Source organism: Patiria miniata, unplaced genomic scaffold (genome assembly GCF_015706575.1).
Source record: "Patiria miniata isolate m_02_andy unplaced genomic scaffold, ASM1570657v1 HiC_scaffold_7, whole genome shotgun sequence".
Classification (NCBI taxonomy): domain Eukaryota; kingdom Metazoa; phylum Echinodermata; class Asteroidea; order Valvatida; family Asterinidae; genus Patiria; species Patiria miniata.
The window spans coordinates 5,123,786-5,195,874 of record NW_024037074.1 but is presented as its reverse complement, the minus strand read 5'-3'; the positions used below and the strand labels follow the sequence as shown (position 1 = coordinate 5,195,874).

Sequence of the window (72,089 nt, the reverse complement as noted above, 5' to 3'; positions counted from 1 at the left end):
TGCCATAATTTTACAGGATGCTTTAGAATGTTATTTACCAACATCCTAGTAAGGTATTTCGTAACAACTTGGTAGTTTTATTTTCGATGTTTGCAAATGTTGTTTTTTCCCTTTAATAGTTTATTCTCGTTTTGAAACACAATGGCTATCATTAAGAAATGGTGCGAATATACGGGATACGTACGCGGCTCGGAAAAGGTTGCTTGTTTAATCACCGTTTGTGTGGTTATTTCATCAGGCGCACCATGTCCAAAGTACATTTCATACCAAAATGTTATGATGTAGGCCCATGTGGGTTTGGTGACATAACCACACAAATAGATAACATATACCTAGCTCGTTTTTGTGAGTCCGTTTCAACCTGGAATGTTAGTTTTGGATAAACGTAGCCAGATTAGATAGTCAGTTGCTCAGAAAGAAAACCGTCCTGGTTATTAAATTTGCTCACAATTAACGATAAGCTATCGCGAATATACGTTGACACAACATTTATAAAACGACAGTCATATACGCGGTAGGTTACTTTAACCGCGGCGTCTAAGCAAACTTCATAACTGATGTACGTCTAACATGACGAAATAAATTTCTTACTCTCTGTCTTTTTCTCCTTCTTTTTCCAAATTAGCAAGAATGAAGGTTTACATGTGCTTGGTTCTTCTGATGGTCGTTGGATGTGCCTTGAGTTTCGCACCAAGAGACGGTAAGTTAGTTGGTTCAAAAGTTTCGTCACCCACTGTAAACGTATTTTATCAAATCCCTTTGCTGAATTTCTCATGATGCCATCTAATTTGATGTAGAGTAATGAATTTTAGGTTACATAACAACCAGTTGCTTACACACTGTCTTAAAGAAAGACAATCACTTTTGGCTGTTGTAGAATTTGTCCCCAAATTGTACAAAACGTCTATACCTGTATGAAGATTGTATCGTTGTTACCTTTAAGTGCACTTCGTGAATTCACCAGTAAAACAAATCTTGTTTTATGTCATGCAGAATCTCTTCAGCGCGACTTTGTGAAAAGAGTCCTTACCGAAGGCGAAGCTCAAGAGATGGTGGAGAGGGCGGGTAAGTTCAGTGGTATTAGTAATTATGCATAATACATTTTATTATAAGGAGATACAGGTTGAAAGTTTGACGTAATAGGCCTACCACATAAAACAAGGTTTGGAACAGAGGGACGTTTCAATGGAGAGTTTCAGTTGATTGTCTTTCTTTCAAACTTCAGGGACGTTTTATGCATTTTCACACATAACATTTCACATCAAGCAGTTTTCCTACCTTAATCAAGAGGGTGTCCTAATAATAATGCATTCAATTTCGTTTTGTGCTGACAGCATTTCGCTTTTAGTTAATCTATTTTCTTTGAAATGCATTCAAGAGGACATTTTTCACCCATCTCTTGAATTTTCATCATCTGCTTTCAATCAAGTATCGGACAATCATCAAACCATATGAGATTTTGAAATTGTCTACAATCGATTGTTGCAGTCTAGAATTCATTCTATAATTTCAATTCATCAAAATTGCTCATTCAATTCTCCATTGCACCAGCCGTGTATCTCTGCATTTGCCTTTAATGAAATCGATTTTATGATTTTTTTTCCGTTTTATTATAAATGCTTTAAACCCTTTTTCGAATCGGAAGAAAATCAAAGACAACTCTAAAAATAAAACAAAGTGAATCTAATAATTCCAAAACCAGAAATGAAAACAAGAGGTTAGTTTGTTCTTATTGCCTTCTTCTTCTCGGAATACAATCAAGACAACTCTGAAAATAAATCAAAGTGAATCTTATGATTCAGAAACAAGAAATGAAAACAAGAGGCTTGTTTGTTCTTATTGCCTTTTTATTCTTGGAACATGTCTTTCTTGATTCAGGTGAGCCTTGCGAATTTGGTTACCAATGCCCAAACCCCGAAGCCTGGTGTGTTTACCCGCATGGTGCAAGCCAGGGACATTGCTCAGTCTAATGCAAGTTCAGAACCACTGAAACACTGGCAATCTACATGAATGAATACAAACCATGGTAAGCCAATCTTTATCGATTTACCGAATTTTCCCTCATCTTCTCTAAAGTAGGCTTTGTTTCGAAAAACCAATATCTTTACAGGCTTTAAATTCTTGCATAACAATAGAATGTTAGTGTACATAGTGAGTAAAAATAAAGACACCCAAATGATGGGACCGTTGTTTTAGGCCAAAAAGAGTCTCCGGTTTCTGGTATGCGCGCGCGTCGCCGTAGCCATGCGCGTCGGCAAGATTAAAAAGTGTTGTTTGTTTTTTCAATGTGAGATGATGTCTCAAAACCGCCAAACTCACTGGTTTGACTGGAATCCTGCTGCTGCACAATTCTAACGTGTTTTTAGATGGGGTTACGATCGCGTATAAGCTTTATGTGGCCTCTCTGGGCTCCAACACATTTTGCACTTAATTTAGTCGGGCACCATTTGCTGTCATCAGCCGACATTTGAAGGGAAAAAAAGCAAAAAGAAAAAAACCAAAAAAAAAGCCGCGTCGCCGCACCACTTTTGGGGCAAGCTCCACACCAGAAGCCGGAGACTTTTTTGGTCTTAGTGAAGTTCTGCATGTAGCACTTTCAAATTCGAGGATACTATATAGTAAATCCCATTCCTAAGCTTTCTTTTGGCACAGTTATCACTCATGTAATTTTCAAGTTACGGAATTTTAAACACAACCACCGTTTAAGATTCTGTCCAGGAATGACAAAAAGGTGTTCTTTCAGCAAAACGAAAACAAATCACATTGGGATGTGTGTCAACTGTTTCGTTTTGCTGAAAGAACGCACGCCTTTTTTGTGATCCGTGGACAAAACTTTAAAACGGTGGTTGTGTTTGAAATTCCGTAACTTTTAAAGTACATGAGTGATTTGAATGATACTTCAACTAAAAGAAGGCTTATGAATTGAGCTTTTAATCCTAGAGTTTGAAAGTGCTACATGCAGAACCTCACTAAAACGGTAGTCCCGACATTTGGGTTTCGTTTTTTTTCTCGCCCTGAAAAGGGCCATCTTTAGTCCTTGAAGAAATCATGGTATTTTTGTTTTTCTTTGATTATCTCCACAGATTGACAGTGGTTATCTAACAGCAGGGCTGTATTTTGATTAAACTTAAAGGTTAGATTTGACATTTAATTCAATTGTCTTATTTCCTGATACAATATTTTCTTTCTGATTTTTACAATACTGGGTCCGTGTTCCAATCATTTTTTTTCGCCATTGACGCCTGGAAAATGCTGGTCACTTATGTTTAGAAAGATATAGCCATGCCCAACGAGTCGTTCTGTCAAGCAATACGAATTGCTTCCTGCTGATGTTGGGCATACATCTGGTAATAAACTCTCCAAGGGGATTACAGCATAAGATAAGAGAGGACAGTTATAAGCCTGGTACAAAAACCCGAATATAACTGGCCAACCACGGTTTTCTGTTAAAAGAGGGTTCACAGCATGGATATTGAAATCGAAGTGAAACCAGAAAACTATAATCTAGCCCTGAAAAGTGACACATTTAGCGCATGGCACAGTTTTATTATTCAGAGGACGAATAGAAACCCTCAAGACCAGTTATTTACAAACATGAATGCTGTTTATGACATGAGCCTGGACCCAACGTGTTGGAATAAATATATTTACGGGTTTGTTTCTGGCTTAATTTTTTTTTTTTAATTTAGGAAATTAAGGAAATTAACGGCAAAATCCACTACTATACAATATCCAATAATTTCCTTCCGTGAGATATAGAAAGGTTTACATCCAAGAATTTGATTTTGAAAGGGGGGGACAAAAGTCCCAGACAAAATCTTTAAAAAAGTTACTTTCTACGTTTGCACGCTCATATATACCTGTATCCTGTTTGGTATTGTACTGCAGTATAATAAGAGGTTACTTTGAAGTCCCTGTTTATCGTAGAACCCGTTGGAGGGGAAAATGTATTTATTCGAGGGTCCCCCTCCCATAAGTTAACCGTATTTAGAACCTGCGATATATTGCAATCAAGAGCGATCGTTAATATTTTGTAACAGCAACCTTATACAGTACAACAAACAGGTATGATGTTACGCCCAACTGTCGTATCGTCCCATCTGTCCCAACTATATGGATCTGACCAGTTAAGTCTGTCCAAACTATATTTGGGGTATTGCGATGAGGCTTAACGGTTATAATATTATGTTTGCATCCGAGAATTGCATTCCACAATATATACTAACAGTAACCTTATACAATACAACAAACAGGCATATTATGTTACGCGCAGACTATCGTATCGTCCCATCTGTCCCAACCATGGCTTTGACCATGCAGTTAAGTCTGTCCAAACTATAATTATTTGGGGCATTGCAATGCGGCTTAACGGACATATATTATGTTTGCATCCGATAATTGCATTCCACAATATATAGTAACAGCAACCTTATACAATACAACAAACTGGCATATTATATTTCGCGCAAACTATCGTATCGTCCCATCTGTCCCAACTATGGTTGGGACCAGTTAAGTCTGTCCAAACTATATTTGGGGTATTGCAATGAGGCTTAACGGACATATAATGTTTGCATCCGAGAATTGCATTCCACAATATATAGTAACAGCAACCTTATACAATACAACAAACAGGCATATGATGTTACGCCCAAACTGTCGTATCGTCCCATCTGTCCCAACTTTATGGATCTGACCAGTTAAGTCTGTCCAAACTATATTTGGGGTATTGCAATGAGGCTTTACGGACATATATTATGTTTGCATCCGATAATTGCATTCCACAATATATAGTAACAGCAACCTTATACAATACAACAAACTGGCATATTATATTTCGCGCAAACTATCGTATCGTCCCATCTGTCCCAACTATGGTTGGGACCAGTTAAGTCTGTCCAAACTATATTTGGGGTATTGCAATGAGGCTTAACGGACATATAATGTTTGCATCCGAGAATTGCATTCCACAATATATAGTAACAGCAACCTTATACAATACAACAAACAGGCATATGATGTTACGCCCAAACTGTCGTATTGTCCCATCTGTCCCAACTTTATGGATCTGACCAGTTAAGTCTGTCCAAACTATATTTGGGGTATTGCAATGAGGCTTTACGGACATATATTATGTTTGCATCCGATAATTGCATTCCACAATATATAGTAACAGCAACCTTATACAATACAACAAACTGGCATATTATATTTCGCGCAAACTATCGTATCGTCCCATCTGTCCCAACTATGGTTGGGACCAGTTAAGTCTGTCCAAACTATATTTGGGGTATTGCAATGAGGCTTAACGGACATATAATGTTTGCATCCGAGAATTGCATTCCACAATATATAGTAACAGCAACCTTATACAATACAACAAACAGGCATATGATGTTACGCGCAAACTATCGTATCGTCCCATCTGTCCCAACTATGGGTGGGACCAGTTAAGACGGTCCAAACTATATTTGATTTTTTTTTTTGGAATAGCCGAGGCGTAACGGACATATGGTTCTAAGACGATTGTGTCTTTGTCTCCTAGGATGTATTCCGATTGTGTACTGTTCGTTTGCTAATATAGGAAACATACTTTAGTTAAATGAAATACTCAGTCACGTGCAATGCATTGTTAAAAAAATAACCACTCGGATATAGCCTTTTCTTTATTGAACATGTTAGTCTTCAGTCCATTAAATTGCGGTTTCTGTGAAAGATCCAATCCTTCAAAAAGGACATTGAAATAATTCGTTATATAGTAACTGAACGTAGGCTACTTGTTATTTCTTTTTCATTATTCAATTCTTCCTCTTTCGTAAACACACTGTGAATGATATAGCCATGTGATAAAATAAAGGGATTCTGACTCGCACAATAATGTATCAGTGCCCGTGAATTCATTCATGTCGTCTGTTTCTGTAATAGTCATCAATGTTCCTTGATTGCGTTTTCAAAACCTTCATCACCTCATTACTGCATACTTGAACATTATCAACAAACCAAAAAAGAAATGAGAAGGTAAATGGATTACATGTACTTCTTTTGAGGCCTGTGCAGTTTTGTTTCTAGTAAAGAAGTGCGTTTGAAAGATGTGCAAGCTTAATCAGAAGATGGAAAACGGATGTCGTTTGAGAAAAAAAAGATTCGCAGGCGGGATGCCGATCCCTCTCCCTCCGGGAATCGAGCCTGTAGGCCTATTTACCGGTGTGCACCCAGAGGGATGGAATACAAAAGGTGACAGGCCGTTATCGAATTGCTGGCTCTATCTCATAGTTTGCGAACACAGGAGTGTTCAATATACAGCTTGTAAAGAGCGCCCTCACTGTGGACAGGTTTTGATTACCCATGCTTTTCACAACGGAACAAATACCTATCCGCTGTGAACGAACGTGTCTGAGCTGGTATAGTGCCCTCTCGTGACAATGATTCTAGAAAATTCCATCGTGATTCTCGTTCTGTTCATGTGTTCCAAAAATTCCGATATTGTCGCAATTTCGTTTTTTATTCAATCTTAAAAACCCAGGTTTGTAAAATCCTAGAGTAGAAATTAACTGCCAGGGGCGGATCCAGGAATTTTTGCGGGGGGGGGGGGTTGTTTTATCAGCAACAAAATCTGAAATGTAGACACGTTTTTTTCCTCCGAACACTTGGCCTCCTTAAAATGAACAACTGGGGCGGGGGGGGGGGGGGGGATGGTACCATATATCAATAGGGGGCGCTGTTCAAATGCAACGATTATTAACACTAGCTTACGGAATGGTGTACAAATACCCATATTTAAGCTGCCTTTGTCCGTATTTTTAACAGGCGCACATTATATGTACCAGTATCATTATTTTTGGGAGCGTCAGAGCAGTATGGTTGGGTGGCATTATTTTTTAAGGAATTTCTATGAAAAAAACCCGTTTTTTGACAGAAATTTTTTTTTTAACCACCCCCCCCCCCCCGTATCCGCGCCTGTATGCAACTCAACGTTTTTCATGGCTATTGCGACTTAATATGTCCACTTTGGCCCATATTCTAGATGTGGGGCGCCTTAGGTAACACATTTACCGTAATAAATACAACATCCCTTCCGCCATGGATACAATCTATGCACATATAAAAATGGAATTTAACAACTTTTAAACTGCCTGCCTGCTACACTGGGTGCGTGGAGCTTAGAGAATTATCTCAGCAAGCAGCAGGCAGGTGACCGTTAGGTCATGGCCAAATTCTGCTAAATGAACTTCAAAAATCTGTCAGATTCATCAAAAATCTGCCAAATTCGCAAGAACTACTCGAAATACACTATAAACACTTAAAATCATTTGCAAATGTTGTTGTATTGCCTTTACTAAGGTTCAAATTACATTATCAACAATCTATAGTCACAAAGAGATGCTATTAAATTGCGTAAATTTCAGGCAAAACGCGGTTGCGTCACGACAAACTCCTGTTCCCAGTAAACCTCAGCACCTAGACCAGCCAACCTGTCCCATTATTCAGGGGTTCGTTTGAAAAGATTAAAGCTTTTACAAATAGAACTGTCCATAAAAGATTTGTAAGGATTGCACGAAGAAGTTATCAACAACAGAAAGTTAAAGTAGCACCATGTCATACATTGTTATTTAATGATCGTTAACTTGGTTATCGTTAAGATCGGAGTAAACCTAAAGTTTACACAACCTAGATATACCTCACGGTATACCAAACGTTAAATCTGACACCGTGGTAGCAAGGAGGTTTCGACCTCTCAGAGAATATGCCTTTGAATGAGCATGACGACTATTTATAAAAGATATAGACATATATCATACTCAGCTATAGGGATAGTCAGTGAAGGAACTTGGGTTAATAAGTACACAGGTGCGTACAAAGTCACTCCAAAAAAACTTTTTTTATTTTTAGTTATTCCATTTATTGATTGTATTTATTCATTTATTATTTATTTTATTTTATTTTTTATTTATTTATGTATTTTTAACAGAGAAAACAACCATATTGCCAAGGAGTACATTCTTATGACGGCGGAGAATATTAAAAAAAAAAAAAAAAAAAAAAAATTATGGCGGAAACGAACCATCTAGGCTATGAAGATATTTTTTAAACGAGTTATGGAGAAGACGAACCATCTGGGCTGGGAGAGACTATAACCATCTTGGCTTGGAGAATATCTTAGAAGGGAATAACGGAAGAGACTAACCATCTTGGCTAGAAGGATATTTTTAGAAGGGAATTATGGAGGAGACTAACCATCTTGGCTAGGAGGGTATTTTTAGAAGGGAATTACGGAGGAGACTAACCATCTTGGCAAGGAGGATATTTTTTAGAAGGGAATTACGGAGGTGACTAACCATCTTGGCAAGGAGGATATTCTTTAAAAGGGAATTACGGAGAAGACTAACCATCATGGCTAGGAGGATATTTTTTAGAAGGGAATTACGGAGGAAACTAACCATCTTGGCTTGGAGGATATTTTTTGAGGAGGGAATTACGGAGGAGACTAACCATCTTGGCTTGAAGGATATTTTTTGAAGGGAATTATGGTGGTGACTAACCATCTTGGCTAGGAGTAGGAGGATATTTTTTTTAGGAGGGAATTACGGAGGAGACTAACCATCTTGGCTTGGAGGATATTTTTTGAAGGGAATTATGGAAGTGACTAACCATCTTGGCTAGGAGTAGGAGGATATTTTTTAGAAGGGAATTACGGAGGTGACTAACCATCTTGGCCAAGAGTATATTGTTAGAAGGGAATTACGGAGGTGACTAACCATCTTGGCAAGGAGGATATTTTTTAGAAGGGAATTACGGAGTAGACTAACCATCTTGGCTAGGGGATATTTTTTTAGAAGGGAATTACGGAGGAGACTAACCATCTTGGCTTGGAGGATATTTTTAGAAGGGAATTATGGAGGTGACTAACCATCTTGGCTTGGAGGATATTTTTAGAAGGGAATTACCGAGGAGACTAACCATTTTGCCTAGGTGGATATTTTTGGAAAGGAATTACGGGGATACGGACCATCTTGGCTAGGAGGATCGTTTTTTTTTTTTTTTTTTTTTGTTCCATGGCCGGGAACTAGGGCCTATGGCGGTTCTCGGGGCAATCGAGTTAAAACAACGAACGGCAATGGGCGTTCTACTTTCTTCCCAAATAGAACTGTCCATAAAAAATTTGAAGGATTGCACGATGAAGTTAGCAACAACAGAAAGTTTGTGAGGTTCCGAAAGAACCGGTGAAAGTTCAACGTTTCGGAGAGTAAAGGCCTACACTGTCCGACACAGAGTGCTACCGGTACCTTTACTTTATATTAAGGAAATCATTATGGCATCAATTTGGAACATGGGCGGACCTAGCGTTCAGGAATCGGGAGGGGGTTGAGTGAACGGCAGACCCTGCCAGAGGGTTGCGGGCCATGCCCCCTTTAAAAAAAATTAAAATAAAAGCACATGTAGCATTGAATACAAATATTCCAACCCATTTGATGATTTTTCCCGCCATAATTGATCACAGTCTACCTCACCATATTGTAATGCAGAAAAGTAAACGTAGCCACGAACCAATCTTTCCTTAGCTCGGAGCAGAATTTTATTATACCATGCAAAACAGAAAAACCAATAAAATAAAATATTTTTGGATAAGCACATGTTGCATAAACTCCATCGACGCTATTGATGTCGACATTGATATCTACTGAGTGGCTGCAAGTGCAGCGCAGTAAATACGTTGACTGCCTTTTCTGTGGAAGCAGGTTATCTAGGTAATTAATATTCATGAGAATAAAGCTGGAAAAAAACAAATCATTGAAATCATTTTCAGAAAGGATTTGTCAGTGGAAAATTCACCCTGTTATTTATAACATACCTCCCGATGCTGCAAAAAGTCTGTCGTGATCCTGACGAGAACAAAAATATTTTACGTACTTGTATCGAGGAGTACAATGATAAATTAATACAACTTGGAAAAAATAGAAATATTTTACAATAATCAAAATATTATTATTCAAAACATCAGTGGATGAAGCTTAATACCAAGTTCATGATGACATCGTCACTCGAGTGGCAGCTCTTAGCGTCACGTTTAAAATTAAAAATTAAAAAAGAAAATGACAACCATTTTTCAAATTTTCGGTCGGTTTACCCACAGACATACTTTGGACAGTAACAAAATACAATCCGCAAGGTGTGTAGATGATGACATCATCAGACGCAGAGTTAGTCTAGGGAGAATTTGAAACTGTTCATCTTTTACTTGTTTGATAGAAATCTATATTCAATGCCCGGCAAAACCATTGCTTTTGTCTTCAAGCAAACTTATATCCTCGATCCTGATTGGTCGATCCATGGCAACAACAGTGTGATATTATACTGTATCGTACGGTCCATATTGCACCCTGCGTTTTGCTCTATTCTAAGATGCGAGTGACATTCCAGCTGCATGCGCTAAACCACTTAAAGATTAATGTAAAGCGAGCTAGTTCCAACTTTAATGTGCGTCAAGTTTGCTTAAAGTTTGCTTAAAGATAACACTCGGTCGTTGTTGTATTACAAAAACAATGCATCCAAATCGACCAATCACAGTCTTAGTCCAGATTTGGGAATGAAATGACGTCACGATTAATTAAAGTCGACTCCGATTGGCTGGCGCGTGTGGTCGCACAAATTTGCATTTTTTTTCAACTGGAGATAGGGCTCTGCGGACAACGGGTGATACTCAGACTAACTTTTGGGTGATCGGGTAAAAAGCCGGGCACCGTTTTAGAATTGTTCGAGTTTTCTTCCTTTCTAATAATTCTCCCCTTCTTTTCCTCATAACTTCCAACGTCCGCAAGAACTTAAAACTTGGCATAAACATCAACTCTAATGCAGAGGTGTGCATATTACCATAACTCGCGATGACGACATCAGTATCCCATCCGAATTTAGTTCAAAGAAAAAAAACTGACCATATTCTTTCACTTAGAACTATGGAAAATTGACAATCACGTTCATTCGAGAATCCTTTAAATAAAAAAACCCAGCAGTTCCTTCGAAACGCGTCAAGGGATGAAGATGAAAACTATGTGGTATGACTGGAATTTTGTCACGTGTGAATATCTATGTATTGAATGAAATCTATTAAATCAAACAGGATAATATTTCTTTTACATTCAAAATCGAGCTGTTTAGTGCTAGTAATTATCCAGCTGCACAGTGGTTCGCACTCTGCGGACGTGTTAGAAACAACATTGTTGTGTGTGTATTATGTACCACACGCATAAGGTGTACGATACGCTGCATTGAATAGACACGGCTTGAAATACGTAAGGGTATATGCCACAAATGCCGTCGCGTCCGATGTAAACAACAGGCGTTTTTCGCCTTTTCTAGAGGAACGGGATCCGGAAGACATTAGGTTTGTTTTCTTTCAACCAGACCGTTGAAATAGAATTAGTAAACAATCCAAAACATGACATTTTTGGGGATCTCAGGCCGTAACACCCCTTTAATAGTTTTATTCGTGTTTTACAACACTATATAGTTACCATATGAAATGGTGCGAATACGGGATACGTACGCGGCTCGGAAAAAGTTATAATTACTTTTTAAATCACCCATTTGTGTGGTTCTTTAATCAGGCGCACCATGGGTAATGTATATGATGTAGGGTTTGTGAAATGACCACCTAATCAGAGACCAATTTCATAGAGCTGCTTAAGCACAAAATTTGCTTCAGCACAAAATTTGCTCAATAAAATCAGGCTACCGGCCAAAACTCCATGCGATTGTTATGCTAAGTAAACAACAGCTAAATTCCAGTCACAAGCAATGTACATCGCATGGAGTTTGGGTCGGTAACCTGATTTTACTAAGCAATGTTTTTTCGTGCTTAAGCAAATTTTGTGCTCAGGCAGATCTATGAAATTAGCCCCAGATGTTATGTGTGAGCTGCATATATATTCGTTCGTTATTACTATAGAGATTTACTTCTTGTCACCGATAATCACATATGCGCATGCGTGTATTAATTATAACTTATGAGTAATGGTCCTCGGGCGAACATCTGGTATAGTTTCACGGTTTTTTTTGGGGGGGGGTGTTTGTTATTTTTTTTATTTTTTTGCCCAAAGATTCAGATGTGTTGCAACAAAACTGGCAATGGATAACTGGTCCTCTGACACTTGAACCCAGCAACTACAAAGAAGTGTACTCGGCGCTGTTGTAGCGCATTCGTTCAGTAGACATCAAGTTGAAAGCAGCCAGTGCATTTCCGCCTCCTGACTTCGCTTTGGTTTTCAAGCCTGTTTCAACCTGAAATGTAAGCTTTGGATAAACGCGGCTAGATTTGTTATGTCAGTTACTATGAAAGAAAAACGTCCCGTTTATTAAATTTGCTTATGATTAACGATAAGCTGTCACGGATATACGTTGACAATACATTTATAAAACGGCAATGATATATGCGGTAGGTTACTTTTACCGCGGCTTCTAAGCAAACTTCATAACTGATGTACGTCTTAAACGACGAAACAACCATATCGTTGCAAATTTCTTACTCTCTGTCTTTTTCTCCCTCGTTTTCCAAATTAGCAAGAATGAAGGTTTACATGTGCCTGGTTCTCTTGATGGTCGTTGGAGGTGCCTTGAGTTTCGCACCAAGAGACGGTAAGTTAGTTGGTTCAAAAGTTTCGTCATAATCCCCGGGCAACGGATTCTGCAAGTGTTTTTTGTAGCCACATTCGCGCAGCCCCGTGGGCCTATCGTATAATGTCATGCTTGAAAAAAAAAAGTATCATTATAATTCGATTGGATAATTATTAACTTTCATCGAAGAGAAAAGAACACCCACTGTCAAATTTTTTCAAATCTCTTTGCTGAATTTCTGATGATGCCATCTAATTTGATATAGAAAAATAAAATTTAGGTTATATACCGACCAATTGCTTACACACTGTCTTTTTAGGTAGATGATCACTTTTGGCTGTTTTGGAATTTGTCCCCAAAAATTACCAAAATTATATAACTATACGAAGATTGTTCAAAAAATGAAGCAGAATTGCGCAGCACTGTAGATAAGTAGTGCAAGTTCAAGCAGTGCTCACCGGGAATTTTCTACCTACAAACATTCAGCTACACAATTCCCGGTGAGCACTTTTTGAACTTATGTTCATCATATATATATTTGAAGATTGTATCGTTGTTATCTTGAAGTGCAATTTGTGAATTCACCATAGAAATGTTTGTTTAATGTCATGCAGACTTTCTTCATGACAACTTTGGGAAAAGAGTCTTTACTGAAGGGGAAGCTCGCGAGATGGCAGAGAGGCATGGTAAGTTCAGTGGTATTAGTAATTATACATATATACATTTTATTATTAGGAGATACAGGTTGACAGTTAGACATTAGGCGTACCACACACAAAAAAGGTTTGGAAGGAACAGATGGCCAGACGTGTTTCAGTTGATTGTGTTTCATGCAAACTTCAAGGACGTTTTATACATTAGCACACACAGCCTTTCACATTCAAGCAGTTTTCCCTACATAAATCAAAAGGGCTTCCTGATAAGATTGCATTCAATTTTGTTTGTGTGCACACAGTATTTCGCTTTAGTTACTCAATTATCTTTGAAATGTATTCAAGAGGACATTTTCATCCATAGGTTGAATTTCTACCATCTACTTTCAATCAAATATCTGACAATTATCGAACCACGTTATTTTGAATTTGTTTACAATCAATTCGGGCGTTTCACAATGCAGTGCGCCACCAAGAGTTCAACCACGGAGAGTTCATTTAACCAGTGCATTGTGGGAGATATTCGACAAATTCGCAGCGCGCAGTACAATTGAAATTGTTAGTTTTGCCGTGCAGTAGTTTTGTGAGCGTATATTCGAGGATCTGTTTGCCCTTTTCTTTTCTTTTTATCGATATGGTGGGTTTTTTTTTAGTAAGGCGGCAGAACGCTTTATGCCCCAATCATGCATAGGTTTAACTTTTCCCATCTACTTTTAATGAAATTTCTAAAAGAAATATCGAAGCACATGTTTTAAAAAAATTACACAATCAATTGTATGTGCCACGTTATAAAAACTGCTTGTTCGTTGGAGAATTAAATGTATCAAATTAAACAAGATTGAAAAGGCTGGTTATTAAACAAAACCATTTTCTACGGGGGCTAAAATTGGCCGGAAACCCATATTCCAGGGTTACGTCTTTCCAAGGACATTACTCCTCATTGGAGCCTCTCAACCCAGGTTGAACTCAACCCTGGGAGAACCCAGTGCCGTGCGCTCCAGACTGAATTTTGGATATTTCAATCCTGCGTTCAACCCGCATCGTTTGAACACTTGTTTCACGCAAATCAAGCTTATCATGCTCAGTTACTACTGTTTTGAACCCTAGCAAGACTTTCAACATAGGTTGAAAATCTCAACCCTGGTCTGGAGCAGGGTTGAGTTCAAACCGGGGCGAAATCAATCTCAGGGTTGACGCAGGGTTGACGCAGGGTTGATGCAGGGTTGACGCAGTTTTCAACCCTGCGTCAACCCAGAAATTGGTCTATAGTGTGAAAAGGGCTGTAGTATAATACGAAACAAAACAATACCGGAAATTTGGAGTAAGTCCAACCCCTTGTCTTTGTTGAATTAAAAACAAACCAGTTATCCTCGGTACATTTAAAGATGAATAGTCTCTATTTTCAATCAACATTATAGGCTATTGTCAACACAAATATTGATATACGGGTCACTCACTTTCTGATGGTTTGTGTTTCAGCGGGCTATTGCTTAAAACACGAAGATTGCCCCTGGGAACGGTACCACTGTGATATTGACGTTGGTTGGCCTTATGGCGTGTGCTATCCTGGCCCTCCGCATTCACCAATTGAACAATGGTAAGCCCGCCATTTTGAGCCACCCCGTCTGAAGGGTGCACACCGGTAAATAGGCCAAAACCAATCCGCCGAGCTCATGAATAAAAGTTACACCGGCCCTCAAATTTGTTCTATATTAGAGAATTCTGAGAGCCATAAAGTTGGGAAATTGAAGAGACATGGCAATGAACCTCTGGCCCGGACTTGGGGCTTCCAATTTTGAGCATTTTTTTGGATGCAATTGGGCTCGAAAGTGGCGTTATTTTGCCATGTTGTGGAGGGATAGTTTTTCAAGATGGCTACTTTTCCGCTTTTTGGGAAAATGGGGGTCGTCTTCTTTGGGTGAGAATATCTCGAAAAGTCAATGGTCAACCCACCAAAAACTGGAAAGAAAATGAATGATGACATGTTGATCATCAGTGTTACAACTGATCATGTAGTGACCAACGGATAATGTATCACCAACCAATAATGCAACATAAATTGACCGATACTGTATCCGATAATGTAACACAAAATTGACTGATATTGTAGTAAAATATGCTACACTATCAGTCAATTATTGTTGAATGATCGGTCCTAACTAATAATGTTACTAATAATGTAACACAAATTGACTCACAATGTATACATTTACTATACCCGTCATTTGTTTGTTACATTATCGATTAGTGATACAATATCGGTCAATTTGTGTGACATTATTGGTTGTTGACACGTTATCAGTTGGTAACTACATTATCAGTTGCATGCAACAAGTAGTCTTTATTTCCTTGTGGCTCGAGAAAGAAATGTATTGAACTATCCTTCCCATCTTTTCTCATTGTAAACCTTGTGTTGGAAAATTACTTCCTTCACGAGCTTTACATTCGTGCATAGAAAAAAAAATATTTAGAATAATTGGTGTCTAAACGTTTGGTGCCCTGAAAGGTTTCATTCGTTACTGTATTTGATGACAACATGGTATTTTTATATTCCCTTATCTCCATACAGATTGACAGGGTTTATCCAACAGCAAGGCCTCATCTTGAATAAATTTAAAGGGTTAGATTTGGCCTTTTTTATTTCAATTTCTTTTCCTGATAAGACTTCTTTTTTAACAATACTGGTATCGTATAGCAGCCAGTTATTGGCGACGCATGGGCGTCGCCAGTATTTTTTCGGGGGGGGGGGGGGTAAAAGCACACTTTCTCCCTTAAATCCTTGTAGTTTCTCTGGCATATTCTCAATTTATTATTTTTTTCGAGGGTGTGTGGGGGACACTTACCAACCCCACCCCTATTGACACCCCTGCATACATGTTGACGTTACATACCTAGTATGGTCCAATTAGTAAAAATACCGAATTTCGTGGAAAAAGGATAAGGTAAACTTGGGTTAGGTGACAGTTTAGGTTTGTGCACAAGTCTATGGAAAAGTCGCCCTAGTGTAGCAAAAGGAGTCATTATTCATTAAAACTACAAATATTACTACTATTACTGTTATAGGGCGACAGGTTTTGCGAACTCCGTCCACTACAATAGGGCGATACACCTTATTGAGGCACAAAATAACTGTCGCCCTTTTATGAAAACGACCCTTAGGACAAGGAATGTTGCTGTCGCTAACCATCTAGATCGATTCCTCATGGTCCAATTAGTATAAATACTAAATTTCGTGGAAAAAACATAAGGTAAACTTGGGTTATGTGACAGTTTAGGTTTGTGCACAAGTCTATGGGAAAGTCACCCTATTGGGGCGAAAAGAGTAATTATTATTATCATTATTATTATTATTTTTATTATTCCACTAAATGTACCATTAAGGAGACATGTTATCGTAAGTTCTGGGAGACATCAGTCATTAGGGAGACATTTTCATGTCTCCCTAATGTCACAGCCCCCCTTTATAGGCAAACTTGTGTTGTCGCAATTAGGTTATATTTGTTGCTTGTGGTCTAATTAGTAAACATACCGAAATTCGTGGGAAAAGGACAAGGGAATATTGGGTTAGGGCACATTTAAGTTTGAAAAATGTTGTGCACAAGTCTATGGGGATGTCTACCAAATGTCCAATCCAGGGTAACTTATTATTATTACATGTATTATTTTATTATTACTATTATTATAATCATGCATTTATCGTATAAGCAGCGCTGGGATAAGGAAACCTTTGCATCCGAGGATTTTGTTTTTGGAAAGGGCAGAACACAATTAAGCCCCTGATAAAGCATTGTGTATTTGAGCCTGAGTATTAATGGAGTTTCTCCTCCATATTTATTTAAGGTTAGATCAACGCCCCTGTTCTAAAAGCTGATATACATAACACTGCATTTTGAGAGCGATCGACGAATGTTGCATTCAAGAACATGTAGTAATGCGACAACATAGCAATACCATCATAAAACGTGACACTTCGATGTTACGCCCCGTCGATCTCACTAAACTGTAACAACTATAGCTGGGGCCATTGGTTGGAGCGTAACAGCTAAAATAATTATATAATACAGAACGACTGGTTATTGTATTTTTTTCTCGTCCAGGGCGAATTTATTTGAATACTGTTTGTTTGAAAATGATAATCGACCTCAATTAAGAAATAGAATTTTGGTAGTGTTTTATGTAGACATCATAATTACAAACTGTCTTCATTTTTACAAAAGCTCAGATTGTTAATCGTCATCATGGAGTTTATCAAGTTTGTGTTTGCTGTAAATGAAGATTCAATCTTTAAAAAAATCCTTGAAATCATTGGTTATTAATTGAACGTAGGCTATTTCACATTCCTTCAAGTTTTTCTTCCTCTTTCGTAAACTGACTTTGACTGATATAGCTATGAAGCAAATTAAAGGGACTCTTGCAAAATAATTAATCAGTGCACATGAATTTATTAAAAAACGCCTGTGTCTGTAATTTTTTTTTTAGGGGGGTTCTGATTTGTTTTCTTTCTTCGTCCTCTACTTCTTCTTGTTCCATCCCAAAATCCCATGTACTTTGTACACGATGTTTGTACCAGTCGCTTTGGGCATTGGCGCAACAGTGGCGCACCCAGAATGTGGATGGGGGGGGGGGGACTCACAAAGATTTTGTAATTTTGTTTTAAAGTTTGAATTTCATGTTAAAAAAATGTTGCCAGAAAATGTTTGGCCGCTAAAAATGTATTTCATACATTTAATTATTATTATTTATTTATTTGGGGGGGGGGTTTACGGACTATTTTGACGTTAGTGGCGCCATTTACACCCTTTTTGTACTACTTGGAAGATGGCCGCATGCATATCACCACGGTCAATTTTTTGTTAAACCTCGGAGGGGGGCTTAAGTCCCCGAGGACCCCCCCCCCCCCCCCCTCTTTGGGTGCTCCACTGTTAGCAGACTGCTTCGACGCTGCGTGCGAAAAACTGTGATCAAGGGAGTATGCTGCCAAATCACACATTGTTAATTTAGTCGATTTGATCATTTTTTTCGTCATTATTGATTGCAATCGTACAACACCAGTTATCCTCTCATATCGTAACGCGGAAATTAATGTTCCATACAAGTGTAGTTGCGAACCACTATTTCGGTAGTTCAGAGCAGAGTTTTATTATGCCCATGCAAATACACAACGAATAAATTAAATTATTTTTTAGATAAGCATATGCTGAATATAAACCTCCAACGACGTTATTGATGTATTATATCAATGTGTGATGAGTATATATTATATGCAGCACAAGAAATGCGCAGACTAGTTTTTTTTAGAACAATATAAATGTAATAACTATTCCTGAGGGTAAAACTGGAAAAACAATTCATTGAAATCATTGTCTAAGTGGACAATTTGTCCCGTCATAATTTACAATATACCTCCCGCGATAACGCAAAAAAAACCAGAAATAGTTACAAAAATGAATATATGTAACTTGAGACACATAAGAATTTTACAATAATCGACAAATTATGTTAATGCTCAGTGCACTGTAAAAAAAAGTTGGGCAAAATGGGTTGATAATTCAACCAGTGCTGGTCGAATTATAAACTGCCTACACTCTTGTATTGGCAAATTCTTCCCAATAGTTTGACAGTTTTTACCCAATTCAACCCAATATGAGGTAATTTCACACCAATGTCGGGTAAATTACATTGCCCAACAGTATTTTACCTAACGTTTTTACAGTGTGGGGGACGCCAAACACAACGATCATGATGACGTCATCTCACGATAGGTATAGCTCTTAGCGTCAAGTTAAAATTTGTAAAGCAAATGACATTCATTTCCCGAAATTTTGGTCAGTTCGCCCGTTGACAAATATAATTGTGACATTATTAACAAATTCATTTTGTAAAGTTTTTTAAATGCTGACATCGCCAGACGAAGAGTTAGTAAAGGGAGAATTCGAAACTAAACATCTCAATTTTCGTGTTTTATTGCAATTAATCATTCAGTGCCTAATAAAAGAATTGTTAACAACAACATTTTGTGATTTAGGCATTGAAACACTGTGTCGTTATCAATTTTCCAAATAGAATTTTTTTATGGGATCACTTGGCATTCAAAAACGAATATTGTAGTCGAGTTTTGTTTTGTCTGTTATACATAAAAGATTGCAATTGTACCTTGCCATTTTTCCTCCCATGCTAATTAATGCAGAAAATAAATATTTCAAACAGTGTAGCAACGAACAATTATTGTTCGTTACCACAGAGCAGAATTTTATTACGCCCATGCAAAGACTAAAAAAGCAATAAAACATGTATTTTTAGAGGAACATATGTCGCATAAACTCTAAGGGCAATAAAGGCTCCGTCTAACTCCACACTAAAGTCTACTGACACTGACGCTAATTGTTTGGATCCTTGTGAGCACGCGAGTAGATTGTGTCCTCCATATGGACACCAATATTTGCCGAGGCAGCAACAAAGTTCAAACAGCGAACACACACTTTGGGGATCGGCTAAAAACTGGTCACCATTTTAGAATTGTTATAGCTTTTCTTTCTCTCTTTGTTTTTCCGGCGATTATTCTCCACGACTTTTCCTCAAAACTGTGCACGGCTGAATGAACTTCAAACATCAACCCTGCCTGATGCAGAGGTGTGCATATTACCATGACTCACGATGACGGTATCAGCATGTAACGCGATTTTAGTTTTTTTGTTATGACCATATAGAACTATGAACAAAATTGATAATTACGTTCATACTTTGTCATCTGACATACCATACAATACGATATACGAATTTCACCATCAGAAAGAGGCTGCTTCGCCCCGGGTGCTTTGCGCCCCTCGGGTGTTAAAAACGATATATCCCACATCACAGCAGTCAATAAATGATGTTATATAACCGACATACAGATCCTTGTCATTTGATTGGTGGAACTCACATCACGTGGCATTCGTTATTGCTCCCATTCATGCCGTGGCTCAAAAAGTATTACTATACCTCATACATATTCATGATCGAAAGCCGAACTTTCACTGGTCAATTCACCATCACGTGCCAGATGTTATTCTTGCTGTTTACCAAACGCGCGCGCGAGGATTCACGCACATTGTAAATACGCATGCGTAGTAAACTGTCGCATGGGTTACCCGTGCGACAGTCTACTACGCATGCGCTTTACAGAGCAATCGAGGAACTGTCGCACGGGTGCAGTGCGCACGCGCGAACATCGCCCAGGAGAGATGCATGGTTGCACGGTTCGCGTAAATGTTAATTTCCAGAGCTCAATATGATGCCGTACTGGAGAAAATTTATAGACCGTGTAAAGATGTCTCCTGTACAAAAGAAAGGTGTACACATTGCAAACAACTGTATTTACAACTGTAGTAACTGTATTATATTGCAAACGAACCGAACTAGTAATTGAAGTTGAGCAACAATATTCTTTTAGTGAGCTGTACAAGTTTCCCCGACTTCTGTTTTTTTGGTGCATAATAATAAAACAAAACTCGGCAACTGAATATGTATGAGGTATAGTAAAACAAATATAACATGGTTTATTTCGGGTGGACAGTCGATATTAGCTCCCCTCGGTATTGGAAGTTGACAAACTAGTTCCCTCGGCTTCGCCTCGGGAACTAGTTTGTCAACTTCCAATACCTCGGGGAGCCAATATCGACTGTCCACCCTCAAACCATGTTATATTTGTATACTATCCGCCCATGGGGAATGGGAAATACTATTCAACAGTTAGGATCATGACGCGGTATTTGTGTGCAAATGTATGGTGTGCGCTTTCAGCGTTGCGCGTAGCGCGTATTGTTCCAAAGAGCCAGCGCTACATCGTTGGGTTCAAACATTTTCGTGAAGGGGTGGTTTGGAAGAGAGAAATACATTTTCCTCCAGTTTTGTATTGAAAAAAGTTCATATATATCAAATGACAAGGATCTATATGTCAGTTATATAAAACAAATATTGAGTGGCTTTTAATTGTGAAATGGGAGTAATATTATCGCTCGGTAAAATCTTTTCCAGTTCACTCGGCTTCGCCTCGTGAAATGGAAAAGTCCAGATTTTACCTTGCGATAATATTTCTCACATTCCACGCTGAGCCACTCAATATTTGTATATAGGCCTATTTTGGTTGGTTCGGTGAAATAACCGCACAAAGAAGATGTGATAACGCCAGCTCGTTTTCCCAAGCTGCATGTAGGCCTAGCCTTTGTTCGTTCGGTCAGGTATTACTGTTGAGCATTGCTTCTTGTCGCCGATAATCACCTTTGCGCATGCGTGTATTAATAATAATCTATGATGGGTACACGCGGGCGAACATCTGGTATAGTTTCACGCATTTCTTTTTTTTTTGAGGGTGGGGGGGGGTGGATGGGTTGTTCGTTCTCCCTAAATTCCAAAAGAATGAGAGACTAGACGTTTTAGAGTGAAAATCACTCTCATTTTCGATTGAAATAGTCTGAAAAAAGAACCACTTCAGTGGAAGCTCGAGTGCAGTGAAAACTCGATCTTTACGACTGAAGAAATTTCACTCTAAAACGTCTAGTCCCTAGTTTCCGACTTTGGGAGTGAATCTTCCCTCGAATGAAGTGAATTTTCACTCTTTAGAAGTTAGAGAGTTTGTTTGTTTGTTGGTTGGTTGGTTGTTGGTTGTTTGTTTGTTTGTTTGTATGTTGGTTGTTTGTGTTTTTTGCGTGTATTGTGTGTGCAAACATGCTCACTGCCCCTAGAGTCAGATGGTATTTAATTCATACTAAAAATGTGTTTCAATAAAACTGGCAGCAGATGACTATTCTCCGTCTCGGCGCTGTTGTGGCGCATCGTTCAGTAGACACTGTTGTTGAAAGTTGACATTAAGTTGAAAGCAGCCAGTGCATCATTTCCGCCTCACGACTTTGCTTTGATTTTCAAGTTCGTTTCAACCTGAAATGTGAGCTTTGGATAAACGTGGCCAGATTTGGGAAAAAACATGTCCTGGTTATTAATTTGTTCATGATTAACGAAAAGCTGTCACGGATGGAACGTGTAAAACGACGGTGAAATACGCTGAAGGATTTTTTAGTGCAGCGTCAAAAGCATCCATTAAAAGCAGAATACTGCGCAACAGGCGAATTATTAGGATAAACAAAAACAGGTGAGATTCAATTTTACGTGAAGACTCGCACTATATGTGCGTTTAACACGGCTACGTTAAATATGGGCGCGTCTCTTGCTGTCTGTCATTTTCTCCCTCACTTTCTAGATAAGCCACAATGAAGGTGTACATGTGCCTTGCTCTCCTGATGGTCGTTGGATGTGCCTTGGGTTTCGCAGAGAGTGACGGTACGTTGATTTGTTCAAAGTCACAACATAATCTCAACGGTCCCTATGACATCTAGAAATATTGTTACAAACACATTCACACACTCGTGGGTTTATTGAATATATGTCATGCTTGGAGTAAATATATTATAATTCGATTCGACAATTCTGGTGTCCATTGTTATGACATACGTTTAAGTTTTAATTTTAGCCAACATATTTCTCAAATCCCCTGCTTAATTTCTGATGATGCCATTTCATTTGAATTGTATACAAAAATAAAACTGAGTCACACCGTCTTTAAAGGGAGCTTTTAAGGCGATCATCTTTGGCTGTTGTGGAATTTGTTTTCGAAAACGAACGATACCTGCTTTATTTACTTGTTTTTGTTCGGTTTATTTTCAAATTCTCAAGACAGTGATGAAGGGCGGCATAACCAATGCCTGTTATTTCAACCGTTGTTGTTGTTTTTTTAAATCAATATCTTTGAGGATTATTTCGTTGTTGTCTTTAAAGGGAAGATACAACATTTGCAAACATCAAAAAACGAAATGATCAAATTATCACGAAATACCTTATACTGAATTGCTAGGGATTGACAGTCTAAAGCATCTTGTAAAATCGTGGCTCCTGGTGTGCTGACATTTTCAAGAAGAACTGGCTTTTTTTAAAAACTGCTCCTAATTTTTCATATTTAGTTATTCCGCCTTTTCTTTGCAATTGATTACACACTTGTGAAGGGGTACAAGCCAGCTAGACTGATTCTTTGACCTTACGATTCCCTAAAGTCTTTACATTTCTTCTTTTCATCTTAAGTAGGGTCAGGGAACCAGACTACAAGAACATGATTTGTTGTCTTGGTTTTTCCAGCATATGCAAGCCCAAAACGTGAAACAAGTCAGTATAACAATATTTGCTATAACATACTAATCCTGCATGTTGTACATGCCCTTTAAGTTCACTTCATTAATTCAGTAGCAAAAACAACTGTGTTAATGACGTGCAACTTTCTTTCTATCTGAAGACTTTGCTAAAGAAATCATAAGGAAGCCTCGCAAGATGCAGAGTAAGTTCTGTGGTATTTATATATTATTTCACAATCAATAACACTAAGCAGACTCATTACCATTACGACATGAAACAATGTGAATTTAAAGCGTGGGATCTATTGGAAAGGTTGTGTTTCGGTTATTGTTTAACTTTGCAAATATTTGCAAATCACTGCCGACCTGGCCTCTTGATTTCATATCTATGAAGCTGTCACCGGCAGGTCGTTCGAATGTCTCTCAAAGTGGTATGTCCCAACTCTCCCTTTCGTGCCGTTGAGGGGGTATACAATTGGCATTGTTATACCTCGGTAATAGACCATGATGTTTTATTGGTCGAGAACCGAGCACGTGATGTGCCACAAACACGCATGTATGGTGTCAGGGTACACCCCGTGGTACATGAGTGATGTACCCCACGGGGGACATTACCTTGATCGTCCCCACTGTTGAAAGTGTTGTTTCCATCGCTTTGTATAAAGAAATAGCCCGGGTTACGGTAAGAGGCTTCAGACAGCGCGCACACACGCGCGTACGCATGTCGGATGGACGCGCGCGCATAGAACATGGTCGCAGCTGTGATTGGCTCGTAACGGGGCAGGGATTAATGGATTGGTCTATTCAGTGAAAAGGTAAATTAATTTGTGTTCCTGTTCAGTGAAACAAAATTTGTGCGAATATTCACGGTGCAGTAATCGCGGATAGTTTCAAAATAATACTTCCGCTATTACTGCACGGCAACTGGAGGGAATCCTACAATTTCAGACGCTTGGAAACTATTACCATGGTATAACAAATCAATTCTTGTTGCCTGCCGTGATTGGGGTCCATGGGTGTACAAACGCCATGGACCCATCACAACAGGCAACAATATTGTTTGTTCCTGTCTGAATGTTTTAGTTATTCCTGGTTTTCTTTGTATCGATGGTAATTATTAGTATGTATTTTGTTTAATTATCTGTGATAAAGGGCAAAGTCCACTGTTACCATATCCATTACTATCAATCATGAATTTATCTTACAAGCAGTGCAGGAATATGGAAAGATTTGCATCCGAGGATTTAAAAAAAAATTGGAAAGGGGGAGGGGGACAAAAGTCCCAGAGAAAATCTTAATCCTATTGTGTATTTGAACTAAAGTATAAAAGATTACATCAAAGTCCTTGTTCAGAAACTGGATGTATATCATTTTCAGGGTGATCTTTACATTTGCATTCCAGAACATGTACATGTAGTAATGGCAGCGTCAACAATACATCAGAAGCCAAGTTACGCCCCAACTGTCTCGTCGTCCCAACTATAGTTGGGACTGTCCAACTCTAATTGGGACCATATCTATACATATATTGTTGGGGCGGCGCGTAACAGCTATAATGGTTCTACAATGACTGTTTTATTTTATATTGTGATTTTTTTTTCGCCCAGTGGCGTATTCCAATCCAATCCCTAAAATCATTGGTGATTCATTGAACCTAGGCTATTTCTTATTCCTTTTTATCCTTCGATGCTTCCTCGTTCGTAAACTTATTGTGAATGAATGATATACACGGCGAAATATACATTACCACTGCAACATTACAAGTGTTCATGAATTCTTGCAAATGTCCGCCTCCGTAATAGTTCGAGATCATCCATCTTCTTTGATTGTGTTTTAAAAACTTTGATTCATTTCTTGCTTCATTACTTGCTTGCTTTGTGGGGGAGTGTGGCCTAGTGGTTAGGGTTCATGACTCATTATCAGAAGGTCAGGGATTCGAATCCAGCTGCTGGTCAGATATTGCTTCCTTGGTCTCAAACCACTTGCCTCTCTCCACCCAGGAGTATAAATGGGTACCGGCATTAGCTTGGGAGTAACCAGCGATGGACAAGCATCCCATCCAGGGGGAATAAAAACATTCTCAGTCGTTTCATGCTACTGAAACTGGAGATAAGCACCGGCCTGATGGGCCACATTTGCTCATGACAGACTTTATTTAACTTTATTTGGTTATACTTAATTATTTAGAAGTGTAAACAAACTGGGTCATGAAAGGGAAATCGGGATACCTAACCTGTGTCAGAGGCTTTCTACGTCACTAGGATCGGCATCTTATGACGAGATTCACCTACTCATTCGTCAGCCTTTGCCGTCACATAATACCGGCATCGAAACTTCGCTCGTACCCCCCCCCCCCCCCCCCCCCCCTCCTGCAAACAGGACGCTGGGATACTCTGATGAATTTAGTCTGGTTCCCAGACCAACAGATTCTGACTATTCCTTATGAATCTTAGGTCCGGTAGCCTCCGGTAATACATTGTATTACAATTTATGTCACGTGACTAAAACGGGAGGAATTTCTCCTTTTTCCGAAAATTTCCGAAGTTTGCCGAATTCGTTTCGTCGACAATCGGATAGTGCCCGAGTATTTCCGAGTATAATATAGGTTTAATTAACCGCTAATTGCTTATTATACATTTTTTAAATGAGTTGATAATTAATATTCATTGCTTTCATTTAGAAAACTTGAAATTCAACGACGATTTTGTGCATCAAATATGCTCGGATCGTTTGGGCGAACTTTTTGCTGCGTCATGTACAATTTTGATTTTGACGACCGTTACCGAGATTTTCCAAAACTCGGTCTTCATTCGGCTCCGCTATTTGGGTGCCTAAATTCGAAGATTCCAGATCAACATTAGTCAATGTTATCTTACAGACACATCACACTGTATTATCATAACTGTATGATATTACGAAGCAAGTGATTTATTTACAAATTTGATCAGAACATTAAAAGCTAAAAGTGATAAAGCGAAATCGGAAACGAAGCCGAGCTTTGAAAAAGGGCTGCCTGACCTAAGATTCATCAGGAATAGTCAGAATATTTTGGTCTGGGAACCAGACTATGATGAATTCACGCTCTGATTGGTTTGATTTTGCGTGACCAGTGACCTGCGCGTCATCAAGGTCATGACTCTGCAAGGTTTGAAACGGCCGTTAAGACTGATTCATTACTCTTTTATTCCAGTTTAGGCCAAAAAATAAAAGTCTCCGGTTTCTGGTATGCGCGCGCGTCGCCGTAGCCATGCGCGTCGGCAAAATGAAAAAGTTTGTTTTTCAATGAAAGATGATGTCTCAAAACCTCCAAACTCACTGGTTTGACTGGAATCCTGCTGCTGCACAATTTTAACGTGTTTTTAGATGGGGTTATGATCGAGAATAAGCTTTATGTGGCCTCTCTGGACTCCCATATATTTGCACTAAGTTTAGTCGGGCACCATTTGCAGTCATCAGCCGACATTTGAAGCAAAAAAGTCAGGTAAAAAAAAAAAAAAAAGCCGCGTCGCCGCACCACTTTTTGGGCAAGCTCCATACCAGAAACCGGAGACTTTTTTTTTTTTGGCCTTAGAGATGTTTTTTTCTCGTTGAAAAGCGTAATAATGTAGGAAATTCTGTAAAACTTATCTGTGTTGTAAATTTACAATTCCCGTCACTCGCTCAGGCTCCGTTTCGAATCATGAACGGTCGAATTGCATTATGCGACGTTCAAAATTTTGTCCACATGGTCCGCAATGAAACAGAAATCACATCCGGTATGGAATGTGTGCACTTCTATGGGAAGTTTCGGACAGCATTTGCGCACATTGTCTAACTGCAGTCTTGAACAGCTGCAGCCAGATGCTTTATAGGCCACTTCCTTCACAAGATTCTGTGAAGCTCATCAGAGTATCCCAGCGTCCTGTTTGCTGGGCGGGGGGTACGAGCGAACATCATAACCGGGATATAACGCGGTTAATTAATGTAAACCGGGTTATAATGTAAACCGGTTTATAATATAACCTGTTTATAATATAAACCGGGTTCGCTCGGGTTAGAATCCATGCAATGCCAAAGTCAAATATGAAACCAACAACTAAACAACAAACAATGGATTTAATATTAAAACACACCTTGAATACGAAATCGGTGTTTTCAAAATGTGTAGGCTAGGCCGACCCTAATATGCTTTTCGGGGTTGTCATTTGAAGTTCTTTCAACGAAAATTCCAATCTTGTAATATTCTTACCGCCATGCCTTTATTTTAACCACTTTTCCATGAACAATTCTAATATGAGGACCAAATCACAACAAAATATATATATTCTAAAAAAAATTGTTAAACATAGCGCCCCCAGCGGTGACTTTGAGTTGCAAATATAAAATATTTCATGCGTAATGACACAAAAGACTATTTGATCCAAGACAATTTTCTTTGTGAAAAAGACAACTTTAATTAAACCCAGACCTGACGTTTGCCTGAACTTTCTGACGAAACTTTGAACGCACATTTTGGGCGCGTGCAACGCAAAAGGGAACAGTCACATGACGGGCATTATTGACAGTGTGACGAAACAGAGTGTCGGCTGTTATATGACACAGCGTTTTGAATCCAGGAAGTTCCGGAGTTGTAACGAGCCACTGAATTTTGTGACTCGAGTCGAGTCGAGTCATTTTAAGAAAGTGACTTAAATCGAGTCGAGTCGAGGGCTCGCCCGAAACCGATGATGAAACCAAGAATTGGGAAATGCGGCCACAACTTTGTATAATGCAAATATATTTTCGCACAGTTTTGGGACGCGAGTGGTATTAACCTTCCACTCGAGTTGAGTCGAGTCTTTTGATGTGTGATTCGATTCGAGTCGAGTCGTTTGATTGCATTAACTCGAGTCGAGTCAGTTACCCGTCGGTAGGCCTACTGGAGTCGAGTTGGGTTGCCAAATATTTTTATTCGAGTCCGACTCGAATCCAGTCATTATTAAATGGTTCAACTAAATGGTTCAAACAATAATTTTCAACAAGTGTGCCCCCCCCCCATTTTTTTTTAAACAAGTGCCCATTTTTAACCCCTCCCCCTCCCCCCCAAAAAAACCAAATTGCTACGCCCCTGCTTTATGTACGTTGTCCAGGCGCGGATCCAGGGGTAAGAAAAAAACCAAGGTCTGACAAAAAAAAAAAAATCTTAGAAATTCAAAAAAAAATTATGCACCCCCCCCCCCCCCCCACCGCTCTGACACCCAAAAAAATTAAACTGGTAATAATGTCCACCTGTGTACAAAATACGGACAGAGCCAGCTTGGTTAGTGGGAATTTGTACACTATTCTGTAATATAGTGTTAATAATCGTCGGATATGAACAGCGCCCCCAGGGAAAGTATGGTACCAGCAACCCCCCCCCCCCTCCCCCAATTTTTTGATGTTACGGAGGCCAAGTGTCCGGAGAAAAAAATCCTGTCTACATTTCAGATTTTTTTTGCTGATGAACCCCCCCCCCCCCTGCAAAAATTCCTGGATCCGCCCCTGTTGTGTGGTAAACCAGACTTTGCCTTATTCCCAGAGTATTAAATCAACATGCCTGATCAGTATTGCAATGTACCATGCTACATTATGTGTCAGTGCGTGTTCCCACGCGAGCCATTCCACATATTTATTAAAAGTAGTCTGTGTCAGTGCACTTCCATGGGCCCACGCGCGCTGCGCGCATGCACCTTGAATTTCGTAATAAATTATTTCTCATCGGGGAATTTCCGCGCTCATGTGCTGGTATTCTGTCTGGTTTGATGTTGCATGTGCGGTATAAATTGGGAAAACCAGCGATGAGAAATTGTTAGATTTACCCTCATAATTATTTCCTTTCCTCCGATGTGGTCGAGTTTTTACACTTAGTTGCATTAAGCATCACCAGTATTGCTGCAAGTCAGAAGAAAAGGTAGTATATTCCACTGATTGATAGAGTATATGATTCATTTTTCTAATCTGCAACTCACGTGCAATTCTGATATTACTCTGTAGGAAATTATGTTTATTCATTTATCGTTGTGACTATGTTATGTTATACCACACAATCAGCACATCGCTCGTGACGTGTTGGCGGGGGGGGGGGGGGATGGACTGGGGTTGGGAGGTTGGGAGGGGTGATTGTTAACCCCGAACCTCATGTAAAGATGTCGGATAGATTAATGAATAAATTTGTGACGAACTTAGTTGCTGTGGACTCTTTAGCCTGACGTGTGTGTTGTTGTTGTTGTTTTTTTTTTTTTTTAGAGTTATAGCTAGCTAGCTCTATGGAATTATTCCGAACAGTCCAGAAGACAATATAGACTGTATTTCAATCAACCCAGCTACATAAAGGGCGCTAGCCATCGGTGGTACATTTATACGATTTATACCTCACATGTAGGTTAGTTCATTGTAAAAGGGGCGATATCCGTCCAAACATAATTATGAACCATAGGAAAGCTTATGAGTCGCTGAATTGTCGTCTTCCTGCGTATTGGATTCTACAGACATGTAATATCTTTTATTATTGTCAATTATATCGTATTTATAATAGTTTTGTTTTAAAGGGGGAGGGTACGGTAATTTGGGCAAATTTGAAGTTACATTTTGTAACCCTCCCAAACACAGCCTTATTAGGAATTTTCACTTTGTACCCAGGGACAGTATTAAGCTTTCGTGCTTGACTTGATCACATAATTTTTTACATATATTTTGGCCTTATTAGAGATTATGGACCCAATGGGAGGGCGCTGTTCGTATTTTGTACCTAAATGTACCAACTCCAAAAGGCGCCCTCATATTGTGTCCGTCATGTTATTGGACAGACCTTGGACTATGGCATACTATCGAAGTCAGAGGAAGCCGTTGTGCCTGTCTCCTGACAAGCTTGAGGAGTGGTACAACAGCCTACAGGAAGGGACGGGCTCCTTCAATGTTCACTGCCGCATGGCCATCGACGATGTCGTCACCTCCATTCACAGGATCTGCTCGTCCAACCTTGTCCCATTTGATGTCGACAGGGTGGTCAAGGTATGCAAGTCTGGGTTTTTTTTTTTTTTTTTTTGACGGACGGGGATAACAAAAAAACCAACTGGGAGTTCCGATGGGCATCGATCCTTCAGGATTACATTGTGTGAGGGTGCTACGCATAGGCGAAAGATCGAGGTGGAGACGAGGGAGCATTTTCCTCCAACTTTTTTTCTCATCAATTATCAATTCTGACCACTCTCCTATACTTGACCGGTTGTGGCCTACCTTCACTTCCTTTTACTACCTTTCCTCCATCGCTCAGTCTACTGACATCTCATACTGCATGTTGTTTCTACATATAGCGATATACCAAGACGATAAAGACCAATATCGTGATTCTTGTTGTTTTTAATTTGTTATTTTATCCCATACCTCCCGTTGTGTATAACCGCCTTCTATATCGTTAAACTATGACCTCCTATTGTTGAAAAAAAATGAACCCTTGCTATACGTTTTGAGATAAGGTGGACACAATATGAGGGTAAATAGTTAGTCTGGTTCCCAGACCAAAAGATTCTGACTATTCCTGATGAATCTTAGGTCAGGCAGTCTCCGTGGATAAAAATAAACATGACGACATTGATGGCCCTTTTTCAAAGCTCGGCTTCTTTTCCGATTTCGCTTTATCGCTTGTAGCTTTTAATGTTCTGATTACGCTTTTAAATAAATCAATTGCTTAGTAATATCATACAGTTATGATAATTCAATTTGATGTTTCTGTAACATTGACTAATGTTGATCTGGAATCTTCAAAATTAGGCACCCAAATAGCACTGTAAGCAGGCGGAGCCGAATGAAGACCGAGTTTTGGAAAATCTCGGTAACGGTCGTCAAATTCAAAATTGTACATGACGCAGCAAAAAGTTCGCCCCATACGACCCGAGTATATTTGATGCACAAAATCGTCATTGAATTTCAAGTTTTCTAAATGAAAGCAATGAATATTAATTATCAACTCATTTAAAATAAAATTAATAAGCAATTAGCAGTTAATTAAACCTATTATTATATACTCAGAAATACTCGGGCGCTATCCGATTGTCGACGAAACGACTTCGGCAAACTTCGGAAATTTTCGGAAAAAGGAGGAATTCCTCCCGTTTTAGTCACGTGACCTAAATTGTAATACAATGTATTACCGGAGGCTACCGGACCTAAGATTCATCAGGAAAAGTCAGAATCTTTTGGTCTGGGAACCAGACTAGGTAAATAGTGATAGACGACTTCACTCAGATAGTGCACTCCTCCAATGACGTGACGCTAGGTCTCAAAAAGATGATATGCAATTTTTGACAGCTGTCATTTCTAACTTTTTGAAGATGCAAATTAATTTGAGACGGAGTTTTTTATGTTTGTGCAGAGTGGCTCGCTCGGGAAGGGCACAGTGGTCAAAGACCTGTCTGACGTGGACCTCGTGGCGTTCGTCAACCCGCCCCACCTGCAGCCCATCATCGATGTTGGACCGCAGGAATACAAGAAACAGCTCGCTGAAGTACTCAAAGACATGGCGAGGGCTCTTGGACAGCTGCAGAACGTGCGATCCATTGATAACAAGGGATTCCTGATTACGTTCAAGCTCATCAATATCGGCCCTCGGAGTGGCTCTGTGAGCATTGACCTCATGGCTACGGCCGACTGTCATCTGGGGGTTGCAGGTTTGTTTACATTTTTGTGTATTCAAAAGTAACGCAATGCATTAAACATAAAAATCGCCCATCATTGTGAATGTAACCACTGCAGTAATTATTCAGATATTTGATCCAGATACAGTATTCTTTGACACTATATTGTCACATTTGATGACCCGATTATTCAACTCCAGTGTGTTTGCACAACATTCACCCAGTATGCAAACTCCTTTCTATTCCTCCAGATAATGTGAAGAAGTTGTTTGACGCTATGCTGAGACAGCAGCGAAGCGACCGGCTGTACTACTCCCCGGCCGTGATCGAGAACCAGTTGGCATTCGTCAAGGGGCAGCCGACCGCGGTAAAGGCGCTCATCCGCCTGGTTAAGTATTGGTCGTATGAGTTCCTTCCAAAGGGTCTCCAGAAGTCCTACAAACTGGAGCTGATCACCATCCACTGCTGGGAGAGCGCTGGCAGGCCTTTGCGCCTCGACAAGGCCCAGGGGCTGAGGGCCGTCATGCTTATGCTCAGCAATTTGTCGCAGTTGCGAGTGTACTGGACACTGCACTACGACGCAATGAGGGCAGAGGATGTGATCACTCGATTTCAAATGCGAAGGTATGAAGCAATAAAAATACTTCTTTTAAAGAACATGCAAAATGGAAATACTACATTACCTTAGATGAGTTGCTTTTAAGAAGCAATTTGCAACAGACCCGATGCGACATAAAACTTGTTCGATGAGAATAGGGAGAGGAAGTCAGACCTGTCCATGTTCATGCATAGAAATTAGGTCCGGTTGCATTTTTTGTGTTCTTCCATGGCATTGCCTGACAGTAGCTCTCAGTCATTTTCTTGCTTTCCTCCTTTAAATTTCTCCTCCTGGCGAATTTTCTTCTGTTTTTTTTTAAGCAACAACCTCGAGCTGCTCTTTGTGATTGGCGAATTTCATGTCCAAAAAAAAATATGTGTATAATTTCGTAGGACCAAGTACTCTTAAAATGAGCATTGACCTCATATTGCTGTCAACTTACGCCACCATATTATGTTGTGCCTTTCCTCCAGACCCATTGTGTTGGACCCATCCGAGCCAACTGACAACGTCTGCAGTCTCTACACTGAAGGGGACAACATGCGTCTGGTGCGATCAGCTGCCCAGTCGGCGCTCCAATCCAGGCTCCTGCAAGGCGTTCAGGTTCGCCAGGGCTGGAACTAGTGACGAGTCTTCCCTAACGACACACCGGAAGCCACGTGACCATATCCCTAATCCCCACAGCTACCCCAACCCCAAAAATGTGACTCATGCGGGCCTGCCATTACAATCAAACCAGCATAACAGTTTCTCTTTACAAATACTATGATGCAAAGCTAATGCTGAAACAATTAAACACGAAAACAAGCTTGTAATTTATTTTTGGGGGAGGCGAACACGAAAGCTGTGTATACCTTCTTTATTTTAACCTGTAATAGGGAAGATGTAGCTTTTAGGAAACGCGGGGAGGGGGGTGTGAAGGGGGTTAAAGTGAAGGTGTGCCAAAGGCACACCCTGCTAAGGGGGGGGGGATCTGGGGCATGCCTCAGTATATTTTTAAATCAACGATGCTTTCTCCTGCATTCTAAGGCAATTTGAGAATACATTTAGGAGTTGCAGCATTCCATTTATTATTTTGCCCTGTTTTACTGGTCACAACATGAGTCAGCGGCTGAACTGGTTGCAACCCCCCCAAACCCCCCCCCCCCAAATACCGCTCTAGATACGCGACTTTTTAAACAAAGAGAATAAAACCTATGAACCTACAGCCTACTCATGTGAACCACACCTAATTCCTCACTAATATTTATTTTAAGGATTGCACGTAAACAATATTATATGGGCATTTACAAAATTAATTAAACCAAATCATTCGTTTAATAAATAACATTGTGAATTTAAGATAAACAGGGTGAATCAGAATGATCTGGACCCAAGTTCACCATTTTTTGTGGCAAATACAGTATACTGAGAAACAAAACTGAGTGTTCCATAATTATGAATGGTTATTACCTTGTCTTCCACAGGAATTTTGAATTTTTCAAATTAGTGGCTGTGGTGAGGAGTTATGCCATTTTCATTGAAGTGGCTCATTTTCCAGTCTGCACACGGAATTGGTTTTGCCTTTTTTTTTTTTTAAATGTGTCAGTAACTTCAAGTGAGTCAGTCACCATGACTAGGTTTTTATTTGTTATTACACTGCTTCACATCAGTACGCGATTTCAATAAATTTGTTGAACAATGGAACCGTGGTCAGAGTGGGTTTTTTTTAGCGTGTGGTCTTTGCTGGCGCTTTTCTTCAAAATGGTACAGTTAATGGATGTACATGAAGCTGTCACCAAATATGTCAATTTGACCTCTCTTGGAAAATTACTCATAACTCTGTCAAAAATCAACAGATTTGGACGGTTGATGTCTCATTTTAAAGTGGAAAGGCGTATCTTTTACACAACATCTACATTATCTATGTTGTTTACACATTCTACGTCTGGCATTCCGTTATATTTTGTTTTGAGACACACTTTATATAATGGAAATCAATTTTGAGGTACTGCTAAAACCTCACTTTGTAAATGTTTCCAATTTTCGAAGCTTTTCTCTAATTTAATAAAACGAACTGGAACTAAATGTATAACATGTCAAATAAGGCAAGGCATCAGTGTCTGGAAAGGATAATCTGGTACTGAACACTATCAAGCTTGCATTTATGCAATATCAAGCTTGGACGCTGGGATTGGACACATGTTTCGATGCATTGATTTCACAAATCAATATATCGCAAACGAGACAGCCGCATATGCACGCGCTGTGTGTACAATACTTTTTCTGCACCGCACTGACCGTATCGCGTGCTCAGGAGAGAAACGTCTTCAACATAATTTATGTAATTGTTGTGGTAATTTTGGTCGAGTCCCGAGTCACGCAGGTCGAGTCGAGTCCGAGTAACGGAAAATGGGACTCGAGTCGGACTCGAGTGCGAGTCCGAGTCACGAGAACCACTACTTGCTTACTATATTAAATCGGGCTTCTTCTGTTCAGCGTGATAGGTCATTACAGAAATAAGTGCTACACGCCACGTCAGTTAAGAATTATTTGACCTTTCATTTGACACATTTCAAATAGGCACTGAAACCAAAGGCCCAGTGCCCTCTCTTGTAGAGAGGTTTAGAATCAAGAAAAAGTCCTCAATTCACACAAGTGCTTAGCACTGTACTTGGAGCATCGGTTTCAATGTTAATTTGAAATTCGTCTATTATAGATCGCGTTCGTTTAGCTCACCAGGGTCGACACGGGTCAGCCCCGTGCCGTTCGATTAGCTCTGACGTCATTCTCGGGGCTCACCCGGGTCAGCCACCACAGACCCTGCTCGTGGAGCAGAGTCACTGGTGGAATTCCTCACGCATGCGTTGTTCATCCCCTAGAAACGGACAAATATGGCGGCCGGACAGCGAAAATCTCAAGTGCTTGGATTTTAAAGTTGACTTTTTTAAGTCTAAAGGTAATCATTTATTGAGTTCATTGCAAATTTTGAGGCAATAATTTCAGCCCAACTTTTTGGAGTTTTGCAATTGACTTAAAAGCAGTAAATCTCAAACTAAGACCCAATCCGAAACGGGCGTTTTGTCAGTGGCTACAGCCACGGCTAAGGGCGTCACGTGAAGATGGCCCGAGGTTGAGCGTTCGATTAGCCCGGCTGTCGTGGCTGACCCGTCTGCCTTTACCCGTGTCGACCCGGGTGAGCTAAACTAACGCACCCAATGTGAGCAAAACCATTCGCTCCTCCTTCAGAATGTACAATTAATAGCCATAAATTCGAAACCCTGAACATTTCTCATCGGTACTAATAAGCTGCAGGCGGACCTTGAACTGTACAATTAACTGTACTGAAACACATCCTGATATTTCTCATCGGGGTTTTTCCCCTGTCTTGCCTGGTACTCGGGCAGTTTGGGTATGTACAATGTAAGATTGAGAGACCGGCGTACTCCGTCAACACTCAACAGTGCATCCATTTTAGTTGCGCAATGCATCTGGGATTCTGTACAATTTCCCAGTCTGATTTCATCATCAGTACATCCGAGGCATGATTTCGTGATATCATAATTGCAACATGATAATGATATTTCAGCCCAAAGGCGTGTGCTCAAGGGTTCTCTACAAGTTCCGTCACAATTTGTTCATAACCTCATTCAGCCTACCTCGTGTATGCACCTCTACGGAAGGAGTCTGTTGTCTATAATTTAACTCGTAAATCAGTGAGGCGATGGCCGCTGCTGTCATAAGAATGGAATTGCCTTGGCGTGAGCGCATGGATCCTACGGAATTGGAGACGTGGTATGACGAGAACATCCAAAACGGGACCGAGGAGTTCGACAGAGACTGCCGCCGAGCCGTGGACGAGGTAGTAACGTCCGTCCAAAGAATTTGCTCCCCGAACGGCTTCCTGTTTGACGTGAGCAGGGTTTTCACGGTGAGTGTCTCTCGAACATATTTTTTCAGTTACACGCATTAGTTTTGTGCAACCAAGATTTTTTTGACGAGCTTGCGATGGGGTATTCTCAACTAACATTTTCGGTTGTACACAATTAGTCCAAGTAACTAGGACTCTACAGTGGTACAAGATCCTTTTAATAAGGTCATGAATTGGTGATAGTAGAATCCGAGGAAGAACATTTCCTGGGTCATGAAAACAAATCATCGAATTTTAGCTCCAAATCAGACCCCTAGCCTAAGTGCCAAATATGCCACCTCGGGATTTTGTAGAGTTCAAGAATTAACATGGTGGCACTTTATTAGCATAACTAGCATAACAGTTTGGAAGAGAAGAAAATTTCCTGTTCAAATCCGTGAACATCTTGTCGTGCTTGCGGTCGCCATCCTGTTGTGATTCAGATCTCACGACCGTAGCGTCGAGTTACGATACGTGATGTTAAAACAATAGTACGACTAGCGGGATGTTGCGCTTTGCGCGTCACCCGCTAAGTCGGCGAAGACGTGGCACGCGCTTTGTGCGTCACCTGCTATAGCTGGGTGGAGTCGTGGGATCCGCTATTGCTGGTAGGTGTTGTGTTGAGCTTGGTTAAGGGCCTGTCGCATTATATGCGATCTCAACGGATACCTTACGGCGACCAAAAAATATTTCATAAATTTGATAGTCGCAGCGAGGACGCAAGAAAATGACAACTCGCTGTCTTAAAGAAACATCAAGCTACGCTCATACTGTGCTCTTCCCACGCTTACGATGCACTCCGCAACTCGCTCTCTATGCGCCCCTGTCAAGCTCAATTACTCGATCTAGTCGCTACCGCTGCGCTGTCACTGCGCTCACATTACGCTCTGCTCGCTGTTGATACGTCCTAGTAGCTCGCATCGCGCTCTCTATTCGACCAAAATACGCTCATGTGACGTCACTTGCGCTGTATAAATACCACGACAAAACGGTCAATACACTGTCCAGTTTCAAAATTATTCTACAAGTTCATCGCAGTCCAGTTACTTTCTCATGGAGACTACATCGACTACCTTGCGCCTAGGCTGCCTCAATGCCACTTCAATGTCGCACGATTCACGCTCGCACAGCGCCCGAGATACGTCATTACGTCGTCCTGGCCTGGGCGCAGAGGTGTTGCGATTGTTTTGAGCATGTTCAAAGACCTTGGCGCTCATCGGAGACCATTAAGACCCTCTGTCGCCCATCTGGCAACCTATGTAGTTGTCACTGCGATCTAGTAGTTGTTTTTGCGCCCCAGCTATTTTTCAAGGACGCAGTGAGAGCGCATAAAAGATCGCAGACAGTGTGACAGGACCTTTACCGTTAGCAGAAAAGTTGTGCATATAATCATAGCACACAATCAGCTGTTAAGAAATTGGGCCCTGCAACTGTTATAGTCATTTATGCCACGGGCCCTGCAGCTGTTAGCCTACAGTCATTGATGACCTCCCTCGAGGTCCCTGGCCCAGAGTCCAGTATGCATGCTGCGTGTGTTGCTGTTCAGGAAGTTGACAGATCGATAATCCCTATTGCTACACAGCATTGTTTATCGCTATATTGTCTGTAGTGTACAGTGTTCTATGGGGATAACATATCAGCATTTGATATGTGCTCACTGCAACATACATTGCCTTTGCCATGCATCCGCATCAACCATTGCAACTTCCGGCGGCACACACAGACCCCGTAGGCCGTGGGAAAATTTAAGGTTAAAAGTTCGATCCTACTTTTTCCTGAAGAGGGGAGATTATGCAGCGCGCGCCAGCCATCCAGAGGACGTGATCGCGGTATCGCCGTGATACGCGGGAAATCTGAGCATGATTAATGCTCTGTTGGCAAGAGAAACAAATTTGCCACATTATGTTTTTTTTTCTCAAAAAGTTTTTTTTCTCAAAAAGTTCAAGGTGGCAGTGTTTCTTTTTCTATAGCGGACAATGTAAAGTATGTTATGTTACATCCTAGGAATGCCATTAATTATTGTAAAACGGTCGGGGTAGAATCCGCCGCTGCCTCTGTACATTTTTCCCCCATGATCATCGCAGCTCCATTATATATGCCGATCCTTCATGTGTTCGTAGAAGGATCGTAGTTCGTAGTTCGTAGAATGTATTAAACAGTTATCATTTAGGGCGAATGTGTGGAAGCAGTGTCTGTATACAAATATTTGGGAACTGACCAATTGAAATTTGACGCGTGTGCCAAATCAAAATATAGCAAGCCGTAACAACAGGTTTTTTTTAACGCAAACTCAAGTCTTTTCAAGTCGCGTTTATTGTATAGAGTATTCTCACTTTTTTGTCTTATTTGATTTTACGGAAACATGAGGTCGCAGGATCGGAATAGACCGTAGAATAATTAAGCAAGCAAGTAATGCTAATAGTTTTCAACGAGAGTCTCCACAGACATTATACACATTTTGTATGTACATTAAAACTAAGACAGTTCCTTCCGACTTACCCACTACCCATCACCCACTACATGCCGCCTTCCAAACCTACTCCAGAAGTAACCGCTTTTTACAAAGAAGGGACACGGATATACAGCAGCTCATTCGTTCCGGCAACAATCAAATGGTACAATGAGCAGTTGGGGTGAGGACCTGTCGTATCGTTTAGTTGACTCTGATCCCTCATTATTAGTTACTTTGTAATTATGTGTAAATATGCATAGTTGTTCTATTTTATATGTAATTCATAAATATAAAACAGTTTAGCCTTTCCTATTGGCGGATAACCCGTCACGTGGCCAGTTTACGGATGATAAAGACAAACTGGCTTGTCTTTAACACTTGAAATTTGGACTCCTATCAAATCCTGTGCCTTTTACCCTTATTGGTTGAACGTTCAATTATCATGTAGGCATTCGCAATACTACTAAAGAGTCAGCATTTCATAGTCCTAAATTCACAACGCACAGGCACAGCTGCGTTCTGCGCCACATCGCCCAATATGGACGACCCGCCCGCCAAAGTCCATATAAGGAGTTGCTTACCACTGCTCGCGAGACTGGACCATTATATGGCTTGGGGGTGTCCTGGAAAACATGAAGAACGGTAAACTTGTTGAAAAACAATCGTGGAAAATTTATTATTTTTGACTTGTTTTGATTTTGAACCGAAACGTTTTGATTTTTTGACCGAAAATGTGTCAATGAATGATATACAAATAATGAGTGGCTCAGCGTGGAATGGGAGGAATATTATCGCAAGGTAAAATCTGGACTTTTTCCATTTCACGAGGCGTAGCCGAGTGAACTGGAAAAGTCCAGATTTTACCGAGATAATATTCCTCCCATTTCACAATTTAAAGCCACTCAATATTTGTTTTATATAACTGACATACAGATCCTTGTCATTTGATATCTTTGAACTTTTTTTCAATACAAACCTGGAGGAAAATGTATTTCTCTCTTCCAAACCACCCCTTCACGAAAATGGTTGAACCTAACGCTGTAGCGCTGGCTCTTTGGAATAATACGCGCTAAGCGCAACGCTGAACACGCACGCCAGCATGCATTTGCACACAAATACCGCGTCATGATCCTAACTGTTGAATAGTATTTTCCATTCCCCATGGGCGGATAGTACCTTTTTAGCCGCGGCATGAATGGGAGCAATAACGAATGCCACGTGATGTGAGTTCCACCAATCAAATGACAAGGATCTGTATGCTGGTTATATAATAATAAAATGTGCTTGGCCGTTTTTACGTAGACACCAACCGGTCTTAAACATAGTGTTTAAAACCGGCCAAGCACACATCTATTCCCTTAGTATTGAATTTATAAGTTTAAATCTTTTTAATCACGGATTGTATTGTTTTTGTATTCCATTCTTTGTCCAGGTCATTTTAATGTCCTAATAAAGCATCGCATCGCATCGCATCCCATCAAATCGAATCAAATCAAATCATATTGCGTACTAAATTTCCTAACATAGATCAGAGATCAGATGGAAGCGAAACCCCATTTCATAAGCTGACCAAAAAATGTATATTATATTTCAGTTGAAAGTATATCAAACTAGAAAGTCTTTCGGTTTCTCCAGGGTGGCTCGCTCGGTAAAGGCACTATGATCAAAGGTCTGTCTGATGTGGACCTTGTCGCCTTCATCAGCCCATCCCACCTGAGATCTATCGTGGAACTGGGCCCAGCGGTCTACCGACAGAAGCTCGCTGGGATCATCCGGGATCTAGAAGCGGCTTTGCAGCGACTTTCCTTCGTGGAGCGCGTAACCAGTAACGCGTTCCTTGTCAACTTCACCATTAGCAACCTTGGCCGTAGAAAACGGTCCCTGAGAGTGGATCTGCTGCCAACTGCCGACAACTGCTACGGGCATGGCCGAGGTAGGGTTAGCTATTGGGGGAAACCCACGCCATTATTTCGTAGTATAATTTCACGTTTGGTTCATGAAATTTGGTGGTCATGCCAGGTCCAAACCGGGCAGCAGTTCTTGTTGTTAGTGAACATAAACAAATGGGTGAACGAAGTATGTAGCCTTCAACTTCATAATGTTGGTAGATTAGCCTGCAGTAGCATAATTGTGTGCTGTCTGCGCGGGAAACTATATATCTTCGAGATCTAGTTTTGCGCTCTGTTATCATGACAATTATTATTAATTTTTTTTAGATCACTCTTCATGAAGACCTGGCATGTGAAGTTTCATGCTTTAATCAAAAAGTGCACAATTCTGTTACTATCCCGCTCCACAAGTTTGGAAATTATGAGAAATTTCTGTTTTTCAGTTTGGTCTTCATGCCGGGACTGGATCCTAAACAGAAACTTTTGGTGCATTTTTCCGTGTAGCTCATGCCGACATGTTCAGGGCCATGCTGCAGTTGCCGAACGGCTACGACCGGGAGTTCTACTCTGCCTCACTGGCCGAGCACCAGCTGCAGTTCTTCGGGAGTAAGCCCGGCAACGTGAAAGCCCTGATCCGCCTGGTCAAGTACTGGGCCTACACCTGCCTGCCCAAGGAGCTCCAAAAGTCCTACCCGCTGGAGCTGATCACCATCTACCGCTGGGAGAACGCCGGAAAGCCCGAGCGCATCAGCAAGGCCCAGGGGCTGAAGGACGTGCTGCAGGTACTGACCAACTTGAGAGGGTTGCGGCACTACTGGGCGTACCTCTACGACGCTGCACTGGCGAATTAGGCCATCACCCAACTCGGCTATCTTAAGTAAATTTATAATGCATCATATGTCCTACAGCATAAACTCTACCAATTTGGACAGTGCAGAGTTGTTTTCAGGCCATCTCAAGTCGTCACATGTATATCGCAAGTCGTCTAGTCCCACGTCAAGTCACAAACTTTGCTAGGCACAAATAAACTATAACAACGGCTTCATTTTTTTTCTCAACTGTTCATCGTCGCGTGTGACGCGACTTGTTATTTGACTTTTGATCGATTACAACTTTAAATGGGATATGTCAGCAGTGAGAACTGTGACATAAATGACTTGGTTTTTTAACGACAAAAAGTAATTTCAAACTGACGGTACATAAATATACACTACATTAAGAAAACCGCAGATTCATTGTTGCCCTTATTAAAAACAAATGCTTCAAAACGAATTTCAACCTTTTCCAGGATGCACTGGACGATAACTGTCCGGTGTCCATACCGTGAAACTTTCCAATGCTGAGCACAATGATATCAATAATCATAGCCTTAATCTTGTGTTGGTAACTAGTAATGTTTTTCGCTTTTTCCTTTTTATAACCTTTAATGCAGTCCAATAGTTTTGGACCCAGCCAATCCAACCAAAAACGTGTGCGAGGTTTACAAGGAGGGCAACAACATCAAAACGATCGAGGACGTCGCCCATGAGACCCTGAAGTCCAATCTTCTCAAAGACGTCGTTGTCTCTGGCAACTGGAGGTAAATAATTGTGAAACATTAATTTAAGATTCTCGCAGTTACAGTAAGACGTAAAATATGTATTTTCTCTGAAATATAGCTAATGTTACCATTCACAAGACCAACAATCATGCTGTCATTAGGCCCAGTCTTGAAGCCTGGTAACAGGTGGTACTCATCATTTTTAGCTACATACATGTAGCCTTCGGCTGTTATGGTGGGGGGGGGGGGGGGGTTGGCCAGGCAAAAACCATGGAGATAAAGCTCTAACGTTTTTTTCGCACGGTTATACTGACCAAATGCGGAATAATACTTTGCTGTGTAAACGATAAATCTCGTGTCTTTCATGAGTTTTTTACTTGTATTTTTGTATGAAAATGGAAAATATTGGCCCTAAAAGTGAAAACTGCTGTCTAAGTCAGGGGAGTATTTACAGCTCTACTGGCGAATCTCCCATTGTCATGACCCTAGTGAGCTGGATATTTAAAGCTATGTAATATAAGCTTTTGAGTCGCTGAATTGTCGTCCTCCGCGTATTGGATTGTTAAAGGCATGTAACATCCTATATTATTTTCATTTTGTTCGTATGTTATAGTTTTAATATTAAAGGGAAGGGTAATTTGGGCAGATTGTGAGATAACTTTTTGTAACACCCCCCCCCCCCATGCATCCCCATTTAGAATTTTCACTTTGGCGTTTTACTCTTGGAAGTTGGCAAGTCGGGATTGGTTTTGAGGTCAAAAGGTCAAAGGTCAAAGTCACTGTGGTGAGTTAAAGAAAAATGGTTTCCGGATGCTAAATTAAGTTAGAAATGAGATTTTGGTGTTTAACTTAGATAGGGGGTTGCCCTTGGGAGTAGGCAAGTTGGGATTGGTTTTAGGGTCAAAAGGTCAAAGGTCAAGGTCACAGTGGTGAGTTAATGTTTTCTGAATGAGAATTTCAGTTAGACATGATACTTGAGTTTTGAATGTCATTTTGCCCTTTTTGACAAACTTCGGCTGAGGGGTTTCAACAGCAACGCTGTTATTTTTAACTTTATATCGGTCCTTTTTAGAGATTATGGACAAAAAAGGAGAGCGATATTCTTATTTACTATTGTACCCGCTCCAAATGACGCCCTCCTATTGTGTCCGTCATGTTATTGGACTTTATACAACACCTGAATAAATCCCCGTCATCTGATTGGTGAATTGTAGATCACGTGACATAATATTATTCGGTATAATGCACGGTGCGACCATGCGTTATACCCATGCGTTATACCGTTTCACTTTGCGCTTGTTCCATGACGCGGTATTTGCGTGCAAAATGCATGCTGCAGCACTGATGTGCGCGTTCAGCGTAGCGCGTATTGTTCCAAAGAGCCAGCGCTACAGCGTTGGGTTCAAACATTTTCGTGAAGGGGTAGTTCAACATCTTTAAAATCGAAATAAATTGTAGTTTATAATTTACCAATCAAATGACGAGAATTTATTCAGGTGTTATATTATACAAATAACGAATGTTTGTGAGTGCGATGGTAAGAATAATTTCATGAGGTGACAGATTGAATGTTCTATTCCACGAGGTGAAGCCGAGTGGAATAGAACATTCAATCTGTCACCGAATGAAATTATTCTTTCCATCGCACGAACGTAAAACATTCGTTATTTGTTTTATACAAAACCTGAATAAATTCTCGTCATTTGATTGGTAAATTATAAACTACAATTTATTTTGATTTTAAAGATGCTGCACTACCCCTTCACGAAAATGTTTGAACCCAACGCTGTATCGCTGGCTCTTTGGAACTATACGCGCTACGCTGAACGCTCACACCAGCATGCATTTTGCACGCAAATACCGCGTCATGGAACAAGCGCAAAGTGAAACGGTATAACGCATGGGTATACCGCATGGTCGCACCGTGCATTATACCGAATAATAATATGTCACGTGATCTACAATTCACCAATCAGATGACGGGGATTTATTCAGGTGTTGTATAAAAACACATAACGAATGTTTTACGTTCGTGCGATTGAAAGAATAATTTCATTCGGTGACAGATTGAATGTTCTATTCCACTCGGCTTCGCCTCGGAATAGAACATTCAATCTGTCACCTCATGAAATTATTCTTACCATCGCACTCACAAACATTCGTTATTTGTATAATGGCATCCTAATCCCAGTCAGGAGCCGTTGTGTCTGTCTCCTGACGAGCTTGAGGAGTGGTACAACAGCCGCCTATAGGAAGGGACGGGCTCTTTCAATGCTTACTGCCGCGTGGCCATCAACAAAGTCGTCACCTCCATCCACAGCATCTGCTCTTCTAACACTGTCCCATTTGATGTGGACAGGGTGGTCAAGGTAAGCAAGACAAATGTGGTTTGTTGTTGGGGAGGGGGTGGGGGTTTAAGAAAAAAAAGCTAGGGAATTTAATGGACATTCATTTGGTCTTTTAAGATCATGTGAGGGCGCTACGCATAAGCGACAGAGATGGAGACGAGGGGGCATTTCTCTCCAACTTTTTTTTCTCATCAGTTATAAATAATTCTGACCCCAACTTACGCACACACATATACTGACTTGCCTATGACCTCTATTAGGCTCTTACTTCATTTATTCCTTTCCTGCTTTATTTTCAAAAGTGCATATGATAACGACCAAAATCGTGGTACTTGTTGTTTCTAATTTTTCGTTTTATATCATAACTCCCGTTATGTAAGTCTTCAATCGTCCAACTGCGACCGCCTATTGTAAACCCTCGTTATCTTTTTGTTTTGGTTTGCTAAAATATTGACAGAAGTGACTTCATCTTTTCTATTCACTCCATAATCTATGTCTATCTCAAGAGGATGACAAGCATATTATGACACCTTTTCACTTGAAAACCTTTAAAAGGGAAACAAGCTCATGTTTTTTTTCTAGACATGCAAGTTGAGGCTGGGATTTTATGTCTTTGCAGAGTGGGTCGCTTGGGAAAGGCACAGTAGTAAAGGACTTGTCGGACGTTGATCTCGTGGCGTTTGTCAACCCGCCCCACTTGCAGCCCATCATCGATATTCCACCTGATGAATACAAGGAACAGCTCGGTAACATTCTGGAAGACATGGAGATTGCCCTCACGCAGCTAAGTAATGTGACAGCTATTAAAAAGAAGAGATGCCTGATCAACTTCAAGCTCATGAATATCGGTCCCGGACAGGGCTCTGTGGGCATTGACCTCATGACCACGGCCGACTGTCATCTGGATAATCAAGGTTTGTTAATATTATTTTGAATCGAAGTGTAACACAATGCGTCACATACTTAAAACATCATCCATAATCGTTAATGTTACCACTGAAATAATTATTCGGATTATTTGAACTGGATACGGTAATCTTTGAGACCAGTCACATTTTGATATCCCGATTATTAAACTCCAATGTGTTTATAGTTTGCACAATATAACCAGGTATGCAAACTCCTTTCTATCCCTCCAGATAATGTGAAGAAGTTGTTTGACGCTATGCTGAGACAGCAGCGAAGCGACCGGCTGTACTACTCCCCGGCCGTGATCGAGAACCAGTTGGCATTCGTCAAGGGGCAGCCGACCGCGGTAAAGGCGCTCATCCGCCTAGTCAAATATTGGTCGTATGAGTTCCTCCCAAAGGTTCTCCAGGGGTCCTACAAACTGGAGCTGATCACCATCCACTGCTGGGAGAGCGCTGGCGGGCCTTTGCGCCTCGACAAGGCACAGGGGCTGAGGGCTGTCATGCTAATGCTCAGCAATTTGTCGCAGTTGCGAGTGTACTGGACACTGCACTACGACGACGAGAGGGCAGAGGATGTGATCACTCGATTTCGAATGCGAAAGTATAAAGCAATATAAAAATTACTTTTCTTAAAGAACATACACCATTGAAATATTAGAATACCTTGATTTTAGGTAGCAATCAGCAACAGACCCCATGAGACATTAGACTGTTGTTTTTGTTTGTTTGTAATTCTCTGTCCTTGGTTGATAAGAACAGGGAGAGAAATTCTGATCTGCACATATTCAGGCATATAAATTATTCCTAAAACTTCTTCCATCGCATTGCCTCTCAGTCTGCTTTCCTTAGCTTTCCTTGGAAAATGTGATATGTGCTGCGGTATTTGTTAAGCCGCCTCCTCAAGTTTTCCTTCTCTTTGTGATTTTCGAATTTCATGTAAAAAAACAAAACAAGAAATATAATTTCGTCAGACCTTGTATTGTTAAATTGAGTATTGACCTCTTGTTATGGTCAATTTACAGCAACATTTTTTGCTGTGTATTTTTTTCCAGGCCCATTGTGTTGGACCCATCCGAGCCAACTGACAACGTCTGCAATCTCTTCAGTGAAGGGGACAACATGCGTCTGATGCGATCAGCTGCCCAGTCGGCGCTCCAATCCAGGCTCCTGCAAGGCGTTCAGGTTCGCCAGGGCTGGAACTAGTGACAAGTCTTCCCTGCGACACACCACGAGACACGCAGCTATACCCTAATCCCCTAAGCTATCTCACCCTCCAAAAGTGGCTTCTGCGGGCCCTGCCTTAAGATCAAATCAGCATAACAGGTTTTTTTTCTGAAGCGAAACAAATACTGAAATTACTGCACACGACACCAGCTTATCTTTTTTTTTTCAGGCGGGAGGGGGACATTTTTTTCCTTCTTTATTTTAACATTTAACAGGGGCGGATGTAGCTTCCAGGAAACACGGAGGGGGTGATATGAAGGGGTTAAGTGAAGGCGTGCCAAAGGTATACCCTGCTATCAAGGGGGTCTTGGGCATCAAATCAACAGTACTTCCTCCTGCATTCTAAGGCAATTTCAGAATATATTTAGGAACTTTACCATTCCATTCCATTTATTATTTTTGGCTCCATTATACTGGTATCATAGCATGGGGTGGGGTGGCCAAAAGGGAGGATGGGGGTTGTCCCCATCCCTCCTCTAGATCTGTCACTGTTTAAACAACGAGAATAAAAACCATGAGCCACAACCTATACTCATAATGAACCACACTTAATTTAACACAAATATTGATTACAAGGATTGTACTTAACACAAATTGTATAGGCCTTTACAAAAAATAATTAAATTGAATCATCAGTCGTTAAATAAATAACATCAAAGACATAGGATATATTGTCTCTTTGGAATGAGCTCTCATATAGATATAATTAATGCCTACTTATTAATTTAAAAATGATAATTATGCGCTTAATTCAAAGAGAGGAATTGAAAGTATTTTTGATGAAGTGATTTTATTTATAGAATCACAAGTTACCGTTCATGTCACATTGTGGGGCTTAATATTTATCAGCTTCAAATTTAGTACAATATAGGAAACTAATATTGTTACACCTGCATGTAGGCAATGTGTAAATAAACTCGGTTGATAGCGCTTAGCAAAACAAACGTTTACTTGCTTACTGAGTGAGAGGTCTCAAGACACCTTGACGGCAGTACATGAATAAGTGCTACACGCCGCGTCAGCTAAGAATTTCTTGACCTTCCCTTGACGAATTTCAAATAGACACTGAAACCGAAAAAGTCCTCAATTCATGCAATGGCTTAGGAGCCCCGGTTTTAATGCTTATTTGCAATTCGTCTGTTATATAATGAGCAAAACCATTCGCTCCTCCCCAGGTCATGCTCACTTCCTCGACAACGGTGTACGCGCATCCCATAACGACAAGTTTCATTTACGTTTAACACACACGATCACCGACAGCAATTTTATACCCTATTTTTATAGAACATTTCACAATTTATTGCAACAGGTAAAAAGTGTCTTGCAGAATATTGTCACTATGCCAGCTATAACTACAGTTGTGCACATGTTTGCGCTTAATTCCCAGAGGAGATTCAAGCCCGTTTAAAAAAATGGGTTCACAAATGCCATAGTAAAACACTTTTGGTTCTCGATGAGCCGCTGCAGTGCGCGAGAACCAGTAACCATTGTTGCACTGAGTTGTTCTTCGGGTGGCACAGCATGTCGCGCAGTCGTGCTTTACAAGAAAGTTTCAGATTTTGACATTATTCATACTCGGTGACCTAGTCAGTGGACAACATTAGGCTGGCTCTCTGGGTTCAGGGGGAAAAGAGGAGGACCAATGAATTAATGATGTCACGTGTCTGTAGAAAACGGGACCGCAGCGCCCTCAATGTTTGAATAGATCTCAACTCTCCCCCTCCACCACGATAAGTAGTTGGATCAGACTTTAACGTGTGTATGTGCAGAGTCACACTACAAACGTCGGATACATTCATGCATGTAATTTTTATACGACCCCACGCGCCAGCCAATCGGAGCAGCCTTTAGAAGTTGTGACGTCATTTAGAGCAGAAATTCTGCCAAAGTTGTTGATTGGTCAATGAATGTAGTTGCCATAATTGTGTAATGCAATGTCGGGTTACCGACGATACGAGCGAAGGTCAGATCAGGAGGTCAAGACGCAGTGATATTTTGCATAATCTGTACGCAGATCATAAACTACAAGATAATAGGGCTCAGAACTGAAAATTAGATCCTACTTGTATGAGTAGGATTATCATCTGGAGTATTTTAGTTGGGCTTGATAATTTTACTGTGTGTGCAGTATGAGAATTTTATTCACGACTCTAATTCACCGAGCTTATGTGAGCCAAAACAAAACTGTACGGAAGTCTGCCGCGTATTTCTCATCGAGAGAATTTCCGGAAGATGTTTCTCAGTTAATTAGTCCGCCAACTGCGATTTGAAAGGTAAAAAAACCCAAACTCTGGCAAAAATGGACGTAAATAACAAAGCCATATTTAATCTGACTTCCCGGCAATTATCGACAAAGTATTACCGTAGTTCAGCGTCAACTGAAGCTTCTACTGCAAATGACTCCGCTAGTTATACGGCTGTTGCGTATTATTGTTCAATTTCGATCCCACAATAATTTGCCAATTTATTCGTGCATGCACACTGCAGCTCAGACGGACCGTCATAATAAATAATACACGCACATATAACTAACCCCTGGGATTTCTCATCGCTATTGCTGCTCGCAGACTGACCCTTGAACTGTACAATTAACTGAAAAAGAAAAACAGTCTGATCGCGATTTCTCATCGGGGTTTTTCCGTGGCTTGCCTGGTATTCGTTCAGGTAACACGTAGGCAACATTTAGAGACCAGCGTACTTGCCTCTACAATTAATGCATCAGTTAAACATAGTTGCGAAATACATCTGGGATCTGTAAAATTTCGAAACTGATTTCATCATTGGTACCTCTGTGGCATGATTTCGTAATATTGTTTCAACAAAATATACTATATTCGTTCAAGTCCCTTCAAAATTGTGTCGTACTCTCATTCGGATAAAGGCCTCTCTCGTGTCTGCACTTCTAACGAATAATCTGTTGTTGATATTTTTGTTTCGTCAATCCGTGAAACGATGGCTAATGCTGCTGCTAAACGAATGGAATTGCCTTGGCGTGAGCCCATGGATCCCAGGAAATTGGAGACATGGTATAACGAGAACATCCAACACGGGACCGAGGAGTTCGACAGAGATTGCCGTCGTGCCGTGGACGAGGTAGTAAGGTCAGTCCATAGAATGTGCTCCTCGAATGGTCTCCTGTTTGACGTGAGCAAGGTGATAAAGGTGAGCGTCTCTCGATTTTTTTTTTTGGTTTATACACGCACTAGTAAGCGAATAAACGTGTGTTTCGGAGGTATTAAAACTCTGTTTAAGACGGTTGGATGGGTAATAATTACCCGAGGCGAAGCCGGGGTAATTATCAACACTCCAGACTCCAACCGGTCTTAAACAGAGTGTTTAATACCGGCCAAGCACATATTCATTCCAATTCATCAATACATTTTCGGTCAAAAATATTGTCTGTCCAAAAATCAAAACAAGCCAAAAACTAGACGCTGCCAACCATTTTGTTCAACAATTTTTCTTCATGTTTTATGGAATGGCCCTCTACAACTCCTTAATAAAGAAATTGGCGTGCGCGTACGCAGCTGGGTGTAGTGTGAATTTCGGACTAAGAAATACTGATTTACTGGTAATATTGCGCGTGTCTATGTGAGGAATGTGAACGTTTAACCAATGAAACGTTATAGAAGGCACCGGGTTTCATGGGAGTCTAAATTTCATGTGACACTGGAAAAGGGTATAAGACCAGCCAGCCATGTCATTATCATCCGTTTAATATCGGCCACATGACGGGCTCTCGACCAATAGGAATGGGTAAACTGTATTCGGTATTTATGTATAACGTTTAATCATGCAATGTTAAGGTGCTTGTAGTGTTTTTTTAACTGATTACAGTAATATTTCCAGTCTTACGACCTGGAATTCTTTTCGCAAGATTTTTGCTGGTCTTAGAGGGGCCAGCATACTGTTTTCTTTGTACACTGTAAAACCTGATGTTTATGATCTAAACACATGAATAAACACCAAAACGTAACACTTTTTAAACATTTGGACGCGTTTTTAAATTAAACTCCATCTACAACATGAACACGTTTAAATTGAACAAGGACACGTGTTTAACAGTTAAACAGCACCAGTTTATTCTTTAAGCATGTTTTTATTGGAACATATGATGCGTTTATTTAAAAACGGTCGCTGTTTAAGAAGTAAATACTTATACATGTTTATCGGTATTTAAGATGTTAAGTTAAAAACTTACAAAGTGTTTAAATGGCGTTTAAATTGTGTTTAGGTGTTCAACCTATAAATGCATTGACGCGTTTACAGCCTGTAACACTTTTTAAACACAATAACGCGTTTATAAGTATTACCATGTTTAGGTTTTTAACATCCTAAAAAGTGTTTAAATGGCGTTTAGAGTGTGTTTAGGTGTTTAACCTATGTATGCACGTACGTGTTTACAGCCTGTAACAAATTTTAAACACAACAATGCGTTTATAAGTGCTGCTATGTTTAGGTTTTCAACATCCTAAAAAGAAGACGTTTAAGATCAACATATTTAATTGTTTTGAACGCACGTATTTGACTGCTCATTTCAAATTGGTTTTCCATTCGCATGTGCATACAAATGCTAAACCTCGTGAGAAATACAATTCATCTTGTAGCCTTTGACATGCCATGTTGGGCCTAGAATCAAGTTTGTCACAATGATTGGTGTTTGAAGAGAAAGTTATCCATGGTCGACGAAAACAAACCTACATGTACATGATAATATTGTACCTTGGAAGTTCAAACCCTTCTTACAATAATCACAAATCTGCCACTGAAATGTAAATTTCCAAACTACATTTTGTTTTGTTATTATAATAATTAACAGATATTTCTAATAACTAAAAGAAATGGCTTAAAACGTGCCTGCGACATCAACAAAATAGTTTGGTGTGTGAATTACCTCATTATTTCAAATTCACTCATCAATTTATATGCCGTTACATGTATTTACTTCTTGTGGTCAATTTACAGTACCATTATATCCAAAATGCACACGGAAAGACTTTTGCCAGCTAATCTTCCCCATAATGTCAAGATTGTCCAACGTGTGGTTTTCACAACATAAAAAGAGTTGTTCTCGTAAATATACAGTATGTATTCAGCTATAAAACAAAAAAATTAACCAACTTTATGAACGGTCTATTTGAAGTACGGTGGTGCAGTTTGAAGAAATCAATCGGCTGAAAGAACACTGCATGTACTCTCAGTCTGTCTTCGTAATCGTAATGATGCTCCGCCATAGAAGGTTGTCGCTGACTTGCACTGAAATGATGGACACAAACCAAAGATTGAAAGGAAAATTATGAGTGCAAATATTCTGTATTAAAGATGAGGAGCATACAAGAACTAATTTATCCATCATTTCATGACCAGTGTTATACTGATGATACACAATCATCTTCTTCAATGACTGGGGGAGGGGGACACGACTGTCTCCCACAACTCACTTTCCCCCATTTGGGGCCTACTAGTCCACTCCTACCCTATAGTTGGTGTGCAACATACTGTACAGCTTACTATATCATCATGTACATACTTTGGGGACTGCGCATATATGTAGGCCTAAACAAGTGTGTACATTTAAATATTAATTTCCATAGTAAATGTACAAAAATAATTTCATTATGATGATTGGAATTTATCCACACTAATAAGACTAATTCCATCACGTCCATGCTCTCCATGGACGATGGCTTACCTTGAAGCAGCACAACCAGTAGGATAGCCAGACCAACAGTTGTCTTTATGAAAATAGGCCGAGAACAATCTTGCTGGAGGAACTTAAATGGTCACACCAGTCATGCGCCAGTCAGCCTGAAAATGAAAACAAAGACAAATTGTATTAAAAATTGGATGACCGAATTCTTTGAAATCACCATAATTTTACTAAGTAGGCCTGCATAGCATGGATGGATGTTTGCAACGTACTGTACAAATAAAATATTTTATATGCAACATGTACCGGTACATGCAGATGTAAATGTACATGCACATGATGTACATGTATAATGACATGTATTGCACATGTACATGTACATGCACAGCACATGTGCATGCACAGCACATGTGCATGCACAGCACATGTGCATGCACATGTACATGTGCATGCACAGCACATGTGCATGCACAGCACATGTGCATGCACAGCACATGTGCATGCACAGCACATGTGCATGCACAGCACATGTGCATGCACAGCACATGTGCATGCACAGCACATGTGCATGCACAACAGTTTAATGTACAGTGTACATGTAAATAATTATGTACCGTACATGCACATGTACATGGACATAGTGCCAATCTAAATACAGCGCTAGTGCTAGTTTTTGGGCAGTTTTAGGGCGAGATTTTGATCAGAAACCAAGTGGTCCCGAAAATGTTAGGCCTATCTAGTGATTTCCAAGACGGAACATATAGAACTATGATCCGAGAAACAACCTTTAAAATGTCTAAACTGACCTAACTATTTTAATCGCTCCCGATAAACAAGGCACATAATAAACTGCATGCATTGACCATCCATATGTTAACTGCGTATAAACTAATGTTATTCCGCGGTGACGAAACCTGCACAGCCACACGAACTTTGCACGGATAATTTCTCATATTTCGACGGTACAGAAAAACCTCAACGACTCGGAAGTTTCCACTTCACAAAAACTACGTATTATTCTATAATGGATACAAGAAACGTACTTACATTGTTCGAACAGGCTGTTTTTGGTTCGCGAAACATCGGTCACCGAGCAACAAAGATGGCGGACATAACGAGGTTTGAAACTGCATGTTAGCGCGCCGCGGGGGGGGGGGGCTGTCACAATGCGCATGTGTGTAAGTATTGCAGGACGTTCAAATAATAAACACGACGAGCTCTAAACGCATCCCATCAATAAACACAGGTACACAGTGTTTAGGTTTAAAACCATGAATTTCATAAACGCATCATCTTTATTCACGGTGATTAATGTTTTGTGCTTAAAGCTATAGTCCATCATTTGTAATTAGTGCATTTTGTTCGTTTGAAGCAACTAAAGTGTTCAAAATCTAATGAAGGATACTGAACAACTTACTTGATGAAGTTTCAGCTCAGCTTCAGCTTATTCCGAAAAAAACAGGTTTCTAGGATCTCAATTTAAAATCAAAAGTTGCTAAATCATGTTTCGAATTGTTTTGAATTGCAGCTTTACGCGAGGTTGCGCACTGATCCAACGAATTATAGCAACCGCGCGCGCCTGTGCGTCGTTCCAATGCTAGTGCGCGCTGCGCCGAATAACAAAACGAACAACTAATTTAAATTTTCCTACGGTGCTTCTTAAGAAGCACCGTTGGAAATGCCTTCTTTCGTTGATTTCTTCAAAATGAGAGCTTGCCAGAAAGGATAATTTCACAGGGAGTTTAGTCCCCTTACTATCTTTCAACCAGTATGTTTTTCAACAATAACTACGCCGGCTACTTTTTTGGATAGCTGCAAATGATGGACTTGGGCTTTAAACACAACCATCCCTTTAAACGCATTCAGTTGATGAACACAGTATCTAAAACAAAGTGTTTCATTTAAAAACGCATTTATTTCACATTATTCAATTTATAAGGTTTAAACACTAGTGCGTTTATTCTGTTATATATGTTCTGTGATTACACATGATATAGGTGTTTAATCAGTAAAACGCCTTGATTACACATCATTTTATTTATAGACGCGTTACGTTTATTCAGTGATAGATGTTCTGTGAATAGACACAACCAGCTCTTTAAACACATAAACACGTACCAGATCTCACACAAAGTGTTTAATTTTTAAACACATGAATGTCAGATTATTCAATTTATAAACGCGTTACGTTTAGTTCACGGTGATAGATGTTCTGTGATTAAACTCAACCAGCCCTTTAATCACATAAACACACACGCTCACACAAAGTATTTAACTTTTAAACGCATTCATGTCAGATTATTCAATTTATAAACGCGTTAAGAGTCATTTCGTGTAAATACTTTATATACATGTACTTCATATACGCTCGAAAAATCGAATTTTTTAATACTTTGTTGGATGAAAGGACTTTGGGAGTAACTAACTAAATTTTGAGGCTGCAAAAAATCATTTTTTGCGTTATTTTCAAAGGTCATCAAGCCAAACTGCAAAGTAATGTCACAAAAGTAACTATATCACGACAAAGTATCATCCTTACCCTTACAAGAAAAAAATAAACACTTCTCAAAAATCTCCTTTATATTATTTTTAGGCCCTATAATACAGCATGTTTTTACAACTAGCAAAATTGCATTTTTACCCCATTTTTATCCCTCCAAAATGGCACTTGCCAGGGCACTCAGAATAATTTCCCTTCGGCTATGGTTAGTTCAGACATTGGTCTTTTCATATCTGGTGAGAACATTTTGGGTTATTGTATAGCTTTGTGCAGTAGCGCTCCAAAAATGGTAAATTTCACAAAAACCTTAAAAAAGTGTATTTTCAGTGTTTTCCTTTGTTTTGGGTAATAAACTTGTATAATTGGTATTGTTCATGAATCTAACACATTTTCACAAACAGAATCAGACTGCTTATCATTTTTTGACCATTGGATGAATAGTAGGTAGTGTACTTCCCCCCACACCTGGCTAGGCCCCGCCCACTCCCCCTGTGCCACCGAAATTTGAACGTGTATGTTGCATAACGAAACAAATGTAAATAATATGCAAGTGAACACTTTAGAAATAACATAGAGTTCCTTTTCACAGCATCCCCTTCCCCCACTCCCGGGGGCATTGCTTGGGGTTGAGGGTGGGATGTGACCACCCACCAATAACTTAGCATTGTCGGTACAATCATTGTCACATTGGCAAAACTCATGTGATTGCAAGCCGCAATGAATAATAATGGCCATATCCATTGTCCTCTGATTGAGATGCACCATTATTCAAATGATGTCCAGTCCTTCCCCTCCCAGCTTTGTTTATAGTCACCAGAAAAAAAATAGCTATTTGAAAGTGAAACTGTGAAAGTGTTTGTCATCACTGACATGACTGATAGATTGTTTGACAATAAACTACATTGTACACTGTATGTGAAACTGGATCGTGGATAGTCATATATCAGTATATAATTTTTGAAAATATTTACATAATGAGGTTTAAATTCCAAGATAATGTGTCACACATACATTTCAAGAAGATATATACAATAAACTTGTATAAGTTTCCACTGTCTTCTCAAAAAAGATAAAAACCATTAAAAAAAGGATTTTACATTTTTTTGGGGGGTAAATTTTCATGTAGCTAAAAAAATACAGTTGGGTAAAGCTGTTTTTGTTGGAAAAAGTTTTCTGTTCTTTCAACTTTTTTTTTCTAATTCAAACATCTGTTAAATTAATTTGTAATGTTTTGGGAAATTGATTTAGTGAAAAACTAATAATCAAAATGCAACAATTCGCTAACAACGGAAACATTTTGCTCAACAAGAACAGCTTTACCCAACTGTATTTTTGGGTGTACATGTTCATGTAAATCTGCAAAAAAATTGCCAAATAGTTTTTTTTTTTTTCTGGCTTTCCTTTTTCTTTTTTTCAAAAAAGAAAACTCATTTTTATTTGTTTCATCATCAAATTGTGATAATGGAAACAATATTACTACCCGTAGTTTGATGGTTCGTGAATATGATTTATGGTGTTTTAAAGCATGACCCAGCATTCCAACATAATTAGACACGTACAAGACTCTTAATTTATCAGCATCAGCTCCATCTGCAAAGATGTGGATGAGTTATCTTCCGAAAACACATGTATGGTTTTGCAATCATATCTAAGATATGATGGATGACTTGTTTGGTACAGACTTCTTCCTCTCAGTATCAGTCGCTCGACTGTGACTTCATATAAATTCATTAGCGAAAAAGTTATTCTAGGGTTTCCTTCCTAATCGGAATGTTACTTTTGAAAAGGAATTCTATGAATTCTGTCCAATTTGTGCTAAAACAGGAAATGTCAAATTTATAAATTGATGTTCACAGTTGCATTTCTCTGGCTTTCTAATCCTGACCACATACATGTACTGTAGCAATCATTCAAGTGTGGATTCTATGTGAGTAAAAATGGAAAGCCAGTCAGATTTTGTTTCTCTCTGAAGCTGATTCCAGGAATATAAACACTCAAAATCAAAAACATGTTTTTAAAAGTTTCAGCTCAGAATGATTCTATTTTTTTTCCTGAGAAAAACAGTGAAAACTAAAGAGTAATTTCTTTGTTCTAGTGGAGAACCCGTACAGCTTGATTGATGAAGCATTGAATGCATACATACATGTACGTTACTTTGGTACACAGTGCAAGAGCCCACAGTACAGTCTGTCAATGCAGCATCAATTGTATGCCATTTGACACCTGTCATTGTAAAAGACTTGCTGTGAGGTTCAGGCAATTACAATAGGGTGTGAAGAATGCACCCATGTCATTATTTGGAGGCAGAATATTTCAGTGACATGTAAGATGGATTGAAACACCTACTGGTAGGAAGACTTGGCTTACTTTCAATTATGGTTGCTCTTTCATCTAGCTTTATTTACTACCAATAGTACCTCCTCAGGACCACTTTTCCACCTTTACACAGCTGTGTCTAGATTGCGTTCCCCATGCTATTCTCAAGTTCCCAGGCATGCAACTTTTCCTCGGATCCGCTGATTTCCTCAGTTTTTACTTCTCATGAATGCCATTACAAATTGAAAAACACATACAAAGTCTTGCTTGGTTTGGAATTTCCTTGTTTTTTCTAAATTCCCAGTTGCATGCCTGAGTTTCATCCTGAAAAATGGATTTCTTTTCTAACTTGCTATTGTTCTATCTAGTAATACAAAGTTATTGACTTATGAATGAGAAATCGACCAGAAAAATCAGCCCGCATTATTGAATTACCGTACATGTATTACTTTACAGTGTCAAATTATTGGCAGCAAGTCGTAAGACAATAATTCCCTTCTCGCGGGGTAGGCTGGTGCCCATTCCACAATCAGTATCAATAATGCACGGACCGGGCGCCAGTCTGCTCACAAAGGGGATCTGTCTGTGATCAAAACAAAAACCTTGGTGGTTTTTTTTAGAATTTAGACTACCGGTAAATTAGAGGGTTGCAGATGTCCCCCCCCCCCCCCCTAAAAAAAAAAGGGGGGCAAAAAGGTTTTTTGGTTGGAATGAAATGTACAAGTTGAAAATTTATTACTAGAAAGAAAAAAAAAGAGTTTGTTGAAGAGCAGGGAACCATGGAGGAAAGAGGGAACGTAGCTTTTATGAAAATGTATTATCACTGTGTTTGCTCATATACATGTACACACTATGCTCTGTACAGGCCTGCCTTGGGACGTATGATGTTCTTTATGAATTGTTAATAACATGACCATTCATGAATATATGAGGAGCCAACTTTCTTCAAGGCCATCTTGCATGTCTTGCGGGCATGTCTGATAGTGGTGATGAGAAGGACAACTAGATTAGCCATAACAATAACAGTCTTTGGAATACAGCTGCTGCACATAATGCTCTCTGTGTTGACTTATTCAGTGTGACTAAACAACTGGAAGTCTGTAGAAGACATATTTTTTTTCCGGTTTGTTTGACAGATACATTTTCAATAAAACCACTTTGCTTTAGAATTTAACTTTAAAATTCAAGATCAGGCTAAATCTGGAATAGAGCAAAGAGGTTTTTGTTTTCTTCAAAAATTAAAATGAGTTGTACACCCCCATGTACAGAATAAGTAACTAAGTATGTACATGTATGGTACATGTACATGTACATTTTTATTGGTCCATCAGACGACTGTCGATGTCTAAATGAAAAAAAAATTCTCTTGAAATACTTTAAAAACTTATTAATTGTATTTCTTTGAAAAGGAACTTACACTTTAAAAAAAAAAAAAAAGGAACTTCACCATTTGAAAAAATTAATGCATTGCTTTGTTTACATCTAGTGTAATTTGAACACGCATGCAACTACATGTACGTACCGTATAATCTTAAGCTTTGTGCAGGACTTGGTATAATGTACATATTACATTAAGTACTTGGTACATGTATGTGTGCATGGAACACATGAACATGTATGTTAAGCCCAGAGGTCGTAGGGGTCAATTCTTAATATCACGCACCACACTGAGTGTGAAATTGAATCAATTAAAACGATACTTTCTCCCCCAGCCAAACCCTCTTGGGGCATCTGTTCTTCCGCCTTTCCCTCCCTTGATTCCCCCTTGCCAGCCTCTCTGAGGCCCTGCTGGTGTTTCTGGGCGTCGTGCTGGCACAAACGCCTCCGAGAAGTCACCGGATAGTCCTCAGGAATTCGGTTTCATGACACGGCTTTTAACCCTACTTTATTTTTTGGTTTTTTTTTTTGGCTTGTCTTGGCATATTATTAGATAAACGAAATCTATGTTAAAATAGTCTGTGAAAGTAGTGTAGTCTTGATAGTTGATTGTTCATAGTTGACTGTCGTTATACAAGCATTCTGGTTTAGTGAACATCAAGCCTCGGCCCTGACCATACATTTGCACAATGAATGGGACCGACATTCCTCTTTTAAACCTACAGTCCATCATTTGCAGCTATCCAAAAAGTAACTGGCGTAATTATTGTTGAAAAACATACTTGGTTGAAAGATAAAGGGGATTACACTTCCTGTAAAATTATTCTTTCTGGCATGCTGTCATTTTGAAGAAATCAACGAAAAAAAGGCCTTTCCAACGCTGCGTCTTAAGACGCACTGTTGGAAATTTCCCTTAGTACTTCATATTTTTTATTCGGCGAAGCACGCACAAGCGTTGACACAACGCACACACGCGCGCGGTTGCTATAATTCGTCGGATCAGTGCACGACATCGCGTAGCTGCAATCGGCTCAGTGAGAACGTGTCTCGGACGCTGAATTCAGGCCCAATTCAATATATGATTCAACAACTTTTGATTTGAAATCGAGACCCCAGATCGTTGTTTGTCTCGAAATATATAGCTGAAGCTGAGCTGAAATTTCATCAGGTTAGTTGTTCAGCACCTTTCTTTAGATTTTGAGCACTTTTGTTGCTTCAAACGAGCAAAATGCACAAATTACAAATGATGGACTATACCTTTAATACAAAATTCGGATATAACATTCTGGCTACATGTAGGTCCTCAGTTTGTACTGGAGCTGGTTTTTTTTGTCTACAAAATTATCCCTGTGAAATGGGCAAGGATGACAATTAATTCTTGTTTCCCATTCGCAAAACTTGGGAGTACTTTATTATAAGAATTGATAAACCTTAATTCTCCAAGATCCTTTACTTCACCAGGAGATTTTTGAGGATTCTGCAGCATTTTAGTGCAAATGGTGTGTGCTTACATTCAGGAAGGTTGCTAGGGAAACTATGCATCCCTCAGAGGTCAGAGTTAAAATGAACAGGAGATTCAAATTCACTTTCCCTAATTCTCCCCCTAATTATGCACATGCCACTAGCGCAAGTGATAGTGTTTCATCTTTCTTCCTTGTCAATCGTGTTTCAATTTGCATCGTTTTCTTCCTTCTTGCCAAAGGCTGAAAATGAATCCAAAATACAATCTGCAGTCTGCCTAAAACAAAAAATTATCAGTGAAATTATGACCCCTGTAGTGTCGTTGACTCTGTTTCTGAATAATAAAGTTTAAACAAGTGTTGACACAATACAAGGAAATTGCTGTTTGCGTTTGACGTTTATCTGTAACATGAAGAGGAAATTGTTCAAATTTGTGATCAGATTGGATTCATCCTGTATTCCTTTCTCTTTGTGTGTCATGGTGTGATCGACCGCAATGAACACCATGTCCTTGTAGATAAAAATGATACAGAATCTATGCACATGTGTCCCAGTTTACATCCATGGAAAAAAATTGTTACTTGTACTATTTTCTCATCCACAGTTAGGGGATCCTCGTTTATGGGAATGGTTTTTGAAAAGTCCCCCCCCCCCTTAAATCAAAACCTCCCAATATGGTCTTGGAAATTGTGGGTTAGAGAAATCAAAATGACACATTCTGTGTAAAAGCCTTTTTGTCATGAAGCAATGTGACAACATTTTGATACATTTTTAAAATGAGGCTCCCCACCCCCCCCCCCTCCCAAAAAATGTTAAACTTAAGTGAAGGGGGGGGGGGACCTCCACTTGCTCAATTTCAGTCAATTACATACATGTGTACATGTACCTCTTGCCTTCACCTTGGTGCCCCTTGCCAATGCCCAGAAAGATGTTTAGATTATCTAATGGAATCTGGATTGCCCTGAAACCAGTTGAAAACGACAGAATTTAGCACCCTGACACTGAAGCATTCGGGCCACATTTATGCCTGATTCTCTCTGATCAACTTATATTCTAACCTGGGGTCTGCAGGTGCATAGTTACATGTACAAACATCCATGAGGAGAATTATTACCGACGTGCCCCCCCCCCCACCCCTCATGAGTGTGATTTATCCTTGGTGTACAGTGTGAATACCGTCCTGTCTGGCTGTTGAACAACGAGTCCGCGGCTAAAGGTCTGTCTAAATCACTCCTGAGCAAACTGCAAACAATTCTCCGCGGCCGCATGGTGGAAGCCTGTAACCTGCTGAAGGGGCGGTTTCAGAAACGAACCAAGATGGTCGCTTCTCTCTTCTGTTCCATTTCGTCAGATGTAAACATCCATACCAATCCTTGTCTACAGTACATGTCCAGGGAGTTATAAATAAGGGTTAGCCCTCCCCCCGCCCAACTGATTTTCAGTGTTAGGTTTTTTTTATATATTTTGACAGAAGACCTGTCAAAGCTTTAAAGTTTACTTGAATAATGGGTTATGGCTGATCTGATACACCGTGCCCTCTGGAGACATGCACACAATAGGGAACAAAAGATTGTATACATGTACGTCTCCACAGGGCAATTTCTATAGATGACTACGTCTCCACAAGGTTTTCACAAAATAGATATATGGATTTCGCAAATGGAAGAGTTTTAGAATTTTAAGGGATATTAAGTCCGAATTTCAGGCAAGGAAATTAATTCTGGTTAAAATTCGAACATTTGGAAACTTCACTTTCAAACTCGAAAACTTTACTACACGAGAACAAAGAAATGTCTCCACAAGGATACAAATTTCAGTATGGTGTTTAGATGTGTACAAAATGTACGTAGTTAAGAAGTTTTTGGAATGTATCTTACAATGCACATACATGTATACATGTTACTTTCTTCAAAAAAATGTACAAAACTGCATATACCGGTACAGTATACATGTACATGTACATGTACAGTAATACAATGTGTACGTACATGTACATGTACATGTACATGTATTCATGACATCACTATCCCACCCACTGAATGGTGTGTATGTACATACATGTTGTACCATATATTTATGCACTAGGACATTTTAAAGGCACTCCTTAATAAAGTAATGGGACACTTGGGAGTCTTGATGCAGGATGGGTGAGGTTCAAGTTTAGATTTGTAAACAGAAAGTGATGATAGGATGCACATGGAATGTGTGTAGGCTGTCCTCCACCCCAGTGACCCTCACACTCTCTGATGCCCGATCTTTGACCTCTGTCAACGGTTCCTGTATAGGGGTTTGCACGTAATATATCTGGATTGAATGATTGCTGTGTTTACAATGAAAAAAAATGATAGATTTTAGCTGTTTGAATGACTGAAAGTCTGTGAGACCAAACAATGTCCCCTGCTGACTCTAACACTAACTGGCTATTTTTCATTTGACTGATTATTTTTTAGTTTTTGCAGAACACACAGAGCTAAAGTTACGTACATGTACACTAGAATCTAAAGTACAGTGTTTATAGGAGGGAAAAGATGTTGGTGAACCGTGAAGAGCAAATACCCAATAGAAAAATAGTAGCTGTGGTCATTTGAACAAAGTGGTATACCCTTACTGCCAGTTTCTTTGTTCAACTACCGTCTACGGATACATGTAGGTACATGTACATGTGCATGGTTTCCCAGTGGATTTTATTTGATGAAAAACAAATGCCCAAAAAGAAACAAAGGTGGTCCACTGAATTCACACCAGATGTGAGATGCCTTAGACATTGACCCTGTACACAGCGGAGGATCCAAGTTTACAGCAAGCCACAAAGTTTAACTGCAGCTCAGCACAGCCAGTTGGTGAAGTGCTTATCGCAGACAAGCCTTGCCTTACCGCCCAATGATCCCATTTTTAGTATGCGCTTTGTCAATGTCGGATCATGTTGCACCCAAGATATATTGTAGCCCATAAGACACACTGACGCATTGTGTCTAAGTGGCCAGTGGCCACCCATGAGACTCCAGGGAATTTGGCAAAAAAGGAAAAGCGATCAGAAACAGGGAACATATTCAACCAAACCTGTGTTGTTGCCTGTTGGTGTATTCCTACCGGTACATTATCATTTATTTGAATGAGTGGTCAGAAAAGAGCCCACATGAGGTTTGTCCGCCCCCCCCCCCCCCAAAAAAAAAGATTCCAGAAAATTTATCCAGCCTGTAGTACTTAAACCCCTACAGAATAAATGATAGCTTAAATACTTTGGAAAGGTTCATCTTCAATGTGCAAGTTTATTCGAAAAAACTGATCAATCATCACTCTAAGTCCTGGTGGAATCACCAGCGGGACATAAGATTATAGGACCCCTTTGACTCTGAAGCTTGACACTTTGGGAAAAATTGACCTCAATTGCTTTTGTCTGTCAAGTGAAGGTAATCTTTCCATCATGAAGACGACCCCCCCCCCTTTAAAATCAAGAGGACACAAGGAGAACAGGCTTTCTAAATTCGTCATTGGAGTGTAAGTGATTCCCAGCAGTGAGCGTATAACGGTCCCCCAGAGATCCTCCATAAACAGGGTGCGAATTAGATTGTTTGGATAGATTCCTTAGCGAGAGGAGACCCCGAAGGCTTCTGGGTAATATTCCTAGAAGGAATGAGGTTCAAGGTGAGTGAGATCAGATCACGTCAGACACCGCATTGATTCACTGGTGTCCTGGAGCTAAACATGCTGTTTGGATTTCGGGGACCGTTGAATTTGTGCGGCCTGTCATCGTGATGCATGTGTTTGGAGAATAAGATGTCCCCCTAAGGAACATCTTGTGAGCATTTTGGGATGTTATTTTCTGCTTTTGTGTTGTTATAAAGTGACATGCTGTTTGCACATACATGTACATGTAGGCTTGGAAACATGTGTTTGAATATTTCATTTTCACGCTTAGGCGTGTACATGTACATGTGTATGGTGTACAACTGTACCGGTACTTGCACGGAACCTAGGATCCGTGATGATAATGAAGCATACAAGTCTTTGATGGAATTTGATCCGACATCTGTTCCTTAACTGGGTTAGCTGTTAATTAACTGATCATTTTGAGCAACTGTTGTGCACGTACATGAACATGGGGATGATGTCGTACATGTACGTGTGATTTCACCTGTACAGGCCTTCATGTAAAATATCAGCTAATTAATGTACACGTACCGGGTATACTCTGCATAAATTTAAGTGATTGAAGTTTCAAAATTAAGCCTGTGTGAAGGTACAGGTACATGTACAGTATGTATGTACATGCACAAATGGATAAGGGCTACAAAAAAGCAGAAAGAAAATACAACAAAATTACAACAAATGAATCTAGCGACAGTCGTGCTTTGGTTTGTGAGATGAGCATTAATATCTTGCTGTCAGCCTTGCTTTTGTAGAATTCTCTCTAATACAGTAACAGCGCTGGAGGTTCATGATGTGTGCATGTTCACCTCTCAGCTCAGTGTTGACTACTGTCTGGCAGGAGCAGTACATACAATGTACATAATGTACATGCACATGAGCATTGTAGGATTTTTGGTTATTTTGTTAATCCGGTAACACTACAATTACATTGATTGTACTGTACATTGTTGATTTTTGTCTGGCTTTTAGTCCATTAAACCATAGAGCTCTATGATTAAACAGTGCCTTGATTGAATTTACAAAGTTCACAGTACCAGTGCATGTTAACAAGTTCTGTTTTTGTCATGTAACCGTATCTAGTAGAACATGTACTGGGTCGGTGTTCTTCAAGTTTTCTTCAAAGTTCAAGTGTTAGGTAAATAGCTCCAGGTTATGGTGTACTTCAGGTTATACTGGTAGCTCCATGGTTATGGTTAGTGTATTTTTAGTTTCAACTCAGATTTTTACATACACTACCAAAGGTGGACAGTACCGGTAAATCAAGTTGCAAGCATATATTCAGGCCAAGGGAAAAAAATTATTTCCCCGTCAAGGTTTTTTTTTTTAAAGGGATGAGATGGAGTTTGCAAGACACCGGATGGATTCGTCCATTTCATTTTCTCAATTCTTTTGCTGATACGTATCTGTGTCTAAAGCAGCCGTCATCCTTTGATACCAGATTTTGAACTTGCATGTATACATAGCTACAATTTTGCTGAAAACAAACAGACAAAAGATATTGCAAATTGAGATTTAAAAAATGGGGGGGGGGAGAGATGTGGGCAGAAAAAGAGAAGTGTGCGGGGAAGAGAATTTTTTTTTTTTACGTGGCCTTATTCTCTGTATGTTCATAATAGTTTTTGTTTTTGACTTGGCCCTATTCTGCATTTAATTTCAAAATCTTTCACAGATTTTGAAAGTAAATAAGGAAGAAGCTACTGTAAGGGGATTAGTCAGCAGTTAAGATACACATATGAAGAGTTTATTCAGTTCCAGTTTAAAAGCATTGTTCAAACTACAAGTAGCGATAAAACCTTTGCCTGCGGTCTCATTGTGTTTACTGATAAACATGAGCAATAATTTGTATACTTAAGGTTTATCTTATTTGGATGGGATGGACTTTATTTGATCATATCTGAGCTTTCCTTTTGACAACAGTAGCATAAAGATTTACGGGGGGGGGGTGTATGGACTCTGCTTGGCTAGTAATAAGAACAGTGTTCATTGTACATAGTCTGGTCCTGTTGTTTGAAAATGGTGGATTTAAGGCCAAAAAAAAAAGTTTCTGGTATGGAGCTTGCCCAAAAAGTGGTGCGGCGACACGGCTTTTTTTTTTTTTTTTTACCTGATTTTTTTGCTTCAAAATATCAGTTATTAAATCCCATTGTGTGGACAAGATGCGGAGTACAATTCTCAATCTATTTGTGTGCACACTGGGACAAGGTCTTGATCTACACTGTAACTAGCAGGTTTTTTTATGCTATGGGGGATAATGAATGTTATGGGGAGAGGGGTGTATAAACATCGAACGTGCCGGTTTTTTTCTCGAATTAAGCAAGAGAGAAGCTTAACCTAAATTGTAAAATAATGAAGTCTTACTTTCTGTTTTTTTCCCCCAGGGTGGCTCACTCGGTAAAGGCACCATGGTCAAGGATCTCTCTGATGTGGACCTTGTCGCCTTCATCAACCCGCCCCACCTGAGATCTATCGTGGAACTGGGCCCAGTGGTCTACCGACAGAAGCTCGCTGGGATCATCCGGGATCTGGAAGCGGCTCTGAAACGACTCCCCTTCGTGGACTCGAGGAGCGTAACCAGTAACGCGTTCCTTGTCAACTTCACCATCAGAAACCTGGGCCCTAGAAAACGGTCCCTGGGAGTGGATCTGCTGCCGACTGCCGACAACTGCTACGGGCATGGCCGAGGTAGGGTTAGCTATAGCAGAAAATCCACGTCACAATATTTTCCTAGTATACTTTCACGGAAAGTTTGGTTCATAGAATGTGGTCATTCGAGTTCCAAACTGGGCAGCATCAGACAATAATTCTTGTGGTTAGTGAAACTGAAATATTGGGTAAACAAAGTCTGTAGCCTTCAACTTCATTTTTTTGGTAGATCTGCCTGACGGTAACATAATTGTGTTTTGTCTGCGTGGCAAACTATATCTTCGATATCAAGAATATGGATTGTTGGGGGATTTGCGCTCTTGTTAAACCAATTTGCAGAATTCTGGCCTCATGACAATTCTTGTTTTTCAGTTCACTCTTCATGCTTGGATTGGACCTTAAAAAGACAGTTTTTGGTGCGTTTTTCCGTGTAGCTCATGCCGACATGTTCAGGGCCATGCTGCAGCTGCCCAACGGCTACGACCGGGAGTTCTACTCTGCCTCACTGGTCGAGCACCAGCTGCAGTTCATGGAGCGAATACCCGGCCACGTCAAAGCCCTGATCCGCTTGGTGAAGTACTGGGCTTACGAGTGCCTCCCGGACACGCTGCACAAGTCCTACCCGCTGGAGTTGATCACCGTCTACCGCTGGGAGAACGCTGGTAAGCCCGAGCGCATCAGCAAGGCCCAGGGGCTGAAGGACGTGCTTCAGGTACTGACCAACTTGAGAGGTTTGCGGCACTACTGGGCGTACCTCTACGACGCTGCACTGGCGAATCAGACCATCACTCAGCTCGGCTATATCAAGTAAGTTTAGCAGATGTGCATCCTACATCATAACCCCTGCAAATTTGGACGGCGCAGTGTTTTTTTTTAGGTAATGCCAAGCAATCTGATGTCGATCGTCGTCGTCCAGTCTCAAGTCAAATCACAAGCTGTGCTTTGGCAAATAGACTGTGCCAATGGCGTCCTTTATTTGCAACTGTTCATCGCGTGTGACCTGACTTGTTATTTGACTTGTGATCGATGACAACTCTGGAAATGGGGGGGGGGGGGGTATATCAGTGGGAACTGTTACATAGTTATGACTTGGGTTTTTCTTTTTAAAGAAAAGAACATTTAGTTTTCAAATATCCATTCACTTTAGAAAACCGCTGATTCCTTCTTGCCAAGTTATCAAAAAGATTAGCCATTCCGTTTGGCAATGCCTCCAAATGGATTTCGACTTTTCCCATGATGCAGTGCGCGATAACTGCCTCGTTTTCCATACAGTGAAACATTCCAATGTTGAGCACAATGATCTCGATAATCATAGCCTTAACATTGTGCTTGAAACTAGTCATGTTTTTCGCTTCTCCTTTTTTATCAACTTTAATGCAGTCCAATAGTTTTGGACCCAGCCAATCCAACCAACAACGCGTGCTGGGTTTACCAGAAGGGCAACAATATCATAATGATTGAGGAAGCTGCCCGTGCCACCCTGAAGTTCAATCTTCTCAAGGACGTCGTTGTCTCTGCCAACTGGAAAGGTTAAATAGCGACCAATAATCGCCGGAAAAAGAAAGAGAGAAAGAAAAGCCGGAACAATTCTAAAATGGTGACCGGGTTTTTAGCTGATCCCCAAAGTGTGTATTCGCTGTTTAACTCTGTTTGAACTTTGTTGCTGCCTCGGCAAATATTGGTGTCCATATGGAAGACTTGATCTACTGCTTAAGCGCATATCACGTGCTCACAAGGATCCTAACAAATAGCGTCAGTGTCAGTAGACTTTAGTATGGAGTTAGACGGAGCCTTTATTGCCCTTAGAGTTTATGCGACATATGTTCATCTAAAAATACATGTTTTATTGCTTTTTTTTAGTCTTTGCATGGGCGTAATAAAATTCTGCTCTGTGGTAACGAACAATAATTGTTCGATGCTACACTGTTCGAAATATTAATTTTCTGCATTAATTAGCATGGGCGGAAAAATGGCAAGGTAAAATTGCAATCTTTTATGTAGAACAGACAAACAAAACTCTACAATATTCGTATTTGAATGCCAAGTGATCCCATAAAATTCTATTCGGAAAATTGATAACGGCACAGTGTTTCAATGCCTAAATCACAAAATCTTGGTGTGAACAATTCTTTTATTAGGCACTGAATGATTAATTGCAATTAAACACGAAACATTGAGGTGTTTAGTTTCGAATTCTCCCTTTACTAACTCTTCGTCTGGCGATGTCATCATTTAAAAACTTTGCAAAATTAATTTGTTAATAATGTCCAAATAATATTTGTCCACGGGCGAACTGACCACAATTTCGGGAAATGAATGTTATTTGCTTTACAAATGTTAACTTGACGCTAAGAGCTATACCTATCGTGAGATGACGTCATCATGATCATTGTGTTTGGCGTCCCCCACTGAGCATTAACATAATTTTGTCGATTATTGTAAAATGTTTATGTTTCTCAAGTTACATATATTCATTTATGTAACTATTTCTGGGCTTGTTTGCATTATCACGGGAGGTATATTATAAATGACGGGACAAATTGTCCACTAAGACAATGATTTCAATGAATTGTTTTTCCAGTTTTACCCTCAGGAATAGTTATTACATTGATATTGTTCTAAAAAAAACTAGTCTGCGCATTTCTTGTGCTGCATATAATATATACTCATCACACATTGATATAATACATCAATAACGTCGTTGGAGGCTTATATTCAGCATATGCTTGCCTAAAAAATAATTTAATTTATTTGTTGTGTATTTGCATGGGCATAATAACATTCTGCTCTGAACTACCGAAAGAGTGGTTCGCGACTACACTTGTATAGAACATTAATTTTCTGCGTTACGATATGAGAGGATAACTGGTGTTGTACGATTGCAATCAATAATGACGAAAAAAATGATCAAATCGACTAAATTAACACTGTGTGATTTGGCAGCATACTCCCTTGATCACAGTTTTTCGCACGCAGCGTCGAAGCAGTCTGCTAACAGTGGAGCACTCAAAGAGAGAGGGGGGGGGCTCAAGAGGTTGTACAAAAAAATTGACCGTGGTGATATGAATGCAGCCAACTTCCAAGTAGTACAAAAGGGGTGTACATGGCGCCACTAACGTCAAAATAGTCCGTCACCCCCCCCCCCCCTAAAAAAGTAATGATTAAATGTATGAAATACATTTTTTAGCGGCCAAACATTTTCTGGCAACATTTGTTAAAAATTAGAAATTCAAACTTTAAAACAAAATTACAAAAAAAATTGTGAGTCCCCCACCCATCCACTTTCTGGGTGCGCCACTGATGCGCCAATGCCCAAAGCGACTGGTACAAACATCGTGTACAAAGTACATGGGATTTTTGGGATGGAACAAGAAGAAGTAGAGGACGAAGAAAGAAAACAAATCAGAACCCCCCTACTAAAAAAAAAGAAGAAAAAAAGGCGTTTTTGAATAAATTCATGTGCACTGATCAATTATTTTGCAAGAGTCCCTTTAATTTGCTTCATAGCTATATCAGTCAAAGTCAGTTTAAGAAAGAGGAGGAAAAACTTAAAGGAATGTAAAATAGCCTACGTTCAATTAATAACCAATGATTTCAAGGATTTTTTTAAAGATTGAATCTTCATTTACAGCAATCACAAACTTGATAAACTCCATGATGACGATTAATAATCTGAGCTTTTGTAAAAATGAAGACAGTTTGAAATTACGATGTCTACATAAAACACTACCAAAATTCTGTTTCTTAATTGAGGTCAATTATCATTTTCAAACAAACAGTATTCAAAATAAATACGCCCTGGGCGAGAAAAAATTACAATAACCAGTCGTTCTGTATTATATAATTATTTTCGCTGTTACGCTCCAACCAATGGCCCCAGCTATAGTTGTTACAGTTTAGTGAGATCGACGGGGCGTAACATCGAAGTGTCACGTTTTATGATGGTATTGCTATGTTGTCGCATTACTACATGTTCTTGAATGCAACATTCGTCGATCGCTCTCAAAATGCAGTGTTATGTATATCAGCTTTTAGAACAGGGGCGTTGATCTAACCTTAAATAAATATGGAGGAGAAACTCCATTAATACTCAGGCTCAAATACACAATGCTTTATCAGGGGCTTGTGTTCTGCCCTTTCCAAAAACAAAATCCTCGGATGCAAAGGTTTCCTTATCCCAGCGCTGCTTATACGATAAATGCATGATAATAATAATAATAATAATAACAATAATGATTACCGGCAATGAGGTAATAGGGAGACTTTTCCATAGACTTGCGCACAAAAATGTTCCGACTTAAATGTGCCCTAACCCGATATTCCCTGGTCCTTTTTCCACGAATTTCGGTATTTTTACTAATTAGACCACGAGCAACAAATATAACCCAATTGCGACTGCAAAATGTTGTCTCTAAAGGGGGGCTGCGCAAATAGGGGGACACCTAGGTGTCTCCCTATTAAGCCCGTGTCTCCCTACTACCGAATTTTCTACGCTAACGTGTCTCCCTAATGGTACATTTGTAGGAATAATAATAATAATAATAATAATTATCGGCATTTAAGAACGCTCTTTTTAGCAAACTAAATCACAGCGCTGGTAAATAAAGAACAACTAAAGTAAACAAGAGCTGTTTTAAGTTAAATAATAAAAACAGGTAGCATAGACAATGGGTCTTGATCAGCTTCCTGAATTGCTCGAGAGATGTGACATTTTGAATGGAAAAGGGCAGACTATTCCACTCCTTCGCTGCAGTGACCGTAAATGTTTTGTCACTGGTCAGCTTTGTTGTGCGTACGTGGGAAAGTCAGACGCAAAGGATTAGATCTAGAACGGAGGTTTGGTCTGATGTTTGAAATAGGATTAGGAAACAATCCAAAACATGAAATTATCGGGGATTTCAGGACCTAGTGCCCCTTTAATAAATGAAAAGAATTGATCTGGATAATATGCGTCCTTTTAAAAATAACGATGTGCCATGCGTTGATTTAAGGGAGAAAGTGTGCTTTTACCCCCCAAGAAAAAAATACTGGCGACACCCATGCAATCATGATAAGCTTTCAAGATCAGCACTGTCAAGGCATCAATGTAATAACTGGCTGCTATACGATACCAGTATTGTTAAAAAAGAAGTCTTATCAGGAAAAGAAATTGAAATAAAAAAAGCCAAATGTAACCCTTTAAATTTATTAAAGATGAAGCCTTGCTGTTGGATAAACACTGTCAATCTGTATGGAGATAAGGGAATATAAAAATACCATGTTGTCATCAAATACAGTAACGAAGGAAACCTTTCAGGGCACCAAACGTTTAGACACCAATTATTCTAAATATTTTGTTTTTCTATGCACGAATGTAAAGCTCGTGAAGGAAGTAATTTTCCAACACAAGGTTTACAATGAGAAAAGATGGGAAGGATAGTTCAATAAATCCTTTTCCGGAGCCACAAGGGAATAAAGACTACTTGTTGCAACTGATAATGTAGTTACCAACTGATAACGTGTCAACAACCAATAATGTCACACAAATTGACCGATATTGTATCACTAATCGATAATGTAACAAACAAATGACGGGTATAGTAAATGTATAC

At 39.8% G+C, this 72,089-nt stretch overlaps 2 protein-coding genes, 1 long non-coding RNA gene and 2 pseudogenes across 3 annotated transcripts in view; 4 read left to right on the top strand and 1 right to left on the bottom strand.

Annotated features, from left to right (window-relative positions):
- Positions 1–29,180: 29,180 nt before the first annotated feature.
- Positions 29,181–33,597, top strand: LOC119744657 (2'-5'-oligoadenylate synthase 1A-like). Its single transcript, XM_038220715.1, has 5 exons — positions 29,181–29,327; positions 30,223–30,427; positions 31,788–32,082; positions 32,301–32,673; positions 33,121–33,597. The coding sequence occupies exons 2-5, from the start codon at positions 30,233–30,235 to the stop codon at positions 33,269–33,271; spliced, it is 1,014 nt and encodes a 337-aa protein (XP_038076643.1). The 5' UTR covers positions 29,181–29,327; positions 30,223–30,232; the 3' UTR covers positions 33,272–33,597.
- Positions 33,598–36,350: 2,753 nt separating this feature from the next.
- Positions 36,351–42,460, top strand: LOC119718897 (annotated as a pseudogene).
- A 2,134-nt stretch (positions 42,461–44,594) lies between these two features.
- Positions 44,595–46,957, top strand: LOC119718890 (annotated as a pseudogene).
- A 2,719-nt stretch (positions 46,958–49,676) lies between these two features.
- On the top strand, positions 49,677–68,114 carry LOC119744370 (2'-5'-oligoadenylate synthase 1A-like). Its single transcript, XM_038220269.1, has 4 exons — positions 49,677–50,062; positions 66,234–66,537; positions 66,933–67,305; positions 67,879–68,114. The coding sequence occupies exons 1-4, from the start codon at positions 49,853–49,855 to the stop codon at positions 68,030–68,032; spliced, it is 1,041 nt and encodes a 346-aa protein (XP_038076197.1). The 5' UTR covers positions 49,677–49,852; the 3' UTR covers positions 68,033–68,114.
- Positions 68,115–71,223: 3,109 nt separating this feature from the next.
- Positions 71,224–72,089, bottom strand: part of LOC119744760 — a 5,408-nt gene continuing 4,542 nt past the window's right edge. The window contains exon 5 of the long non-coding RNA XR_005273590.1: positions 71,224–71,724. This is a non-coding gene — a long non-coding RNA (uncharacterized LOC119744760). The remainder of the gene's footprint in view (positions 71,725–72,089) is intronic.

Excerpts from the sequence above, each read along its gene's own strand:
- LOC119744657 (XM_038220715.1), top strand. The coding sequence starts at position 30,233 with ATGGCATACTATCGAAGTCAGAGGAAGCCGTTGTGCCTGTCTCCTGAC. Across the intron at positions 30,428-31,787 it reads ATGTCGACAGGGTGGTCAAG|AGTGGCTCGCTCGGGAAGGG; the intron begins GTATGCAAGTCT and ends ATGTTTGTGCAG. Across the intron at positions 32,674-33,120 it reads ACTCGATTTCAAATGCGAAG|ACCCATTGTGTTGGACCCAT; the intron begins GTATGAAGCAAT and ends CCTTTCCTCCAG.
- LOC119744370 (XM_038220269.1), top strand. The coding sequence starts at position 49,853 with ATGGCTAATGCTGCTGCTAAACGAATGGAATTGCCTTGGCGTGAGCCC. Across the intron at positions 50,063-66,233 it reads ACGTGAGCAAGGTGATAAAG|GGTGGCTCACTCGGTAAAGG; the intron begins GTGAGCGTCTCT and ends TTTTTCCCCCAG. Across the intron at positions 66,538-66,932 it reads CTGCTACGGGCATGGCCGAG|CTCATGCCGACATGTTCAGG; the intron begins GTAGGGTTAGCT and ends TTTTCCGTGTAG.